The sequence below is a fragment of the Melanerpes formicivorus genome, unplaced genomic scaffold (assembly GCF_026170545.1).
Source record: "Melanerpes formicivorus ecotype bairdi unplaced genomic scaffold, bMelFor1.0.p_v2 SCAF_65, whole genome shotgun sequence".
NCBI lineage: Eukaryota > Metazoa > Chordata > Aves > Piciformes > Picidae > Melanerpes > Melanerpes formicivorus.
In genome coordinates, this window is record NW_027142417.1 from 3758036 (window position 1) to 3827575 (window position 69540).

The window sequence follows — 69540 nt, forward strand, 5'->3', positions numbered from 1 at the left end:
ACTGGTCCAAACCAGTCCAGACTGGTCCAAACCGGTCCAGACTGGTCTAGCCCTGGCTCCATACTGGTACATACTGGTCCCCCCTCTCTTCCTCTCCCCTCCCTTCCCCTTCCTTATTCCTTTCCCGCCCTCCCCTCCCCTTTTGCCGCCCACCCCTAACCCCTTTCCCGCCTTTGCGCTTTCCCCTCCCTCCTATTGGCCGCACCGCGCCAGAAGCTCCCTCCCCCTTTTAGCTTGGTGGGGGGAGGGGGCATGGCCAGCCACCCGCCTCCACTTCACTCCCTCCCTCCCTTATTTGGGGGGGGGCGTGGCCAGCCCCCCACCTCGCTTCTTCACTGTCCTCCCTTTGTGGGTGTGGCCAGCCGCCCTCCTCCGTTTCACTCTCCCTCCCTTATTTGGGAGGGGGCATGGCCAGCCAGTCCCATCGCAGTGCACTCCCAGTCCTTCCCATTCTCTCCCAGTTCCCTCCCATTCCCATTCCACTACACCCAGTTCCTCCTTGTCCTTTCCCACTCCCTTTCCATTACCCTTCCAGTGCCCTCCTAGTCCCTTCACTGTTCCCTACCAATTCCCTCCCAGTTTCCTCCCACTCCCTCCCAGTCCCCTCCAATTTCACTCAGGTCCTCCCAGTTCCCTCCAAGTCCCCTTCCAGTTTGACCCAGGCCCTTCCCAGTTCCTTCCCAGTCCCCTCCCATCCCTCCCATTCCCTACCACTGCCCTCCCTGTCAATCCCAGTCCACCCAAGCCCCTAACAGTCCATCCCAGTCCCTTTCATTCCCTTCCCAGTTCACTCAGTCCCATCCCAATCCCCTCCCTGTCCCTTCCCTGTCCCTTCCCAATCCCCTTACTGTCCCATCCCACTCCATCCCAGTCCCTGCCAGTCCCTCCCAGTCCATTCCCACTATGTCCCCTCCCTGTCCCTCCAAGTCCCCTACCATACTGTCCCACTCCCTTCCCAGTCCCCTCCCAGTCCCTCCCTGTTTATTCCTGTCCCTCCCAGTACCTCCCAATCCCTTCTAGTCCTATCCCAGTATGGGAGGAGACCAGTAGGGACCAGGAGGCACTGGGAGACATACCTGGACCAGCTGGAGGCATTGCTGGAGCCCTGGGAGACAACTGGAAGCAGCAGGAACTCAACTGGGAGCACTGGGAACAACTGGGAGACAACTGGGAGAGCACTGTGAGCACTGTGAGTATCTCCACATAACCCCCAGTGCCCCCCTCAGCCCCTCCAGACCTCCCCAAAGTCTTTCCAGAGTCTCTGAGTTCTTCCCAGTGCCATTCAGAGCCCTTCCCAGTACCTCCCAGTTGACCCTTAGAATTTTCCCAGTGCCCCCTCACTCTCCCCCAGTAACCCTCCCTGCCCCAGATCCTTCCACAGCCTCCCAGTGCCCCCCCAACTCCCTTCCAGAGACCTTCCACAGCCTCCCAGTCCTTGCCAGTACTGTCCTGAGACCCTCCCAGTGCCTCCCAGTCCTTTCCCAGTCTGGGAGGAAGCTGGCAGGGGCTGAGAGGCACTGGGAAGGACTGGGAGCCATACCTGCAGCACCTGGAGTCAGTTCTGGAGCCCTGGGAGACAACTGGAAGCAGCAGGAACTCAACTGGGAGCACTGGGAGGAACTGGGAGAGCACTGGGAGCACTGTGAGTATCTCCTCATGACCCCCAGTGCCCCCGAGCTCCTCCAGACCCCCTCCAGAGTCATTCCACAGTCTCTGAGTTCTTCCCAGTGCCATTCAGAGCCCTTCCCAGTACCTCCCAGTTAACCCTTATAGTTCTCCAGCGCCCCCTCACTCCCCCCAGTAACCCTCCCCCCCCCAGATCTTTTCACAGCCTCCCAGTACCTCCCAGTGCCCCCCCAGAGCCCTTAACAGCCTCCCTGTCCTTCACAGTACTGTCCTGAGCCCTTTCCAATTCCCTCCCTGATCCATCCCACTCTATCCCAGTCCCTTCCAACTCTTTTCCCTTCCCATTCCCTTCTTAGTTCCCTCCCAATCCCCTCCCACTGGCTCCCCACTCCCCTCCCAGTCCCGTCACAGTGCACTCCCAGTCCTTCCCAGTCTCTCCCAGTTCCCTCCCATTCCCATCCCAGTACACCCAGTTCCTCCCTGTCCTTCCCCACTCCCATCCCAGTCTCTTCCCAGTGCCCCCCTAGTCCATCCCAGCCCCTCCCAGTTCCTCCCATTCCATCCCAGTCCCTTCACAGTCCCCAACCAGTCCCTTCCCCATCCCTTTCCAGTCCCCTCCCAGTTCTACCTGCACTACCTGGCAAGAGCCCTGGTGGACAATTGGAAGCAGTAGCATCCCCACTGGGAGACAACTGGGAAACAACTGGGAGCACTGGGAGCGTGACCCAGGAATTCCCAGTACCCCCCTCAGCCCCCCATTTCCCTCCCACAGCCCTTTACAGCCTCCCAGTCCATCCCATTTTCTCCTACACCTTTCCCAGTCTGGGAGGAGACTGGTAGGGGCTGGAAGTTTCTGGGAGAGTCTGGGAGCCATACCTGCAGCACCTGGAGTCAGACCTGGAGCCCTGGGAGACAACTGGAAGCAGCAGGAACCCAACTGGGACAAAAGTGGGAGACAGCTGTGAAAGTCCCCTCCCAGTCCCTGCCAGTCCCTCCCAGTCCATTCCCACTATGTCCCCTCCCTGTCCCTCCACGTCCCCTCCCACACTGTCCCACTCCCTTCCAGTCCCTCCCTGTTTATTCCTGTCCCTCCCAGTACCTCCCAATCCCTTCTAGTCCTATCCCAGTATGGGAGGAGACCAGTAGGGACCAGGAGGCACTGGGAGACATACCTGGACCAGGTGGAGGCATTGCTGGAGCCCTGGGACACAACTGGAAGCAGCAGGAACCCAACTGGGACAAAAGTGGGAGACAGCTGTGAAAGTCCCCTCCCAGTCCCTGCCAGTCCCTCCCAGTCCATTCCCACTATGTCCCCTCCCTGTCCCTCCACGTCCCCTCCCACACTGTCCCACTCCCTTCCAGTCCCTCCCTGTTTATTCCTGTCCCTCCCAGTACCTCCCAATCCCTTCTAGTCCTATCCCAGTATGGGAGGAGACCAGTAGGGACCAGGAGGCACTGGGAGACATACCTGGACCAGGTGGAGGCATTGCTGGAGCCCTGGGACACAACTGGAAGCAGCAGGAACCCAACTGGGAGCACTAGGGGTCCCTGGGAGGAACTGGGAGACAACTGGGAGAGCACTGGGAGTATCTCCCCATGACCCCCAGTGCCCCCCTGAGCCCCTCCAGACCGCCCCAAAGTCTTTCCACAGTCTGAGTTCTTCCCAGTGCCATGTAGAGCCCTTCCCAGTACCTCCCAGTTAACCCTTAGACTTCCCCAGTGCCCCCTCACTCCCCCCACAGTAACCCTCCCCTCCCAGAGTCCTTTCACAGCCTCCCAGTACTCCCCACTACCTCCCAGTACCTTCCAGTAACCCCCAGTGCCCCCCTGAGCCCTCCCAGTTCCACCGAGGAAGTCCTTCCACAGCCTCCCAGTGACCCTCTGTACCCCACTGAGCATCCCCAATTCCCCCCCAGAGTCCTTCCACAGTCTCCCAGTACCTCCCCACTACTGTCCTGAGCCCCTCCCAGTGCCTCCCAGTCCTTTCCCAGTCTGGGAGGAGGCTGGCAGGGGCTGAGAGGCACTGGGAGGGACTGGGAGGGACTGGGAGCCATACCTGCAGCACCTGGAGTCAGTTCTGGAGCCCTGGGATACAACTGGAAGGATCAGGAACCTAACTGGGAGCACTGGGAGGAACTGGGAGACAACTGGGAGAGCACTGGGAGCACTGTGAGTATCTCCCCATAACCCCCAGTGACCCCTTCACCCCCTGCAGACTGCCCCAAAGTCTCTCCACAGTCTCTGAGTTTTTCCCAGTGCCATTCAGAGCCCTTCCCAGTACCTCCCAGTTAACCCTTATAGTTCTCCAGTGCCCCCTCACTCCCCCCCAGTAACTCTCCACCCCCAGAGTCCTTCCACAGCCTCCCAGTACCTTCTAGTACTTCCCAGTAACCCCCAGTTCCTCCTAGTACCTCCCAGTCTCACATAATCAACCAGGTTTGAAGAGACCTCAGATCTCATCAATTCCCTCCTATGTCTGCATCCCTATCCCCTCCTCACAATTAAACCATGGCTCCAGGTGCCACATCCAGTTCTTTTTTGGAACACCTCCAGGGATGGGGACTCCACCACCTCCCTGGGCAGCACATTCCAATGGCCAGTTCCTCTTTCTGGGATGAACTTTGTCCTCACCTCTAGCTTAAACCTTCCCTGGCACAGCCTGAGACTGTGTCCTCTTGTTCTGGTACTGGGTGCCTGGGTGAACAGACCAAACCCTACCTGGCTACAATCTGCCCTCAGGTAGTTGTAGAGAGCAAGAAGGTCTCCCCTGAGCCTCCTCTTCTCCAGGCTAAGCAACCCCAGCTCCCTCAGCCTTGCCTCACAGGGCTATGCTCCAGACCCCTCCCCAGCTTTGTTGCCCTTCTCTGGACACCTTCCAGCATCTCAACATCTTTCCTAAACTGAGGGGCCCAGGAACTGGACCCAGAACTCAAGGTGTGGCCTGACCAGTGCTGAGCACAGGGCAGAATGACCTCCCTGCTCCTGCTGGCCACACTGTTCCTGATGCAGGCCAGGATGTATTTGGCCTTCTTGGCCACCTGGGCACACTGCTGGCTCATGTTCAGCTGGTGTCAACCAGCACCCTCAGGTCCCTTTCTGCCTGGTTCCTCTCCAGCTAGTCTGACCCCAGCCTGTAGCAATGCCTGGGGTTGTTGTGGTAATGTGTAGAACCTGGCACTTGGATGTGTTCAATATCATGCCCTTGGACTCTGCCTGGAGGAAAGCAGAAAGTATGTATGGAAGGTTTCAGGACAGGAAAGAACAACAGGCTGCTGACGACGGAAGAATGGTCTGATGATAAAGAAGAGCTGACTGCAGTAAACAGCCTGAAGCGCGAGACAGAAGGACGCTCGCCTCCGTGCTGGAGAAGCTCAACCTGATATGGGATGAAGATAATAATGGAGAGCTGCATATCAAAGGAGAAAACTCAATTAGCAGCAGTGGTGCAAGAATGCCAGGGAATTGCTTAGCCTGCTTGATTTTTCCTACATACACTGCTTGTTCTGTACCACTAAACAATTCCTGCTTCACCAACCAGGGAGTCCATGCATGCTTTCCAAACTCTGCCCATCTGTCCAGCCTGTCAGGGTCCCTCTGCTGAGCTCTCCTACCTTCCAGCAGATCAACTCCTGCCCCCAGCTTGGTGTCATCTGCAAAGTTATTGATGATGGACTCGATCCCCTCATCCAGATCATCAATACAGATATTGAACAGGATGGGACCCAGCACTGATCCCTGGGGGACACCACTAGTGCCCGGCTGCCAGCTGCATGTGGCACCATTCACCACCACTCTCTGGGCCCAGGACTCCAGCCAGTTCCTAACCCAGCACAGAGTGCTCCTGTCCAGGATGTGGGCTGTCAGCTCAGCCAGGTGGTTGTTGTGGCAGACAGTGTCAAAGGCCTTGCTGAAGTCCGGGCAGACTACATCCACAGCCTTCCCCACACCTACCAGGCAGTCACCTGGGCATAGAAGGAGATCAGGTTGGTGAGGCAGGACCTGCCCCTCCCACCAAATCTTTGCTGGCTGGGCCTGAGCCCTTGCCCATCCTGCAGGTTTGCTGTGATTGCCCCCAGGATGATCTGCTCCATAGTCTTGCCAGGCACTGAGGTCAGGCTTACAGGCCTGGAGTTCCCAGGTTCTTCCCTCCAGCCCTTCTCGTGAATGGCATCACACTGGCAGCTTCCAGCCACCTGGGACCTCTGTGGTCATGCAGGACTGGTGGCAAATGTTGGACAGTGGCTTGGAGCTCATCTGCCAGAGCTCTCTGCCCTGGGATGGATCCCATCTGGTGCCATAGACTTGTGAGGGTCCCAGTGGTATCCCAGTCCCTCCCAGTTCTTTCCCAGTCCTTCTCAGTCACCCCTAGTCCTTCCAACTTCCATCCCAGTTCCTCCCGTTTCCTTCCCATTCCCTCCCATTCCCTTTGGAATTCCTCACAGTCCCTCCCATTCCTCTCCCGGTCCTTCCCAATCTCCTTCCAGTCCCTTCCCAGTCTCTCCCAGTCCCTTCTCAGTCCTGTCCCCATCCCCATCCCTCCCAATCCTCTCCCAGTCTCCTCCCAGTCCCATCCCAGTCACTCCCAGTCCCCTCCCAGTCTCTCCTAGTCCTTTCCCAGTTCCTCTCAATCCCTCCCAGTCTCCTTCTCATCTTGCAGCGTGGCAGATTTCCCGGAGTGGGAAAGCAGAGCCGCGCTCTCTTTGGTCAGTACAGTTTAGGTGGGAAGTGCTTCCACTGGCTCCATTGGTCCAGATCACCCCAGTTTGGGCTCTGTTTACTTTGGGGCCATTTGGGCCCATTTAGGGTCCTCTTTGGGACTTTTTTTCCCAGTTGTTCCCAGTCCCTTCCAGTTCCTTCGGAGCTCTCTCACAGTTCTCCCCAGTGCCTCCCACTTGAGCCTCCACTACCTCTTAGTCTCTACCAGTTTCCTCCCAGTTTTCTTTCAGTCTCTGACAGTTTCCTCCTCCTTCCCTCCCAGATTCCACCTCGTGCCCTCCCAGTCCCTCCCAGTTTCTTCCCAGTCGCTTCCAGTTCTCTGCCAGTCCTTTGGTGGGAGGAAACTGTTGGGACCGGGAGGGCACCGGGAGGAGGCCATTACTGTGTAGTTTGGTAATACTGACGGCTGCAGCTGGTGCTGAGCTAAACAGAATGATCACAGAAGGCTTTTGCTCTGAAGCCAGAGCTGCCTGCTGGCGGAACGAACGTTTTTCTGACAGCTCTTGGAGGAACATTTCTGTACAGGTGTTCCCCAGGGCTCCTCAGCTGCTCAGAACTCAACGTGTTGTCTTGGAGGGGAATAAAACCCATGGAAAGCTGAGCGTGAGGTGACAAAGCAGGCGCCGCCTCCCCCAGCGCGGCGCCGCCTCCCCCAGCGCGGCGCCGCCTCCCCCAGCGCGGCGCCGCCTCCCCCAGCGCGGCGCCGCCTCCCCCAGCGCGGCGCCGCCTCCCCCAGCGCGGCGCCGCCTCCCCCAGCGCGGCGCCGCCTCCCCCAGCGCGGCGCCGCCTCCCCCAGCGCGGCGCCGCCTCCCCCAGCGCGGCGCCGCCTCCCCCAGCGCGGCGCCGCCTCCCCCAGCGCGGCGCCGCCTCCCCCAGCGCGGCGCCGCCTCCCCCAGCGCGGCGCCGCCTCCCCCAGCGCGGCGCCGCCTCCCCCAGCGCGGCGCCGCCTCCCCCAGCGCGGCGCCGCCTCCCCCAGCGCGGCGCCGCCTCCCCCAGCGCGGCGCCGCCTCCCCCAGCGCGGCGCCGCCTCCCCCAGCGCGGCGCCGCCTCCCCCAGCGCGGCGCCGCCTCCCCCCAGCGCGGCGCCGCCTCCCCCAGCGCGGCGCCGCCTCCCCCAGCGCGGCGCCGCCTCCCCCAGCGCGGCGCCGCCTCCCCCAGCGCGGCGCCGCCTCCCCCAGCGCGGCGCCGCCTCCCCCAGCGCGGCGCCGCCTCCCCCAGCGCGGCGCCGCCTCCCCCAGCGCGGCGCCGCCTCCCCCAGCGCGGCGCCGCCTCCCCCAGCGCGGCGCCGCCTCCCCCAGCGCGGCGCCGCCTCCCCCAGCGCGGCGCCGCCTCCCCCAGCGCGGCGCCGCCTCCCCCAGCGCGGCGCCGCCTCCCCCAGCGCGGCGCCGCCTCCCCCAGCGCGGCGCCGCCTCCCCCAGCGCGGCGCCGCCTCCCCCAGCGCGATAAAAAGCGGGGCAGCCCCTCAGCTGTCTCTCTTTCCTTCTATGATACCACATGGGGGTGGGTCATGATGCAGGAGAGGAGCAGGTGAGTGAGGGGCGGGGGATGCTGCCCAAAAAAGCTGCCTGAATGCTCTCAGAGGGGATGAAAACCATGAAGAAAATGTAAGTGCTAGTGTGAGGTATTCCAGCAGAGAAAAAGCTGTGCTCTTAATCGAGAGATTGCAGAACAGTAGTAATGTCGATGCAAAAAGGCTTTGAAATGACTCTTATTTGCAAACTAAAAAACCCCACAAGACACACAAAACAAACATCACTGGTTTTATTTTTAGTTTCTTAATTTGAATGGGAAATCAAGGGGAATATAGAGGCATGTGGGGACCAATGGAAGGTCTCCTGTGGGTATTTTAGTCGGATGGTTAGGGTTAGTTGTGGTGGTAGGGGGAAAGCTTTGCAGTAGTGGCCTTTGTGGCGGGGGTCCAAATAACCCTAAATATCCAACTAATCCTTTGGGAGACTCTCCAGAGGCCCTCCTGATCCCTCTATGTGCCCCCAAATTCCCCTTTGATACCCCCAGGTGCACCTTAGGTGCCAACCGATCCCCTTAAGAGGGGTGGCAACACTGACCAGTTAGGGGCTTCTCTTGCCCCTGTGTGTGGGGAGCAGCTGAGTGGGGCCCTCTTTGAAGGTTTTTCCATTTGTATTGAAAACTAAGAAACAAAAAGAAAAAAACCCCAAAGAAACAAAGAAGGGAAACCCCCCCTCCTGTGACAGACAAAAAGGAAGGTCTACTGTTTTTATGTGATACACATGTTATATTTATGCTTTGAAACCCTGTTTTGCTCTCCCTAGAATTTGCTTTTACATTCCAGAAGCTCTCCTGTTTAAGTGGATGTAGAAGAATAGTATGATGTGGGAAGATGTTTTGGGATAGCTTTGGAAGACTATGGGGAAGATTTGCCTTTGCTCGAGTCAGAGAAAGCTATGTTTTGCCTTTGACTCTGAGAGTAATGTAAACACTTTGGAACCGAAGGAGAGAAACTGGGCAGAGTTTGGTTGGACGTGTTAAAATAGTTTTGTTGTTACGACCTACTGTATGCCTTAATTACATGTATGCCAGTAGAAAATGCCCAACTGAGATGTGCCACGTGTGCCTTCTGATTAGACTGTATAACTTTGCTGTATAATGTAATAAATGTCTTCAGCTGCTTACATCTGGCCCAGAAAGCACTGCTCGAAGTAATTAAAACATCAATACTACAACAAATGGTCACCCCGGACAGAGGTAAGCGACTGGGGAAACTGAGGGTCGGTGCCTCCTGTTGATGAGCACGTATGGGTAATCAATGAACAAAAGAAGATAACTTGATGCTCAGAGTCATTTACTTACATCTTGGAGGGAAGAAAAAGGGCAACAATGTAGAATGAAAAGACATGGGAGCGGGGAGGGATGGTGGCAACAAAAGTAAACAAAATTGTTACATCTTCCCTTACAACACAGGGACTAATTAAAGATTCTTTAGATCAATTAGCAGAGCATTATAAAGCTGTTACAATAGTAATGCCATTTCACCAGAACAAAGCTCTTCTCTGACATCTACGCCCCCCAGCCCCTCTCCCCCACCATGGCCACTAAGCTCACCTGCACCCCTGGAGCTGCAGTCACTGGCACCTGGCCAATAGCAACAGCAGCCCACTCCCCCCCTGCTGCCACTAACTCTTAAAAGTTTTTTCCATGTGTTTTAATTGTGGACAGAAGGGACACTTTAGGCAAAAAGCATGACTTGGGAGAAGATGACTGTCCTAGAAGCCTGTAAGAAACACTGATTGCCAGATACTTTTGTGTACTTTAGGAACTGCTGCTGTAAGTTGTATGCACCAACATCCAGCAATATGGAGTGAGAAGAGACAGTGGCATCTGCTACAAGCACCTTGAGTTTTAGGCTCAAAAACATCAATGTAGCTCAAAATTGCTGCTATTACCTCCTATGGAAGTCTCCATGCCTTCAGGGAATCCTACATTTGACCTGGAGGCTGCCTGGGAGGGCAGCTGGTGTGAATTCGGTGGCTTTCTCCCCACCCCCCTTTTCCCCCCCTCTCTTTGTCCCTATGGTGCCTTTGCTAGCCAGCTGCCTCCCCCCCCCCCATTTCTTCCCCCCTTTCTGATAACCTCTCTAGTCTATGAAAGTTGTGTTCTGATTTAAAGCAACAATGATTATTTCATTATTTCATTATTTCTGATTGTGATGTGTTTTAGAGATTTTTTTTTTCTGTTTTTAATAGTTGTTTTACCTGTAAGCATAATGAATAGTAAGTATTTAGTATTTATAAGTATTAAGTAATTATTGATTGTACTAAGGTACTAAGGTGTTAGGATAAGAGTTTGATCTAGGGATATTATAGAATGAGATTTTTTTTTCTTTGTATTCAAAATCGTTTTAAGAGAAGGATTATATATATTAAAAAAAAGATGCATATTTTATAACTAAGGTTGGATGTGTTCAAATAGTTTTATTGCAACCTATTGTATGCCTTAATTACACGTATGCCAGCAGAAAATGCCCAATTGAGATGTGCCACATGTGCCTTCTGATTAGACTATATGACTTTGCTGTATAATGTAATAAATGTCTTCAGCTGCTTACATCTGGCCCAGAAAGCACTGCTCGAAGTAAAACCTCTATACGACAGTGTTAATTTGTAAGAAGGGAGGCTTTGAAATGGGGTACGTGGGGTTCTCAAATATATAAATGTGCAGTGTGTATCTATAATATGCAAAGAGTGCTTTTTAAAAGTATCGATTTTGCTGTCGATTGGTTGTTTTTTATGTGAATGGAAAACCCTCTGAACAGAGGCTGGCTGAGCCTGATAGGAAAAATTAACCTTTTTGTATAAAATAAGAATTAACGTGGGAAAAGATTAACCCTTTATATAACCCTCGGCTGGGCTCGGCTCCCTTCGGCGGCTCGGCTGGGCTCGGCTCCCTTCGGCGGCTCGGCTGGGCTCGGCTCCCTTCGGCGGCTCGGCTGGGCTCGGCTCCCTTCGGCGGCTCGGCTGGGCTCGGCTCCCTTCGGCGGCTCGGCTGGGCTCGGCTCCCTTCGGCGGCTCGGCTGGGCTCGGCTCCCTTCGGCGGCTCGGCTGGGCTCGGCTCCCTTCGGCGGCTCGGCTGGGCTCGGCTCCCTTCGGCGGCTCGGCTGGGCTCGGCTCCCTTCGGCGGCTCGGCTGGGCTCGGCTCCCTTCGGCGGCTCGGCTGGGCTCGGCTCCCTTCGGCGGCTCGGCTGGGCTCGGCTCCCTTCGGCGGCTCGGCTGGGCTCGGCTCCCTTCGGCGGCTCGGCTGGGCTCGGCTCCCTTCGGCGGCTCGGCTGGGCTCGGCTCCCTTCGGCGGCTCGGCTGGGCTCGGCTCCCTTCGGCGGCTCGGCTGGGCTCGGCTCCCTTCGGCGGCTCGGCTGGGCTCGGCTCCCTTCGGCGGCTCGGCTGGGCTCGGCTCCCTTCGGCGGCTCGGCTGGGCTCGGCTCCCTTCGGCGGCTCGGCTGGGCTCGGCTCCCTTCGGCTCCTCGGCTCGGCTCCCTTCGGCTCCTCGGCTCGGCTCCCTTCGGCTCCTCGGCTCGGCTCCCTTCGGCTCCTCGGCTCGGCTCCCTTCGGCTCCTCGGCTCGGCTCGGCTCCCTTCGGCTCCTCGGCTCGGCTCGGCTCCCTTCGGCTCCTCGGCTCGGCTCGGCTCCCTTCGGCTCCTCGGCTCGGCTCGGCTCCCTTCGGCTCCTCGGCTCGGCTCGGCTCCCTTCGGCTCCTCGGCTCGGCTCGGCTCCCTTCGGCTCCTCGGCTCGGCTCGGCTCCCTTCGGCTCCTCGGCTCGGCTCGGCTCCCTTCGGCTCCTCGGCTCGGCTCGGCTCCCTTCGGCTCCTCGGCTCGGCTCGGCTCCCTTCGGCTCCTCGGCTCGGCTCGGCTCCCTTTGGCTCCGCATCATCTCAGTGTAGACTCTGCTGCTCTCTGGAGTTGTTTTGTCCCTGCTGCAGGACTCTGCCACGAGTCTGGGGGTGGGCAGCAGCGGGGGGGGGGGTGTGGATGTCGATTTGCCGCGGTCGGGAGCAGTCTGCTCCCAGTTCACGAGCTGTTCTCCTGTCTCTCCCAGCTCTTGCAGGCTGACCCCAATGCCCCCAGACTCGCCCAGCGATCCCAGGGTGAACCCAGCGCCACCCAGTCTCTGCCAGTGCTCCCGGGAACTGCAAAATCCCTCTCCAGTGCTCCCAGGAACGCAGTGAGTGACCTCCTGTCCCACGCGGTGCTGCCAGTAAAACCTCTCCGATCCCATTCTCGGTGATCTCCGAGCAACAACAGTGCTCCCAGGAACTCCAAGATCTCCCTCAAGGGCTCCCAGTACTGCAATGTGTTCTCCCAGTCCCCCCCAGTATTTCCCAGTCCCTTCCCAGTTTGTCCCTGTCCCTTCCAGCTTGTCCCAGTCTGTAACAATCGCTTTGCTATCCCTACCAAGTCCCTTCCCACACTGTCCCAGTCCCTTCCCAGTCCATTCCCAGTTTCATTCCCAGTCCTTTCCCACTGCATCCCAGTTCCTTCGCAGTACTCTCCCATTCCCAGCCAAGTCCCTTCCCAGTTCCCTTCCAGTCCCTCCCAATTTCTCCCACTACCTCCCAGTTCTTCTTAGTCCCTTGCCAGTCCCCTCCAGGTCCTTTCCAGTCCATCCCATTCCCACCCAGTCCCTTCCCCGTCCTATCCCAGTCCATCCCACTCCATCCCGGGCCCTCCCAGTCCCTTCCCATTCCCTTCCCATTCCCTTCCCAGTTCCCTCCCATTCCGTCCCAGTCCTTCCCAGTCTCTCCCCCCCCATTCCTGTCCCTCCCAGCCCCTCCCATTCCCTCCCCGTCCCCTTCCAGTCCGCCCAGTGCCCTCCCAGTCATTCCCAGTTCCTCCCATTCCCTCTCAGTCCCCTCCTGGTCCATTCCCAGTGCCCTCCCATTCCCTCCCCGTCCCCTCCCATTTCACTCTGGTCCTCCCAGTGCACTCCCAGTCCCCTCCCACTTTGTCCCAGTTCCCTCCCTGTCCCTTCCCAGCCCCTTCCCAGTCCCTCCCACTCCATCCCAGTCCCTCCCATTCCCTCCTGTTCCACCCAGTCCCTCCCGCTCCCCTCACTGTCCCTTCCCAGTTCCCTCCCAGTCCGTCCCAGTGCCCTCCCCATACCTTCCCAGTCTCTTCACAGTTCCCTCCCAGTTTCGCCCAGGCCCTTTCCAGTCCCTCCCAGCAAGCTCCCAGTCCTGCCCTGTCCCTCCCAATTCCCTCCCAGTCCACCCAGTCCCTCCCACTCCCCTCCCAGTTCCCTCCCAGTTTGTCCCAGGCCCTTACCAGTCCATTCTCACTTTCCTCCCTGTCCCCTCCCAGTCCGTTCCCAGTGCACTCCCGGTCCCCTCCCAGTGCACTCCCGGTCCCCTCCCAGTGCACTCCCGGTCCCCTCCCAGTGCACTCCCGGTCCCCTCCCAGTGCACTCCCGGTCCCCTCCCAGTGCACTCCCGGTCCCCTCCCAGTGCACTCCCGGTCCCCTCCCAGTGCACTCCCGGTCCCCTCCCATTCTCTTCCAGTCCCCTCCCATTCTCTTCCAGTCCCCTCCCATTCTCTTCCAGTCCCCTCCCATTCTCTTCCAGTCCCCTCCCATTCTCTTCCAGTCCCCTCCCATTCTCTTCCAGTCCCCTCCCATTCTCTTCCAGTCCCCTCCCATTCTCTTCCAGTCCCTCCAAGCCCCTCCCTGTCCATCCCAGTCCCCTCCCGGTCTGTTCCCATTCCCTTCCCAGTGCCCTCCAAGGCCCTTCCCAGTCCCTTCGCATTCCCCACCCAGTGCTTTCCCAGTCCTTCCCAGTCCCTACAAGCCCCTCGCTATCCATCCCAGTCCCTTCCCAATCCCCTCCCATTTTACTCAGGCCTTCCCACTCTCTTCCCATACCCTTTGCAGAGTACGTCATCCCCTCCCAGTTCCTTCCCAGTCCCATCGCAATCCCCTCCCAGTCTCCTCCCACTCTGTCCCAGGCCTTTCCCAGTCCCTTCTTAGTTCCATCCCAGTCCCCTCCCAGTGCCTTCCCGGTCCCCTACCAGTTTGTCCCAGTGCCCTCACTGTCCGTTCCCAGTCCCTTCAGAGTTCCCTCCCAGTCACCTCCCAGTTTCTCTCTGTCTCATTCCAGTCCCCCCCCAGTCCCCTGCCAGTGCCCTCCAAGTCCCCTCCCAGATTGTCACAGGCCCTTCCCAATCCCTTCAAAGTTTATCCCAGTGCCTACTCAGTTCCATCCCAGTCCATCCCACTCCACCCAGTCTCTCCCACTCCCCTCCCAGTCCCTTTGCATTACCCTTCCAGTTCCCTCCCACTTCCCTCCCAGTCCCCTTCCCGTTCCCTTCCCGTTCCCTTCCCGTTCCCTTCCCGTTCCCTTCCCGTTCCCTTCCCAGTTCCCTTCCCAGTTCCCTTCCCAGTTCCCTTCCCAGTTCCCTTCCCAGTTCCCTTCCCAGTTCCCTTCCCAGTTCCCTTCCCAGTCCCCTTCCCAGTCCCCTTCCCAGTCCCCTTCCCAGTCCCCTTCCCAGTCCACCCATTTCCTCCCAGTCCCTTTCCAGTCCCTTCCCAGGCCCTCCAAGTTTCCTCCCACTCCCTCCCAGTCCCCTCCCAGTCCTTCCAAGTGCCCTCCCAGGTCCTATAAGTCCCCTCCCACTTAGTTCTTGGCCCTTCCCAGTTTGTCCCAGGCCCTTCTCACTCCCCTCCTTGTCCTCTCCTTGTCCTCTCCTTCTTCCCTCCTTCTTCTCTCCTTGTCCTTTCCATGTCCCTTCCTTTTCCCTTCCCAGTTCCATCCCAGTCCCCTCCCACTTAGTTCCAGGCCCTTCCCTGTCCCTTCTCAGCTCCCTCCTGCTCCCTCCCTGTCCCTTCCCGCTCCCTCCCTGTCCCTTCCCGCTCCCTCCCTGTCCCTTCCCGCTCCCTCCCTGTCCCTTCCCGCTCCCCTCCCTGTCCCTTCCCGCTCCCCTCCCTGTCCCTTCCCGCTCCCCTCCCTGTCCCTTCCCGCTCCCCTCCCTGTCCCTTCCCGCTCCCCTCCCTGTCCCTTCCCGCTCCCCTCCCTGTCCCTTCCCGCTCCCCTCCCTGTCCCTTCCCGCTCCCCTCCCTGTCCCTTCCCGCTCCCCTCCCTGTCCCTTCCCGCTCCCCTCCCTGTCCCTTCCCGCTCCCCTCCCTGTCCCTTCCCGCTCCCCTCCCTGTCCCTTCCCGCTCCCCTCCCTGTCCCTTCCCGCTCCCCTCCCTGTCCCTTCCCACTCCCCTCCCTGTCCCTTCCTTGTCGTCCTCCATGTCGCTTCCTTGTCCCTTTCTTGTCGCCTCCTTGTCGCCTCCGTGTTGCTTCCTTGTCCCTTCTTTGTCCCTTCCCAGTCCCCTCCCAGTCCACCCAGTTCCTCCCAGTCCCTTTCCAGTCCCTTCCCAGGCCCTCCAAGTTTCCTCCCACTCCATCCCAGCCCCTCCCATTCCTTCCTGGTCCTTCTCAGTGCCCTCCTAGGTCCTCCCAGTTCCCTCCAAGTCCCCTCCCAGTTAATTCCAGGCCCTTCCCAGTCCCTTCCCAGTTTGTCCCAGTCCCTTCTCAGGTCCCTGCCAGTCCCATCCCAATCCCCTCCCAGTCCCTTCCCACTGCCCTTCCTTGTGCATTCCCAGTTCCCTCCCAGTTTGTCCCAGGACCTACCCAGTCCCTTCTCAGTCCCTCCCAGGCCCTTTCCAGTTCCTTCCCAGGCCCTCCCATTCCCTCCCAGTTCCCTCCAAGTCCCCTCCCACTTAGTTCCAGGCCCTTCCCAGTCCCTTCCCAGTTTGACCCAGTCTATCCCAGTCCACCCATTCCCTCCCACTCTCCCCCACTCCCTTCCCAGTCCCTTTCCAATACCCTCTCACTCCCCTCCCGCTCCCTTTCCATTAGCCTTCCAGTGCCCTCCCAGTCGCCTCCCAGTTTGTCCCAGTCCCTTTCCTGGCCCTCCCAGTTTCCTACCAGTCCCTCCCATTCCCTTCCGGTCCCCTCCCAGTCCACCCAGTTTCTCCCAGGCCCCTCCCAGTCTCTTCCCATTCCCTTTCCAGTGGTCACCCAGTCTTTCCCAGTACCCTCCCAGTCCCTCCCAGTGCCCTCCCATTTCACTCGGGTCCTCCCACTTCCCTCCAAGTCCGCTCCCAGTGTGTCCCAGTCCCTTCCCAGTTTGTCCCAGTCCCTTCCCACTCCCCTCCCTGTCCATTCCTTGTTACTTCCCAGTTCCCTTCCAGTCCCCTCCCAGTTTGTCCCAGTCCCCTCCCTGTCCATTCCTTGTCCCTTCCCAGTTCCCTTCCAGTCGCTTCCCAATCCCCTCCCAGTCGCTTCCCAGTTCCCTCCAAGTCCCCTCCCAGTTAGTTCCAGGCCCTTCCCAGTCTCACAGTCTCACAGTATCACTAAGGTTGGAAGAGACCTCAAGGATCATCGAGTCCAACCTGTCACCACAGACCTCACGACTAAACCATGGCACCAAGTGCCACATCCAATCCTCTCTTGAGCACCTCCAGGGATGGTGACTCCACCACCTCCCTGGGCAGCACATTCCAATGGTGAATGACTCTCTCAGTGAATAACATTCTTCATAGTTTCATAGTTTCATAGTTTCATTCAGGGTTGGAAGGGACCACAAGGATCATCTAGTTCCAACCCCCCTGCCATGGGCAGGGACACCCCACACTAGATCAGGCTGGACAGAGCCTCATCCAGCCTGCTCTTAAACACCCCCAGGGACGGGGCCTCGACCGCCTCCCTGGACAACCCATTCCAGGGTTTCACCACTCTCATGGTGAAGAACCTCCTCCTCACATCCAGCCTGAATCTCCCCACCTCCAGCTTCATTCCATTCCCCCTAGTCCTATCACTACCTGATATCCTGAGAAGTCCTTCCCCAGCCTTCCTGTAGGCCCCCTTCAGATACTGGAAGGCGACAATTAGGTCACCTCGGAGCCTTCTCTTCTGCAGACTGTACAGCCCCAACTCCTTCAGCCTGTCCTCATAGGAGAGGTGCTCCAGCCCTCTGATCATCCTCGTGGCCCTTCTCTGGACACGTTCCAGCACCTCCACATCCCTCTTGTAATAGGGGCTCCAGAACTGGACACAGTACTCCAGGTGGGGTCTCACCAGGGCTGAGTAGAGGGGGAGGATCACCTCCCTCGACCTGCTAGCCACACTTCTCCTGATGCAGCCCAGGATCTGATTGGCTTTGTGGGCTGCAAGTGCACACTGAGAGCTCATGTTGAGCTTTTTGTCCACCAGCACCCCCAAGTCTCTCTCCTCAGGGCTATCCTCCAGCCAGTCACTGCCTAGCCTGTATTTGTGCCTGGGATTGCCTCGACCCAGATGCAGGACCCTGCACTTGCTCTTATTGAACTTCATGAGGTTGGCCTGTGCCCACCTCTCCAGCCTGTCAAGGTCCCTCTGGATGGCCTCCCTTCCCTCCAGCGTGTCTGCTGCACCACACAGCTTGGTGTCATCAGCAAACTTGCTGAGGGTGCACTCAATGCCACTGTCCATGTCCCCCACAAAGATGTTGAATAAGATAGGTCCCAGGACTGATCCCTGAGGGACTCCACTTGTCACTGGCCTCCACTGGGACATGGAGCCATTGACAGCCACTCTTTGGGTGCGGCCATCAAGCCAGTTCCTTATCCATCTAGTGGTCCACCAATCAGACCCAAAAGTCCCTTCAAAGTTTATCCCAGTGCCTACTCAGTTCCATCCCAGTCCATCCCACTCCACCCAGACTCTCCCACTCCCCTCCCAGTCCCTTTGCATTACCCTTCTAGTTCCCCCACACTTTCCTCCCAGTCCCTTCCCAGTTTGTCCCTATCCCTTCCCTATCCCTTCCCTGTCCCTTCCCTGTCCCTTCCCTGTCCCTTCCCTGTCCCTTCCCTGTCCCTTCCCAGTCCCCTCCCAGTCCCCTCCCAGTCCCCTCCCAGTCCCCTCTCAGTCCCCTCTCAGTCCACCCATTTCCTCCCAGTCCCTTTCCAGTCCCTTCCCAGGCCCTCCATGTTTCCTCCCACTCCCTCCCGGTTCCCTCCCAGTCCTTCCAAGTGCCCTCCCAGGTCCTCCAAGTCCCTTCCCACTTAGTTCCAGGCCCTTCCCAGTTTGTCCCAGTCCCTTCTCACTCCCCTCCCAGTCCCTTCTCACTCCCCTCCCAGTCCCTTCTCACTCCCCTCCCAGTCCCTTCTCACTCCCCTCCCAGTCCCTTCTCACTCCCCTCCCAGTCCCTTCTCACTCCCCTCCCAGTCCCTTCTCACTCCCCTCCCAGTCCCTTCTCACTCCCCTCCCAGTCCCTTCTCACTCCCCTCCCAGTCCCTTCTCACTCCCCTCCCACTCCCCTCCCACTCCCCTCCCACTCCCTTCCCACTCCCTTCCCACTCCCTTCCCACTCCCTTCCCACTCCCTTCCCACTCCCTTCCCACTCCCTTCCCACTCCCTTCCCACTCCCTTCCCACTCCCTTCCCACTCCCTTCCCACTCCCTTCCCTGTCCCCTCCTTGTCCCCTCCTTGTCCCCTCCTTGTCCCCTCCTTGTCCCCTCCTTGTCCCCTCCTTGTCCCCTCCTTGTCCCCTCCTTGTCCCCTCCTTGTCCCCTCCTTCTCCTCTCCTTGTCCTTTCCATGTCCCTTCCTTTTCCCATCCCAGTCCCCTCCCAGTTTGTCCCAGGCCCTTTCCAGCCCCTTCCCAGGCCCTCCCAGTTTCCTCCCACTCCCTCCCTGTTCCCTCCCAGTCCTTCCAAGTGCCCTCCCAGGTCCTCCAAGTCCCCTCCCACTTAGTTTCAGGCCCTTCCCAGTCCCTTCTCAGTTCCCTCCCACTCCCCTCCCTGTCGCTTCCCACTCCCCTCCCTGTCCCTTCCCACTCCCCTCCCTGTCCCTTCCCACTCCCCTCCCTGTCCCTTCCCACTCCCCTCCCTGTCCCTTCCCACTCCCCTCCCAGTCCCTTCCCACTCCCCTCCCTGTCCATTCCTTGTCCCTTCCCAGTTCCCTTCCAGTCGCTTCCCAATCCCCTCCCAGTCGCTTCCCAGTTCCCTCCAAGTCCCCTCCCAGTTAGTTCCAGGCCCTTCCCAGTCCCTTCAAAGTTTATCCCAGTGCCTACTCAGTTCCATCCCAGTCCATCCCACTCCACCCAGACTCTCCCACTCCCCTCCCAGTCCCTTTGCATTACCCTTCTAGTTCCCCCACACTTTCCTCCCAGTCCCTTCCCAGTTTGTCCCTATCCCTTCCCTATCCCTTCCCTGTCCCTTCCCAGTTCCCTTCCCAGTCCCCTCCCAGTCCCCTCTCAGTCCACCCATTTCCTCCCAGTCCCTTTCCAGTCCCTTCCCAGGCCCTCCATGTTTCCTCCCACTCCCTCCCGGTTCCCTCCCAGTCCTTCCAAGTGCCCTCCCAGGTCCTCCAAGTCCCCTCCCACTTAGTTTCAGGCCCTTCCCAGTCCCTTCTCAGTTCCCTCCCACTCCCCTCCCAGTCCCTTCCCACTCCCCTCCCAGTCCCTTCCCACTCCCCTCCCAGTCCCTTCCCACTCCCCTCCCTGTCCATTCCTTGTTACTTCCCAGTTCCCTTCCAGTCCCCTCCCAGTTTGTCCCAGTCCCCTCCCTGTCCATTCCTTGTCCCTTCCCAGTTCCCTTCCAGTCGCTTCCCAATCCCCTCCCAGTCGCTTCCCAATCCCCTCCCAGTCGCTTCCCAGTTCCCTCCAAGTCCCCTCCCAGTTAGTTCCAGGCCCTTCCCAGTCCCTTCAAAGTTTATCCCAGTGCCTACTCAGTTCCATCCCAGTCCATCCCACTCCACCCAGACTCTCCCACTCCCCTCCCAGTCCCTTTGCATTACCCTTCTAGTTCCCCCACACTTTCCTCCCAGTCCCTTCCCAGTTTGTCCCTATCCCTTCCCTATCCCTTCCCTGTCCCTTCCCAGTTCCCTCCCAGTCCCCTCCCAGTCCCCTCTCAGTCCACCCATTTCCTCCCAGTCCCTTTCCAGTCCCTTCCCAGGCCCTCCATGTTTCCTCCCACTCCCTCCCGGTTCCCTCCCAGTCCTTCCAAGTGCCCTCCCAGGTCCTCCAAGTCCCTTCCCAGTTTGTCCCAGTCCCTTCTCACTCCCCTCCCAGTCCCTTCTCACTCCCCTCCCAGTCCCTTCTCACTCCCCTCCCAGTCCCTTCTCACTCCCCTCCCAGTCCCTTCTCACTCCCCTCCCAGTCCCTTCTCACTCCCCTCCCAGTCCCTTCTCACTCCCCTCCCAGTCCCTTCTCACTCCCCTCCCAGTCCCTTCTCACTCCCCTCCCAGTCCCTTCTCACTCCCTTCTCACTCCCTTCTCACTCCCTTCTCACTCCCTTCTCACTCCCTTCTCACTCCCTTCTCACTCCCTTCTCACTCCCTTCTCACTCCCTTCTCACTCCCTTCTCACTCCCTTCTCACTCCCTTCTCACTCCCTTCTCACTCCCTTCTCACTCCCTTCTCACTCCCTTCTCACTCCCTTCTCACTGCCTTCTCACTCCCCTCCTTGTCCCCTCCTTGTCCCCTCCTTGTCCCCTCCTTGTCCCCTCCTTGTCCCCTCCTTGTCCCCTCCTTGTCCCCTCCTTGTCCCCTCCTTGTCCCCTCCTTTTCCCATCCCAGTCCCCTCCCAGTTTGTCCCAGGCCCTTTCCAGCCCCTTCCCAGGCCCTCCCGGTTCCCTCCCAGTCCTTCCAAGTGCCCTCCCAGGTCCTCCAAGTCCCCTCCCACTTAGTTTCAGGCCCTTCCCAGTCCCTTCTCAGTTCCCTCCCACTCCCCTCCCTGTCCCTTCCCACTCCCCTCCCTGTCCCTTCCCACTCCCCTCCCTGTCCCTTCCTTGTCGTCCTCCATGTCGCTTCCTTGTCCCTTTCTTGTCGCCTCCTTGTCGCCTCCGTGTTGCTTCCTTGTCCCTTCTTTGTCCCTTCCCAGTCCCCTCCCAGTCCACCCAGTTCCTCCCAGTCCCTTTCCAGTCCCTTCCCAGGCCCTCCAAGTTTCCTCCCACTCCATCCCAGCCCCTCCCATTCCTTCCTGGTCCTTCCCAGTGCCCTCCCAGGTCCTCCCAGTTCCCTCCAAGTCCCCTCCCAGTTAGTTCCAGGCCCTTCCCAGTCCCTTCTCAGTTTGTCCCAGTCCCTTCTCAGGTCCCTCCCAATCCCCTCCCAGTCCCTTCCCACTGCCCTTCCTTGTGCATTCCCAGTTCCCCCCCAGTTTGTCCCAGGACCTACCCAGTCCCTTCTCAGTCCCTCCCAGGCCCTTTCCAGTTCCTTCCCAGGCCCTCCCATTCCCTCCCAGTTCCCTCCAAGTCCCCTCCCACTTAGTTCCAGGCCCTTCCCAGTCCCTTCCCAGTTTGACCCAGTCTATCCCAGTCCACCCATTCCCTCCCACTCTCCCCTACTCCCTTCCCAGTCCCTTTCCAATACCCTCTCACTCCCCTCCCGCTCCCTTTCCATTAGCCTTCCAGTGCCCTCCCAGTCGCCTCCCAGTTTGTCCCAGTCCCTTTCCTGGCCCTCCCAGTTTCCTACCAGTCCCTCCCATTCCCTCCCGGTCCCCTCCCAGTCTCTTCCCATTCCCTTTCCAGTGGTCACCCAGTCTTTCCCAGTGCCCTCCCAGTCCCTCCCAGTGCCCTCCCATTTCACTCGGGTCCTCCCACTTCCCTCCAAGTCTGCTCCCAGTGTGTCCCAGTCCCTTCCCACTCTCATCCCTGTCCATTCCTTGTTACTTCCCAGTTCCCTTCCAGTCCCCTCCCAGTTTGTCCCAGTCGCCTCCCAGTCCACCCAGTTCCTCCCAGGCCCTTTCCCGTCCCTTCCCAGTCCCTCCCGTTCCCTCCCATTCCCTCTCAGGTCTTCCCAGTTCCCTTCCCAGTCCCCTCCCAGTTCACCCATTTCCTCCCAGTCCCTTTCCAGTCCCTTCCCAGGCCCTCCAAGTTTCCTCCCACTCCCTCCCGGTCCCCTCCCAGTCCTTCCAAGTGCCCTCCCAGGTCCTCCAAGTCCCCTCCCACTTAGTTCCAGGCCCTTCCCAGTTTGTCCCAGTCCCTTCTCACTCCCCTCCTTGTCCCCTTCTCACTCCCCTCCTTGTCCCCTTCTCACTCCCCTCCTTGTCCCCTCCTTGTCCCCTCCTTGTCCCTTCCCAGTTCCATCCCAGTCCTCTCCCAGTTTGTCCCAGGCCCTCCTAGTTTCCTCCCACTCCCTCCCGGTCCCCTCCCATTCCTTCCAAGTGCCCTCCCAGGTCCTCCAAGTCCCCTCCCACTTCGTTCCAGGCTCTTCCTAGTTTGTCCCTGTCCCTTCTCAGTACCCTCCTTGTCCTCCCACTCCCCTCCCAGTCCCCTCCTTATCCCCTCCTTCTACCCTTCTTGTCCCTTCCATGTCCCTTCCTTTTCCCTTCCCAGTTCCATCACAGTCCCCTCCAGTTTGTCCCAGGCCCTTTCCAGTCCCTTCCCAGGCACTCCCAGTTTCCTCCCACTCCCTCCCGGTGCCCTCCCAGTCCTTCCAAGTGCCCTCCCAGGTCCTCCAAGTCCCCTCCCACTTAGTTCCAGGCCCATCCCATTCCCTTCTCAGTTCCCTCCCACTCCCTCTCACTCCCCTCCCTGTCTCTTCCTTTTCCCGTCCCTGTCCCTTCCCACTCCCCTCCCTGTCCCTTCCTGGGTCCTCCCAGTTCCCTCCAAGTCCCCTCCCAATTTGTCCCAGGCCCTTCCCAGTCCCGTCCCAGTCCCTTCCTGTCCCTTCCCAGTCCCTTTGCACTGCCCTCCTTTTCCCTTCCCAGTTCCCTCCCAGTCCCCTCCCAGTTTGTGCCAATCTCTTCCCACTCCCCTTCCTTGTCCCCTCCCAGTTCCCTCCCACTCCATCCCAGTTCCACCCATTCCCTCCCGGTCCCCGCCCAGTCCTTCCCAGTGCCCTCCCATTCCCTCCCAGTCCACTCCCAGTTCCCTCCAAGTCCCCTCCCAGTTTCTCCCAGGCTTTTTCCAGACCCTTCCCAGTACCCTCCCAGTCCCTTCCATTCCCTCCTGGTCCACCCAGTCCCTCAAACTCCCCGCACTGTCCCTTCTCAGTCCCTTCCAACTCTTTTCCCTGTCCCTTTTACATTCCCATCCCAGTGCCTAAGCAGTCCCCTCCCAGTCCCCCCCCCAGTCCCTTCCCAGTTTGTCCCAGTGCCCTCCCTGTCCCTTCCCAGTCCCTTCCTGTCCCTTCACTGTCACTTCCCAGTCCCTTCACAGTTCATCCACTTCCCAACCAGTCCCCTCCCAGTTTGTCCCAGTCCATTCCCATTCCCCTCATAGTTCCCTCCCCATCCTTCCCAGTTCCTCCCATTCCCTCTCAGTCCCCTCCCATTTCACTCAGGTCCTCCCAGTGCCATTGCTAGTCCCCTCCCAGTTTGTCCTGGTGCCCTCCCTGTTCCTTCCCACTCCCTTCACACTCCCTACCCATTCCATTCCCAGTCCCTTCCAACTTTTTTCCCTTCCCATTCCCTTCTTAGTTCCCTCCCATTTCCCTCCCACTGGCTCCCCACTCCCCTCCCAGTCACTTGCCACTCCCCTCCCAGTCCCGTCGCACTGCATTCCCAGTCCTTCCCGTTCCCTCCCAGTCCCATCCCAGTCTCTTCTCAGTGCCCCCCCAGTCCAATCCAGCCCCTCCCAGTCCATCCCAGTTCCTCCCATTCCATCCCAGTCCCTTCCATGTCCCCTACTAGTCCCTTCCTAGTTTTCCCCAGTCCTTCCCAATCCCCTCCCATTCAACCCATTTCCTCCCAATCCTTTCTCAGTCCCTTCCCAGTCCTTGCCAGTCCCTGCCAGTTCCTCCCCAGTCCCTCCCAGTCCTGCCCAGTGGCCCTCCCACTCCCCTCCCAGTGCCCCTCCCAGTCCTCTTCAAGTCCCTTCACAGTCCCCAACCAGTCCCTTCCCCATCCCTTTCCAGTTCCCTCCCAGTCATACATGCACTACCTGGCAAGAGCCCTGATGGACAATTGGAAGCAGTAGCATCCCCACTGGGAACACTGGGAGACAACTGGGAAACAACTGGGAGCACTGGGAGCATGACCCAGGAATTCCCAGTACCCCCCTCAGCCCCCCATTTCCCTCCACAGCCCTTTACAGCCTCCCAGTCCATTCCCACTATGTCCCCTCCCTGTCCCTCCACGTCCCCTCCCACACTGTCCCACTCCCTTCCCAGTCCCCTCCCAGTCCCTCCCTGTTTATTCCTCTCCCTCCCAGTACCTCCCAATCCCTTCTAGTCCTATCCCAGTATGGGAGGAGACCAGTAGGGACCAGGAGGCACTGGGAGGCATACCTGGACCAGCTGGAGGCATTGCTGGAGCCCTGGGACACAACTGGAAGCAGCAGAAACCCAACTGGGAGCACTAGGGGTCCCTGGGAGGAACTGGGAGACAACTGGGAGAATCTCCCCATGACCCCCAGTGCCCCCCTGAGCCCCTCCAGACCGCCCCAAAGTCTTTCCACAGTCTCTGAGTTCTTCCCAGTGCCATGTAGAGCCCTTCCCAGTACCTCCCAGTTAACCCTTAGACTTCCCCAGTGCCCCCTCACTCCCCCCCAGTAACCCTCCCTACCCCAGATCCTTCCACAGCCTCCCACTGCCCCCCCAATTCCCCTCCAGAGCTGTTAACAGCCTCCCAGTCCTTCCCACTATTGTCCTGAGCCCTTTCCAGTACCCTCCCAGTCGTTTTCCAATTCCCTCCCTGATCCATCCCACTCTATCCCAGTCCCTTACCAATCCCCTCCCTGTCCCTTCCCAGTCCCTTCCAACTCTTTTCCTTTCCCATTCCCTTCTTAGTTCCCTCCCAATCCCCTCCCACTGGCTCCCCACTCCCCTCCCAGTCCCGTCGCAGTGCACTCCCAGTCCTTCCCAGTCTCTCGCAGTTCCCTCCCATTCCCATTCTAGTACACCCAGTTCCTCCCTGTCCTTTCCCACTCCCATCCCAGTCTCTTCCCAGTGCCCCCTTAGTCCATCCCAGCCCCTCCCAGTCCATCCCAGTTCCTCCCATTCCATCCCAGTCCCTTCACAGTCCCCAACCAGTGCCTTCCCCATCCCTTTCCAGTCCCCTCCCAGTCATACCTGCACTACCTGGCAAGAGCCCTGGTGGACAATTGGAAGCAGTAGCATCCCCACTGGGAGACAACTGGGAGCACTGGGAGCATGACCCAGGAATTCCCAGTACCCCCCTCAGCCCCCCATTTCCCTCCCAGAGCCCTTTACAGCCTCCCAGTCCATTCCCACTATGTCCCCTCCCTGTCCCTCCAAGTCCCCTCCCACACTGTCCCACTCCCTTCCCAGTCCCCTCCCAGTCCCTCCCTGTTTATTCCTCTCCCTCCCAGTACCTCCCAATCCTTTCTAGTCCTATCCCAGTATGGGAGGAGACCAGTAGGGACCAGGAGGCACTGGGAGACATGCCTGGACCAGCTGGAGGCATTGCTGGAGCCCTGGGACACAACTGGAAGCAGCAGGAACCCAACTGGGAGCACTAGGGGTCCCTGGGAGGAACTGCGAGACAACTGGGAGAGCACTTGGAGTATCTCCCCATGACCCCCAGTGCCCCCCTGAGCCCCTCCACACTGCCCCAGAGTCTTTCCACAGTCTCTGAGTTCTTCCCAGTGCCATGTAGAGCCCTTCCCAGTACCTCCCAGTTAACCCTTAGAATTTTCCCAGTGCCTCCTCACTCCCCCCAGTAACCCTCCCCCCCAGAGTCCTTCCACAGCCTCCCAGTACCTCCCAGTACTGTCCTGAGCCCCTCCCAGCCCTTTGCCACTCCCTTACCGCTCCCTTTCCAGCCTGGTTCCTATCCAGCTAGTCTGACCCCAGCCTGTAGCAATGCCTGGGGTTGTTGTGGTAATGTGTAGAACCTGGCACTTGGATGTGTTCAATATCATAGTTTCATAGTTTCATTCAGGGTTGGAAGGGACCACAAGGATCATCTAGTTCCAACCCCTCTGCCATGGGCAGGGACACCCCACACTAGATCAGGCTGGACAGAGCCTCATCCAGCCTGCTCTTAAACACCCCCAGGGACGGGGCCTCGACCGCCTCCCTGGACAACCCATTCCAGGGTTTCACCACTCTCATGGTGAAGAACCTCCTCCTCACATCCAGCCTGAATCTCCCCACCTCCAGCTTCATTCCATTCCCCCTAGTCCTATCACTACCTGATATCCTGAGAAGTCCTTCCCCAGCCTTCCTGTAGGCCCCCTTCAGATACTGGAAGGCGACAATTAGGTCTCCTCGGAGCCTTATCTTCTGCAGACTGAACAGCCCCAACTCCTTCAGTCTGTCCTCATAGGAGAGGTGCTCCAGCCCTCTGATCATCCTCGTGGCCCTTCTCTGGACACGTTCCAGCACCTCCACATCCCTCTTGTAATAGGGGCTCCAGAACTGGACACAGTACTCCAGGTGGGGTCTCACCAGGGCTGAGTAGAGGGGGAGGATCACCTCCCTTGACCTGCTAGCCACACTTCTCCTGATGCAGCCCAGGATCTGATTGGCTTTGTGGGCTGCAAGTGCACACTGAGAGCTCATGTTGAGCTTTTTGTCCACCAGCACCCCCAAGTCTCTCTCCTCAGGGCTACCCTCCAGCCAGTCACTGCCCAGCCTGTATTTGTGCCTGGGATTGCCTCGACCCAGATGCAGGACCCTGCACTTGCTCTTATTGAACTTCATGAGGTTGGCCTGTGCCCACCTCTCCAGCCTGTCAAGGTCCCTCTGGATGGCCTCCCTTCCCTCCAGCGTGTCTGCTGCACCACACAGCTTGGTGTCATCAGCAAACTTGCTGAGGGTGCACTCAATGCCACTGTCCATGTCCCCCACAAAGATGTTGAATAAGACAGGTCCCAGGACTGATCCCTGAGGGACTCCACTTGTCACTGGCCTCCACTGGGACTTGGAGCCATTGACAGCCACTCTTTGGGTGCGGCCATCAAGCCAGTTCCTTATCCATCTAGTGGTCCACCCATCAAACCCATGTGTCACCAGTTTGGAGACCAGGATGTGGTGCGGGACAGTGTCGAAGGCTTTGCTCAGGTCCAGGTAAACGACATCAGTTGCTCGCCCCTCATCTATTAATTTTGTCACCTGCTCATAGAAGGCCACCAGGTTGGTCAGGCAGCATTTGCCCTTGGCAAAGCCATGCTGACTGTTCCCAATCACCTCTTCACTATTCTTTTGAGCGAGTAGTGACTCCAGGTGGATCTGTTCCATGATCTTTCCAGGCACAGAGGTGAGACTGACTGGCCTGTCGTTCCCTGGTTCCTCCTTCTTGCCCTTTTTGAAGATGGGGGCAATGTTTCCCCTTTTCCAGTCTGTGGGGACTTCACCAGACTGCCAGGACTTTTGAAATATAATAGAGAGGGGTTTAGCAACCTCATCTGCCAGTTCTCTCAGCACCCGTGGGTGTAACCCGTCGGGTCCCATGGACTTGAACACTTTCAGGTTCTTCAGATGATCACGAACCTGATCTGCACTTACAATGGGCAGTTCTTCCTCCCCGTCCCTGGCTTTGACTTCCATAACATCAGGAGTGTGGCTAGAGGCCCTTGCAGTGAAGACTGAGGTGAAGAAGTTATTAAGTACCTCAGCCTTTTCCTCATCACATGTGACCATGTCACCATTTTCCTTTCTGAGGGGGCCCACACCTTCCCTAGTCTTCTTCTTCCCATTAATATACCTGTAAAAGTTCTTAGTATTCCCTTTAATCTCCCTGGCTAGATTCAACTCAAACTCTGCTTTGGCTTTCCTAACCAGGACTCTTGCTGCTCGGGCAGCTTCCTTGTATTCCCCCTGTTCTACCTGTCCTTCCCTCCACTTCCTGTAGAGTTTCCTTTTAAGTAATAGTGTGTCCAGTAGCTCCTTGCCCATCCAGGCAGGCCTCCTAGCATTCTTACCTGCTTTTCTCTTTGTTGGTACACAGAGCTCCTGGACACAGAGGAGGTGGTCCTTGAATACTGACCAGCTGCCCTGGGTCCCTCTTCCCTCCAGGGCTTTGTCCCACGACACTTTGGCTAGCAGATCCCTGAAGCGATCAAAATCTGCATGCCTAAAGTCTAGGGTTGTGAGCTTGGAATACTTCCTCCTGATTGCCCTGAGGATGTTAAATTCAACTGCTTCATGGTTACTGCAGCCAAGGCCGTCTATGAGCCTCACATTGCTTACCAGCCCTTCCCTGTTGGTGAGAACAAGGTCCAGCATAGCACCATTTCTTGTTGGTTCCTCCACCATTTGGAGGAGGAAGTTGTCTTCTATGCAGTCCAGGAACATCCTGGATTGCTGGTGCCTTGCTGTGTTGTCCCTCCAGCAGATATCCGGGTGGTTGAAATCACCCATGAGGACCAGGGCTTGTGACCTGGAAAAAAGCAGGACATCACTGCCCATTGCAGGCTCGAACCCACAATCTCAACACTCGGAGTCTCGCGCCCTACCAACTGAGCCACGTGGTCCTTAAAAAACATGGTTAGATGCCACGAAGTAGGTGGCAGTGCCTTAACCGTATGCGTGTTGTATAGGCCACAAGGGCCTCTTCCATCCTTATCAAGGGGAGTGCTAACCTTCTCTCCTTTCATACAACACAACAATACAACACAACAATATCATGCCCTTGGACTCTGCCTGGAGGAAAGCAGAAAGTATCTATGGAAGGTTTCAGGACAGGAAAGAACAACAGGCTGCTGACGACGGAAGAACAGTCTGATGATAAAGAAGAGCTGACTGCAGTAAACAGCCTGAAGTGTGAGACAGAAGGACGCTCGCCTCCGTGCTGGAGAAGCTCAACCTGCTATGGGATGAAGATAATGGAGAGCTGCATATCAAAGGAGAAAACTCAATTAGCAGCAGTGGTGCAAGAATGCCAGGGAATTGCTTAGCCTGCTTGATTTTTCCTACATACACTGCGTGTTCTGTACCACTAAACAATTCCTGCTTCACCAACCAGGGAGTCCGTGCATGCTTTCCAAACTCTGCCCATCTGTCCAGCCTGTCAGGGTCTGGAGCTGCGCGGGGCTTGGGGGGGTGGCCGCCGGCGGGGCTGTGCGAGGCTTTGGGGGGGTGGCGGCTGCTGCCTCAACTGTACCCAGAGATACCTGTAACTCTGTGCTTCTAGTGCATGCAATAATGACGGAAGTGTGGAGCTGTAAGTGATAAGAGAATTGGCCCTTTATCTCTTTTTCTTTTCTAGTACACCCAGTGTTTCCCCACTCCTGTTAGGAGTCTTGTCTGCAGGACTCTTGCTGTTCTCCACATGTGGGGTGTGTGTGTATGTCTACATCAGGAGCAGTCTATACGTTGTGCTTTGGAGAACAAGACCACAAGTAAGTCTGCTTTGTGTTGCACTCATGAGGAATGAGCTGCCCTGGGAGGTGATGGAGTCACCATCACTGCAAGTGTTTAAAGTAAGACTGGATGAGGCACTGAGTACCATGGTTTGGTTGACTAGATGGTGGTGGGTGATAGGTTGGACTCAGTGTTCTGGAAGGTCTTTTCCAACCTGGTTAAGTCTGTATTCTATTCTGCTTTCCCGATTGCTCCCAGCATGGCCCCTGTGTTCTCCCTCTTCTTCCCAGTAACTCCAAAATCCTTTTCTAGTGCTCCCAGTGCCTTCCCAAGTCTCCCAGTGGGGCCCCAGATCTTCCCTCAGTGGGGAAGTGTTCTCCCAGCATGCCAAACTCTCTTCTTGGTGCTCCAAGTACCACCAAATGCTGACTGTGTGTTTTGGGACAGCATCAGTTCACAGCTCTGTGAGTTAAATGAACGCTGAAGGGAGAACAAATGATTTTGTGGTATTTTTATTGAATGCATGCTAACCTCCTCACAGCTTTACAATGTGAGTAACTGAGATCTGTTCTTTGCTTTTTGCTTTATTCTTTACAGATTGACTCTTTGCTTTCCACTTCATTAACCGAGCAAGCAAGACGTGCAGCAGCGACACGGTCGGCACAAGGGCTACGGCTGCTGCGACGGTACAGCCTCGCCCTGCCAGCCTAGCAGGGGATCTCCTGCTTGGCTTGTGTGGGCTCCAGGTAGGGTTTGATCTGTCAGTCAGGAAGGAAAGGCTGAAAAAGAAACTGCTCAGTCCACGCTTTTACCGAGGAACTAAAACTTCTTCCAGTATAGACTCCAACCGAGCAGGTAGGTAAGCAAGCAGAAGTCGTCTGATGGGTATAATGGGAGTGGCAAAGAGACTTCCCTTGTTTCCAGTGTGGACAACCTCTTGTTTGTCCCCTGACCCCAGGAGCTTCTCACAGGGGCTGTGTTCCTCACTAACAGCAAGGCTGCGCTCGGCCCCTGGGGATGCTGCAACCGTAGCAGAGAAGTTGTGCTCCTGGCAGTTCTCTCTCCACCTGGATCAGGATGAAGGTGCAGGCCATTGCTCTGCAGCTAGGCACCGCTGGGAGCTGCAGCTGGTGCCCAGATCAAAGACAGCTTTGTCTCTAAGGCCAGTGCTTCTCTGCGAAGAAACCAAGATTTCTCTGTAGGTGTTGCCCAGGGTTCCTCATCTGCTCAGAATGCCCAGCTCCAGCGCCAGGCTGATGTCCCCTCACACCCGTCACTCTGTCAGTGCTTGCCTAGAAGTGCCGGAAATCTTCCTGGAACTATTGGAGAAAAGGAAGCTTTGTCTGTCTCTGTTTGCGGTGCCCTGAGAAGGACTTGTACCGACACAGGCTCAGAAAGCTGAAACAAAACAATGAGAGCAACAGATGGAAGAGATGGGTTGATTGCCAGCAAGAAATGCACCAACTGCAAGGTGATTATGGGGTAGTAAATCCCAGAAGGTGTGACATGCTTGGAGATGCAGACCTGCGCAGCAGCTGTCACAGAGAAGAGAAGCGCAGCAAAAACTCAGCTGTGTGCTGAAGGTGCAAATCCTACTGAGAAGGGCATCCGTGGGTCAGGGTGATAAAAAGCGGGGCAGCCCCTCAGCTGTCTCTCTTTCCTTCCATGATACCACATGGGGGTGGGTGATGATGCAGGAGAGGAGCAGGTGAGTGAGGGGTGGGGGATGCTGCCCAAAAAAGCTGCCTGAATGCTCTCAGAGGGGATGAAAACCCATGAAAAAAATGTTAGTCTGAGGTATTCCAGCAGAGAAAAAGCTGTGCTCTTAATCGAGAGATTGCAGAACAGTAGTAATGTGGATGCAAAAAGGCTTTGAAATGACTCTTATTTGCAAACTAAAAAACCCCACAAGACACACAAAAGAAACATCACTGGTTTTATTTTTAGTTTCTTAATTTGAATGGGAAATCAAGGGGAATATAGAGGCATGTGGGGACCAATGGAAGGTCTCCTGTGGGTATTTTAGTCGGATGGTTAGGGTTAGTTGTGGTGGTGGGGGGAAAGCTTTGCAGTAGTGGCCTTTGTGGCGGGGGTCCAAATAACCCTAAATATCCAACTAATCCTTTGGGAGACTCTCCAGAGGCCCTCCTGATCCCTCTATGTGCCCCCAAATTCCCCTTTGATACCCCCAGGTGCACCTTAGGTGCCAACCGATCCCCTTAAGAGGGGTGGCAACACTGACCAGTTAGGGGCTTCTCTTGCCCCTGTGTGTGGGGAGCAGCTGAGTGGGGCCCTCTTTGAAGGTTTTTCCATTTGTATTGAAAACTAAGAAACAAAAAGAAAAAAACCCCAAAGAAACAAAGAAGAACCCCCCCTCCCGTGACAGACAAAAAGGAAGGTCTACTGTTTTTATGTGATACACATGTTATATTTATGCTTTGAAACCCTGTTTTGCTCTCCCTAGAATTTGCTTTTACATTCCAGAAGCTCTCCTGTTTAAGTGGATGTAGAAGAATAGTATGATGTGGGAAGATGTTTTGGGATAGCTTTGGAAGACTATGGGGAAGATTTGCCTTTGCTCGAGTCAGAGAAAGCTATGTTTTGCCTTTGACTCTGAGAGTAATGTAAACACTTTGGAACCGAAGGAGAGAAACTGGGCAGAGTTTGGTTGGACGTGTTAAAATAGTTTTGTTGTTACGACCTACTGTATGCCTTAATTACATGTATGCCAGCAGAAAATGCCCAATTGAGATACACCACGTGTGCCTTCTGATTAGACTATATAAATTTGCCGTATAATGTAATAAATGTCTTCAGCTGCTTACATCTGGCCCAGAAAGCACTGCTCAAAGTAAGTAAAACATCTATACTACAGTGTTAATTTGTAAGAAAGGAGGCTTTGAAATGGGGTACGTGGGGTTCTCAAATATATAAATGTGCAGTGTGTATCTATAATATGCAAAGAGTGGCTTTTTAAAACGTATCGATTTTGTTGTCGATTGTTTTTTATGTGAACGGAAAACCCTCTGAACGGAGGCTGGCTGAGCCTGATAGGAAAAATTAACCTTTTTGTATAAAATAAGAATTAACATGGGAAAAGATTAACCTTTTATATGAAATAAGAATGGTAAACTGTGAGCATCAAAGGAGCAAAATAACAACAAGGGATAGTTAAGTGACTGATTTTAAAAAAAAGATGAAAAACATATGCAGTAACCCACAGAAAACACAAAAAAAGGCAATAGATTTCTGGCACTGAAACGCTACCACTTCCTGTATTATAGAAATAACCTGAGCATGTGAAGTTGTTTGGCACATGGCTTCAGGAGAGATCCCACGTCTGTCCAGCACTGTAATAAAGCATGTAAAACTCCAACTTATTTGAGTTGTGGAGTTTGTCTTTTTCCACAGATCATTTTCTTGCCACCGCAGCGGGACCTGCCGAGGAACGGGATCTCTCTGGGTGCCCCCTCCGAGGCTTCTCGGGCAGAGCTCCTTAAACTCTCTCAGGTCAGCGCAGGAACGGACAAGGGCCACCAGGCAGAAAAATGTATGCTTTGAAGGGAAAGGGGCAATGCATAAGCTGTAACGGGACCCCTTACACGGGAGAGGCAAATTGCTGTCCGAGGTAAAAGAGCTCTTGGGTCAGAACCAGGGAGTTCCAAAAGTAGTATAAGCATTGTTTCTGTTATTCTTTTATTACAGGTACTGCTTAACTTGAAGTATTACAGATGTTAAGTGTATGGGGTCGGCAGATCCTCTAAGAACTTAAAGTATTGTAGACATTGTCCGTGGGGAAGCAGGGATAGTTCCCTAAGGAACTTAATGTTAGAAACCGTGTTTAGAGCGTGTGACTGAGCGTGCACGATCGAGACACAGAAGGAAAAAAAACCCAAAAAACTATGAAACGAGAGGGAGTCTCAATCCATCCAACTCCATAGCTCTCCTGTTCAAGTAGATGTAGAAGAATAGTATTGATTTGTATGAAAGGAGGCTTTGAAATGAGCTATATGGGGTTCTGAAATATATAAGTATACAGTGTGCTTCCGTAATACAGAGTGGATTTTCTTTTGTGTGTATAATAGGGCTTTTTCCTTATTTTCTATGCTGAAAAGGTGGTACCGTGTTGCATTATACAAAATGGAAGCTGGGGCCAAGCATATGGGAACAGGGGGATCCCCTGAGAACTTAAGGTATCGTAGTGTTATCTGCGTGGAACCAGGGGAAGTTCCTAAAAGACCTTAAAATGTTAGAAACGTAGTTTGTGTGGAGCGTGCAGCTGAGCGTGGGCACGGTTGAGATGTAGAAAAAAATCTCCAAAGCGAGTTGGAGTCCTGACCTGCAGTTCTGTGATAAGCATGGCCAGAGACACACGAAGTGAAAATTTTAAATGTGAGCGTGGCCACTAATTGTATGTTTAGGACCTTTCAGCAAAGCGAGAGCATTTTCTTTCCCTGAAAGGATAGTGGCTCTGCAAGCCTGGCTACTTCAGACTGAGCCCAGTGGGACTCAGCTCCCCTCGGTGGTGCCCGGCTCTGCTGAGGATGGCTCTTTGCTCAGCTTTTTTCTGGCTTCCTTGGGCTCTCCTCCAGGTAAGTGTCAACCTCCTCTGCTCTCTGGGGCTCTTCTGTATCAGCCTGGAACATTTGAAATGCCTGCATGTTCTTGGAGGGGATTAAAACCCCTAAGCGGCCAGCTAACCCTGACCCTCCTCCAACTCCATAGCTGTCCTGTTTAACGAGGTGTAGAAATACAGAATTAGTCTCAAAAGAGGCTTTGAAATGAGCTACATGGGGTTCTGTGTTACGTAAACTTGCAGTGTATATCTATAATACACAAAGAATGGATTTTCCTTTGTGTGTGTTCTAGGATTTTTAAATATTCATTGGCTTGGTTGTTTGTGGGTTTTTTTGTTTGTGTGTGGGTTTGTTTGTTTGTTTTTCTTTTTTTTTTAATTTGAATGAAAAACCTTCTGAACAGAGGCCGGCTGAGGCGCTTCCCATGCACAGCAGCATGAGATAGCCCCCTAACTGGTCAGTGTTGCCACCTCTCCTAAGGGGGTCTGTGTGCATCTGTGGTGGGTGTGGGGCTACCCAAAGGGAATTTAGGGGCGTGTGGATGCCAATGGAGGGTCTCCAGTGGGTATTCTAGTGGGATGGTTAGGGCTAGTTGTGGTTGGCTGGCGGCAAGCGCCGTAGTAGTCGTTGTTGTTCTGGTGTTTGTCGTGGTTATGGTTGGCTGGTGGCAGGCGCTGTAGCAGTTGCTGTTTTTCTGGCGGTTGTCGTGGTTGTGGTTGGCTGGCGGCAGGCACCGTTGCGGTGGTTGTGGTTGGCTGGTGGCAGGTGCCATAGTATTTGTTGTTGTTGTGGTGGTTGTCGTGGTTGTGGTTGGCTGGTGGCAGGCACCGTAGTAGTAGTAGCTGTTCTGGTTGTTGTGGTTGGCTGTCGGCAAGTAACCCTAAAGGTCCGACTAAAAGATTCTCTTGGAGCCTTCTGGAGGCTCCCCACATCCCTCCATATGGCCCCAAATTCTCCAGTGATACCCTCAGACCCACCTCAGTTGCCATCAGAACCCCTTAAAAGGCGTGTTAACAGCCCACTTAGGGGCCTCTGTTGCCCTTGTGTATGGGGGAAGGAGTTTTGCTAAGCTCTGTTCAGAGGGCTTTCCATTCAAATTAAAAACAAAGAACAAATAATTCCACAACAAATAAAACAAGAAATAATAAAGACAGATGTCCCTTGATACACACAAAGGAAGGTCCCCTGTTTTTAATTGATACATCTTTTGTAGGTATGTTCTCAACATTTGTTTTGCTCTACTTTAGAATTTGCTTCTGCATTCCAGAAGCATTTGCATCTAATAGAGGAGGTCCAGTGGGGATGACTTCAAAACCTTTTCAAATAGCAATTAATACCGTTATTGTCTATCAATATAAAGGGGAGAGATTTTCAGTTCGATTTTTAGTCTTGGGGTGAGTTGCCTCAGCGCTCTGAGAGACGCGAGAGGCGGCTTGGCTCCCCTCAGCGGAAAAGAGGAATAAGGGTAAAGCGTGTGGGATCGGGGGATCCCGTAACAACGTAATGTATTGTAGGATTGTCTGTGGGGAAGCAGGGGAAGTTGCTAAAAGAACCTAAAAGTGAAACTTGTGAATGGGAGCGTGGCCACTATTTGTGTGTTTAGGACCGGTCATTGTTGTTTTATTTGGTTTTGGTGTGCGTTTGGAGGGGAAAAGGGTTTCTATTTAAAAACTAAGAAACAGACGACATGCGGCGGCTCAGGTGTGGGATGTCACGAGATGAAACGATGACCTGAAATGAAAGGGTGTGGGGCTCTCTGAAATGAAAAGAGGTGCAATGGTGACCTGAAATGAAACGGCGTGGGGCTCTCTGAAATGAAAAGAGGTGAAATGCTGCAATGCTGACGTGAAATGAAACGGTGTGGGGCTCTCTGAAATGAAAAGAGGTGAAATGGTGCAATGCTGATCTCAAATGAAATGGTGTGGGGCCCTCAAACGAAAAGAGGTGAAATGCTGCAACGGTGACCTGAAATGAAATGGTGTGGGGCTCTGTGAAATGAAATGCTGAAATACTGCAATGCTGACCTGAAATGAAAGGGTGTGGGGCTCTCTGAACTGAAAAGAGGTGAAATGCTGCAATGGTGACCTGAAATGAAATGGTGTGGGGCTCTCTGAAATGATGAAGCGCTGCAATGCTGATGTGAAATGAAATGGTGTGGGGCTCTGTGAAATGAAATGATGAAACGATGTCCTGAAATGAAATGGTGGGCTTTCTGAAATGAAATGCTGCAATGCTGACGTGAAACGATATGGTGTGGGGCTCTGTGAAATGAAATGCTGCAATGCTGAAGTGAAATGAAATGGTGTGGGGCTCTGTGAAATGAAATGCTGAAATACTGCAATGCTGACCTGAAATGAAAGGGTGTGAGGCCCTGTGAAATGAAATGATGAAACGATGACCTGAAATGAAACGGTGGGCTCTCTGAAATGAAATGGTGCAATGCTGACCTGAAATGAAACGGTGTGGGGCTCTCTGAAATGATGAACCGCTCCAATGCTGAAGTGAAATGAAACGGTGTGGGGCTCTCTGAAATGAAAAGAGGTGAAATGGTGCAATGGTGACCTGAAATGAAATGGTGTAGGGCTCTCTGAAATGATGACGCGCTGCAGTGCTGATGTGAAATGAAATGATGTGGGGCTCTGTGAAATGAAATGATGAAACGATGTCTACTGAAATGAAACGGTGGGCTCTCTGAAATGAAATGCTGCAATGCTGACGTGAAATGAAATGGTGTGGGGCTCTGTGAAATGAAATGCTGCAATGCTGTCCTGAAGTGAAATAGTGTGGGGCTCTCTGAACTGAAAAGAGGTGAAATGCTGCAATGGTGACCTGAAGTGAAATGGTGTGGGGCCCTGTGAAATGAAATGATGAAACGATGACCTGAAATGAAACGGTGGGCTCTCTGAAATGAAATGGTGCAATGCTGACCTGAATGAAATGGTGTGGGGCTCTCTGAAATGATGAGCCGCTCCAATGCTGATGTGAAATGAAATGGTGTGGGGCTCTGTGAAATGAAATGCTGCAATGCTGAAGTGAAATGAAATGGTGTGGGGCTCTGTGAAATGAAATGCTGAAATACTGCAATGCTGACCTGAAATGAAAGGGTGTGGGGCTCTCTGAACTGAAAAGAGGTGAAATGCTGCAATGCTGACCTGAAATGAAATGGTGTGGGGCTCTCTGAAATGATGAAGCACTGCAATGCTGATGTGAAATGAAATGGTGTGGGGCTCTCTGAAATGAAATGGTGCGGGGCTCTCTGAAATGAAATGATGACCTGAAATGAAATGGTGTGGGGCTCTGTGAAATGATGAAACGATGTCCTGAAATGAAACGGTGGATTTTCTGAAATGAAATGCTGCAATGCTGACGTGAAATGAAATGGTGTGGGGCTCTGTGAAATGAAATGCTGAAATACTGCAATGCTGACCTGAAATGAAAGGGTGTGAGGCCCTGTGAAATGAAATGATGAAACGATGACCTGAAATGAAACGGTGGGCTCTCTGAAATAAAATGGTGCAATGCTGACCTGAAAGGAAACGGTGTGGGGCTCTCTGAAATGATGAAGCGCTGCAGTGCTGATGTGAAATGAAATGATGTGGGGCTCTGTGAAATGAAATGATGAAACGATGTCCTGAAATGAAACGGTGGGCTCTCTGAAATGAAATGCTGCAATGCTGACGTGAAATGAAATGGTGTGGGGCTCTGTGAAATGAAATGCTGCAATGCTGTCCTGAAGTGAAATGGTGTGGGGCCCTGTGAAATGAAATGATGAAACGATGACCTGAAATGAAACGGTGGGCTCTCTGAAATGAAATGATGCAATGCTGACCTGAATGAAATGGTGTGGGGCTCTCTGAAATGATGAACCGCTCCAATGCTGACCTGAAATGAAAGGGTGTGGGGCTCTCTGAAATGAAATGCTGCAATGCTGACCTGAAATGAAAGGGTGTGGGGTTCTCTGAACTGAAAAGAGGTGAAATGCTGCAATGCTGACCTGAAATGAAATGGTGTGGGGCTCTCTGAACTGAAAAGAGGTGAAATGCTGCAATGCTGACCTGAAATGAAATGGTGTGGGGCTCTCTGAACTGAAAAGAGGTGAAGCACTGCAATGCTGACGTGAAATGAAAGGGTGTGGGGCTCTCTGAAATGAAATGCTGAAATGCTGCAATGCTGACCTGAAATGAAAGGGTGTGGGGCTCTGTGAAATGAAATGCTGAAATACTCAATGCTGACCTGAAATGAAAGGGTGTGGGGCTCTCTGAACTGAAAAGAGGTAAAATGCTGCAATCATGACCTGAAATGAAAGGGTGTGGGGCTCTCTGAAATGAAATGCTTCAGTGCTGACCTGAATTGAAATGGCGTGGGGCTCTCTGAATTGAAATGCTGAAATGCTGCAATGGTGACCTGAAATGAAAGGGTGTGGGGCTCTGTGAAATGAAATGCTGAAACGCTGCAATGGTGTGGGGTTCTCTGAAATTAAGAGGTGAGATGTTGAAATGGTGACCTGGAATGCAATGTTGAGTGTGGGCACAATGGAGACGTAGAGAAAAATCTACTAACTGAGTTGGAGTCACGATCTGTGGTTCCATGTCTCTGTGACAGCATGGCCAGAGACACATGAAAATTGTAAATGGGTGTGTGGCCAGTAATTGTATGCCTAGGACCAGTCAGCAAAGTGAGAGAGCCTAAAAGGATGGTGGCTCTGTCAGGCTGGGCTACTTCAGACCTTGCTCGGTGGGGCTCAGCTTACCACGGTGGTTCCTGGCTCTGCTGAGGTCAGCTCTTTGCTCAGATTTTTCCTGGTTTCTTTGGACTCCCTTCTAGGTAAGTGCCAGCCTTTGCTGCTCTCAGCTTGTTGGAAATGCTTGCATGTTCTTGGAGGGGATTAAAATCCCTAGGAGGCCAGCTAACCCTGTCACCCACCCCCTCCAACTTCATAGATCTCCTGTTCAACTGGGTGTAGAAGCGCAGTATTAATTTGTCTGAAAAGAGGCTCCTCGGCTGGGCTCGGCTCCTCGGCTGGGCTCGGCTCCTCGGCTGGGCTCGGCTCGGCTCGGCTCCTCGGCTCGGCTCGGCTCCTCGGCTCGGCTCGGCTCGGCGGCTCGGCTCCTCGGCGCCATCTCAGATGCCATCAGAACCCCTTGAAAGGTATTGTGGCAGCCCAGTTAGGGGCTTCTCCTGCCTTCGTACATGGGGAAGCAGCTTTGCTGGGCTCTGTTCAGAGGGCTTTGCGTTCAAAATAAAAACAAAAGAGCAAGTAAGTCCACGACAAATTAAAAAAAAAAAAAGATGACAAATGCCTTCCTGATTACACACAAGGGAAGGTCCCTGGTTTTTAATTCATACACCTTTTATAGGTATGTCTGCAATATCCGTTTTGTTCTACTTAGAATGTGCTTCTACAACTTAGAAGTTTTTGCATCTAATGGAAGAGATCCAGTGGGGGTGATTTCAAAGCCTTTTGTCATAGCAATTAATACCATTCTTGACTATCTATAAAGAGAGGGCTTTTTTTTTTCACTTTGATTTTTTGTCTTAGGGGGCAGCGTGTCTCGGTTCCCTGTGGCGGCTCATACGGTGCGCTCTGTGAAACAATGGTGCGCTCTGTGAAATGGATCCCTTGAGATCTTAATGAATTGTAGGATGGTTTGTGTGGAATCAGGGGAAGTTCCTCACAGTACTTTAAATGTTTGACACTGATGTTATGAGCGTGCGGGGAGCGTGTGCAAGACCGAGACGTAGAAAATAGCTACGAAGCGAGCGGGAGTCCTGATCTGCGGTTCCACGTCTTCGTGAGGAGCGTGGCCAGAGACGGACGAAGCGAAAGTTGTCAACGGGTGTGTGGCTAATAATTGTATGTGTAGGACCGGTCAGTAAAGAGAGACATTTTTCTTTCCCTAGAAGGATGGTGGCTCCATCAAGCCTGGCTACTTTAGACCGGGCTCGGTGGGGCTCAGCTCCTCTTGGGGGTGCCAGGCTCTGCCGAGGTTGGCTCTTTGCTCAGCTTTTTTGATGTCCTTGGGTTCCGCTCCAGGTAAGTCCAAGCCTCTGCTGCTCTCTGGGGTTCTTCTGTATCAACCTGGAATGTTTGAAATGCCTGCATGGTCTTGGAGGGGATTAAGACCCCTAGGAGGCCAGCTCACCCTGACCCCTCTCCTCCAACTCCCTAGCTCTCTTGTTTAACGAGGTGTAGAAGTGTGGTATTCATGTGTCTGAAAAGAGGCTTTGAAATGAGCTACACGGGGTTCTGGAATACGTAAGCTTACAGCGCGTCCGTGTCATACACAAGGAGTGCTTTTTCCTTTGCGTGTGTTGTAGGGTTATTAAATATTTACTGATTTGGGCGTGTCTGTTTTTCTTTCTTTTATTAGACTGGAAAGCCTTCCGAACAGAAGCTGTCTGAGCTCCTTCCCATGCACAGCGGTAACAAACTGTGCTGCTGCCGAACTCTGTAAACTCACTGTGCTGCTGCCGAACTCTGTAAACAAACAAACTGTGCTGCTGCCGAACTCTCTAAACAAACAAACTGTGCTGTTGCTGAACTCTCTAAACAAACAAACTGCGGCTGCTGAACTCTGTAAACTATCAAACTGCGCGGCTGCTGAACTCTGTAAACTATCAAACTGCGCGGCTGCTGAACTCTGTAAACTATCAAACTGTGCGGCTGCTGAACTCTGTAAACTCACTGTGTGGCTGCCGAACTCTGTAAACAAACAAACTGTGCTGCTGCCGAACTCTCTAAACAAACAAACTGTGCTGCTGCTGAACTCTGTAAACTATCAAACTGCGCGGCTGCTGAACTCTGTAAACTATCAAACTGCGCGGCTGCTGAACTCTGTAAACTATCAAACTGCGCGGCTGCTGAACTCTGTAAACTATCAAACTGTGCGGCTGCTGAACTCTGTGTCCCTTAGGGACGTAATGAATTGTAGGATGGCTTGTGTGGAGGCAGGGGAGGTTCCTCCTATGTTTGACACCCTGTTGATGTTTGAGTGTGTGGGTGAGAGCGGGCACGGCAGAAACGTAGGAAATACCTACGAAGCGAGTGGGAGTCCCGATCTGCGGTTCCACGTCTTCGTGAGGAGCATGGCCAGAGACGGACGAAGTGAAAGTTGTCAATGGGAGCGTGTGCAAGACTGAGACGTAGGAAATACCTATGAAGCGAGCGGGAGTCCCGATCTGCAGTTCCACGTCTTTGCGAGGAGCGTGGCCAGAGACGGACGAAGCGAAAGTTGTGAATGGGTGTGTGGCTAGTAATTGTATGTGTAGGACTGGTCAGTAAAGAGAGAGCATTTTCTTTCCCTAGAAGGATGTCGGCTCCGTCAAGCCCGGCTACTTTAGACTGGGCTCGGCCGGGCTCAGCTCCCCTCGGCGGCTCCGTTGAGGTCGGCTCTCTGCTCGGCTTTTTGGATGTCCTTGGGTTCCCCTCCGGGTAAGTCCAAGCCTCTTCTGCTCTCTGGGGTTCTTCTGTATCAACCTAGAAGGTTTGAAATGCCTGTATGTTCTTGGAGGGGATTATGACCCCTAGTAGGCCAGCTAACCCTGACCCCTCTCCTCCAACTCCACGGCCCTCTTGCTTAAGAGGTGTGGAAGTGTGGTATTCATCTGCCCGAAAAGGGGCTTCGAAACGAGCTCCACGGGGTTGCGGAATACGTAAGCTTGCAGCGTGTCTGTCTAATATGCAAGGAACGCTTTTTCCTTTGCGTGCGTTGTAGGGTTTTTAAGTATTCACTGACTTGGGCGTGTCTGGTTTTCTGTCTTTTATTTGAATGGAAAGCCTTCTGAACAGAAGCTGGCTAAGCTCCTTCCCACGCTCAGCGGTAACAAACCGTGTTGCCGCCAAACTCTGTAAACTGAAAGCGTTGCCGCTGAACTCTGTAAGCTGAAAGTGTTGCTGTTGAACTCTGTAAGCGGACTGTGTTGCCGCCAAACTCTGTAAGTGGACTGTGTGGCGGTTGAACTCTGTAAACTGACAGTGTCGCCGCTGAACTCTGTAAACGGTCTGTGTTGCTGCTGAAACCTGTAAAGTCATGGTGTTGCTGTTGAACCCTGTGATCTGACAGTGTTGCCGCTGAACCTTGTAAACTGACAGTGTTGGTCCTAAACCCTGTGTCCCTTAGGGACGTAATGAATTGTGGGATGGCTTGTGTGGAAGCAGGGGAGGTTCCTCCTATGTTTGACACCCTGTTGATGCTTTGAGCGTGCGGGTGAGAGCGGGCACGACTGAGACGTAGAAAATAGCTACGAAGCGAGCGGGAGTCCCGATCTGTGGTTCCACGTCTTCGCGAGGAGCGTGGCCGGAGACGGACGAAGCGAAAGTTGTCAACGGGCGTGTGGCTAGTAATTGTATGTGTAGGACCGGTCAGTAAAGAGAGACATTTTTCTTTCCCTAGAAGGATGGTGGCTCCGTCAAGCCAGGCTACTTTAGACTGGGCTCGGTGGGGCTCAGCTCCTCTTGGGGGTGCCAGGCTCTGCCGAGGTTGGCTCTTTGCTCAGCTTTTTTGATGTCCTTGGGTTCCCCTCCAGGTAAGTCCAAGCCTCTGCTGCTCTCTGGGGTTCTTCTGTATCAACCTGGAATGTTTGAAATGCCTGCATGGTCTTGGAGGGGATTAAGACCCCTAGGAGGCCAGCTCACCCTGACCCCTCTCCTCCAACTCCCTAGCTCTCTTGTTTAACGAGGTGTAGAAGTGTGGTATTCATGTGTCTGAAAAGAGGCTTTGAAATGAGCTACACGGGGTTCTGGAATACGTAAGCTTACAGCGCGTCCGTGTCATACACAAGGAGTGCTTTTTCCTTTGCGTGTGTTGTAGGGTTATTAAATATTTACTGATTTGGGCATGTCTGTTTTTCTTTCTTTTATTAGACTGGAAAGCCTTCCGAACAGAAGCTGTCTGAGCTCCTTCCCATGCACAGCGGTAACAAACTGTGCTGCTGCCGAACGCTGTAAACTCACTGTGCTGCTGCCGAACTCTCTAAACAAACAAACTGTGCTGCTGCCGAACTCTCTAAACAAACAAACTGTGCTGTTGCTGAACTCTCTAAACAAACAAACTGCGGCTGCTGAACTCTGTAAACTATCAAACTGTGCGGCTGCTGAACTCTGTAAACTCACTGTGTGGCTGCCGAACTCTGTAAACAAACAAACTGTGCTGCTGCCGAACTCTCTAAACAAACAAACTGTGCTGCTGCCGAACTCTCTAAACAAACAAACTGCGGCTGCTGAACTCTGTAAATTAACAAACTGTGCGGCTGCTGAACTCTGTAAACTCACTGTGTGGCTGCCGAACTCTGTAAACTCACTGTGCTGCTGCCGAACTCTGTAAACAAACAAACTGTGCTGCTGCCGAACTCTGTAAACAAACAAACTGTGCTGCTGCCGAACTCTCTAAACAAACAAACTGTGCTGTTGCTGAACTCTCTAAACAAACAAACTGCGGCTGCTGAACTCTGTAAACTATCAAACTGCGCGGCTGCTGAACTCTGTAAACTATCAAACTGCGCGGCTGCTGAACTCTGTAAACTATCAAACTGTGCGGCTGCTGAACTCTGTGTCCCTTAGGGACGTAATGAATTGTAGGATGGCTTGTGTGGAGGCAGGGGAGGTTCCTCCTATGTTTGACACCCTGTTGATGTTTGAGTGTGTGGGTGAGAGCGGGCACGGCAGAAACGTAGGAAATACCTACGAAGCGAGTGGGAGTCCCGATCTGCGGTTCCACGTCTTCGTGAGGAGCATGGCCAGAGACGGACGAAGTGAAAGTTGTCAATGGGAGCGTGTGCAAGACTGAGATGTAGGAAATACCTACGAAGCGAGCGGGAGTCCCGATCTGCAGTTCCACGTCTTTGCGAGGAGCGTGGCCAGAGACGGACGAAGCGAAAGTTGTGAATGGGTGTGTGGCTAGTAATTGTATGTGTAGGACTGGTCAGTAAAGAGAGAGCATTTTCTTTCCCTAGAAGGATGTCGGCTCCGTCAAGCCCGGCTACTTTAGACTGGGCTTGGCCGGGCTCAGCTCCCCTCGGCGGCTCCGTTGAGGTCGGCTCTCTGCTCGGCTTTTTGGATGTCCTTGGGTTCCCCTCCGGGTAAGTCCAAGCCTCTTCTGCTCTCTGGGGTTCTTCTGTATCAACCTAGAAGGTTTGAAATGCCTGTATGTTCTTGGAGGGGATTATGACCCCTAGTAGGCCAGCTAACCCTGACCCCTCTCCTCCAACTCCACGGCCCTCTTGTTTAAGAGGTGTGGAAGTGTGGTATTCATCTGCCTGAAAAGGGGCTTTGAAACGAGCTCCACGGGGTTGCGGAATACGTAAGCTTGCAGCGTGTCTGTCTAATATGCAAGGAACGCTTTTTCCTTTGCGTGCGTTGTAGGGTTTTTAAGTATTCAGTGACTTGGGCGTGTCTGGTTTTCTGTCTTTTATTAGAATGGAAAGCCTTCTGAACAGAAGCTGGCTAAGCTCCTTCCCACGCTCAGCGGTAACAAACCGTGTTGCCGCCGAACTCTGTAAACTGAAAGCGTTGCCGCTGAACTCTGTAAGCGGACTGTGCTGCCGCCGAACTCTGTAAGTCTACTGTGTTGCCGCTGAACTCTGTAAGCTGAAAGTGTTGCTGTTGAACTCTGTAAGCGGACTGTGTTTCCGCCAAACTCTGTAAGTGGACTGTGTGGCAGTTGAACTCTGTAAACTGACAGTGTCGCCGCTGAACTCTGTAAACGGTCTGTGTTGCTGCTGAAACCTGTAAACTCATGGTGTTGCTGTTGAACCCTGTGATCTGACAGTGTTGCCGCTGAACCTTGTAAACTGTCAGTGTTGGTCCTAAACCCTGTGTCCCTTAGGGACGTAATGAATTGTGGGATGGCTTGTGTGGAAGCAGGGGAGGTTCCTCCTATGTTTGACACCCTGTTGATGCTTTGAGCGTGCGGGTGAGAGCGGGCACGACTGAGACGTAGAAAATAGCTACGAAGCGAGCGGGAGTCCCGATCTGTGGTTCCACGTCTTCGCGAGGAGCGTGGCCAGAGACAGACGAAGCGAAAGTTGTCAACGGGCGTGTGGCTAGTAATTGTATGTGTAGGACCGGTCAGTAAAGAGAGACATTTTTCTTTCCCTAGAAGGATGGTGGCTCCGTCAAGCCTGGCTACTTTAGACCGGGCTAGGTGGGGCTTGGTGGTGCCAGGCTCTGCCGAGGTTGGCTCTTTGCTCAGCTTTTTTGATGTCCTTGGGTTCCCCTCCAGGTAAGTCCATGCCTCTGCTGCTCTCTGGGGTTCTTCTGTATCAACCTGGAATGTTTGAAATGCCTGCATGGTCTTGGAGGGGATTAAGACCCCTAGGAGGCCAGCTCACCCTGACCCCTCTCCTCCAACTCCCTAGCTCTCTTGTTTAACGAGGTGTAGAAGTGTAGTATTCATGTGTCTGAAAAGAGGCTTTGAAATGAGCTACACGGGGTTCTGGAATACGTAAGCTTACAGCGCGTCCGTGTCATACACAAGGAGTGCTTTTTCCTTTGCGTGTGTTGTAGGGTTATTAAATATTTACTGATTTGGGCGTGTCTGTTTTTCTTTCTTTTATTAGACTGGAAAGCCTTCCGAACAGAAGCTGTCTGAGCTCCTTCCAATGCACAGCGGTAACAAACTGTGTTGCTGCCGAACGCTGTAAACTCACTGTGGGGCTGCCGAACGCTGTAAGCTAACAAACTGTGGGGCTGCTGAACGCTGTAAGCTAACAAACTGCGGGGCTGCTGAACGCTGTGTCCCTTAGGGACGTAATGAATTGTAGGATGGCTTGTGTGGAGGCAGGGGAGGTTCCTCCTATGTTTGACACCCTGTTGATGTTTGAGCGTGTGGGTGAGAGCAGGCACGGCAGAGACGTAGAAAGTAGCTACGAAGCGAGCGGGAGTCCCGATCTACAGTTCCACGTCTTCGCGAGGAGCGTGGCCAGAGACGGACGAAGCGAAAATTGTGAATGGGTGTGTGGCTAGTAATTGTATGTGTAGGACTGGTCAGTAAAGAGAGAGCATTTTCTTTCCCTAGAAGGATGTCGGCTCCGTCAAGCCCGGCTACTTTAGACTGGGCTTGGCCGGGCTCAGCTCCCCTCGGCGGCTCCGTTGAGGTCGGCTCTCTGCTCGGCTTTTTGGATGTCCTTGGGTTCCCCTCCGGGTAAGTCCAAGCCTCTTCTGCTCTCTGGGGTTCTTCTGTATCAACCTAGAAGGTTTGAAATGCCTGTATGTTCTTGGAGGGGATTATGACCCCTAGTAGGCCAGCTAACCCTGACCCCTCTCCTCCGGCTCCACGGCCCTCTTGCTTAAGAGGTGTGGAAGTGTGGTATTCATCTGCCTGAAAAGGGGCTTTGAAACGAGCTCCACGGGGTTGCGGAATACGTAAGCTTGCAGCGTGTCTGTCTAATATGCAAGGAACGCTTCTTCCTTTGCTTGCGTTGTAGGGTTTTTAAGTATTCACTGACTTGGGCGTGTCTGGTTTTCTGTCTTTTATTAGAATGGAAAGCCTTCTGAACAGAAGCTGGCTAAGCTCCTTCCCACGCTCAGCGGTAACAAACCGTGTTGCCGCCGAACTCTGTAAACTGAAAGCGTTGCCGCTGAACTCTGTAAGCAGACTGTGCTGCCGCCGAACTCTGTAAGTCTACTCTGTTGCTGCCGAACTCTGTAAGCTGAAAGTGTTGCTGCCGAACTCTGTAAGTGGACAGCGTTGCTGTTGAACTCTGTAAGCGGACTGTGTTGCCGCCAAACTCTGTAAGTGGACTGTGTGGCGGTTGAACTCTGTAAACTGACAGTGTCGCCGCTGAACTCTGTAAACTGACAGTGTCACCGCTGAACTCTGTAAACTGACAGTGTCGCCGCTGAACTGTGTAAACAGACTGTGTTGCCGTTGTACTCTGTAAAATGAAAGTGTTGCCGTTGTACTCTGTAAAGTGAAAGTGTTGCCGCTGAACTCTGTAAAGTGAAAGTGTTGCCGCTGAACTCTGTAAACGGTCTGTGTTGCTGCTGAAACCTGTAAACTCATGGTGTTGCTGTTGAACCCTGTGAACTGACAGTGTTGCCGCTGAACCTTGTAAACTGACTGTGTTGGTCCTAAACCCTCTGTCCCTTAGGGACGTAATGAATTGTAGGATGGCTTGTGTGGAGGCAGGGGAGGTTCCTGCTATGGTAGACACCCTGTTGATGCTTTGAGCGTGCAGGTGAGAGCGGGCACGACTGAGACGTAGAAAATAGCTACGAAGCGAGCGGGAGTCCCGATCTGTGGTTCCACGTCTTCGCGAGGAGCGTGGCCAGAGACAGACGAAGCGAAAGTTGTCAACGGGCGTGTGGCTAGTAATTGTATGTGTAGGACCGGTCAGTAAAGAGAGACATTTTTCTTTCCCTAGAAGGATGGTGGCTCCGTCAAGCCTGGCTACTTTAGACCGGGCTAGGTGGGGCTTGGTGGTGCCAGGCTCTGCCGAGGTTGGCTCTTTGCTCAGCTTTTTTGATGTCCTTGGGTTCCCCTCCAGGTAAGTCCATGCCTCTGCTGCTCTCTGGGGTTCTTCTGTATCAACCTGGAATGTTTGAAATGCCTGCATGGTCTTGGAGGGGATTAAGACCCCTAGGAGGCCAGCTCACCCTGACCCCTCTCCTCCAACTCCCTAGCTCTCTTGTTTAACGAGGTGTAGAAGTGTAGTATTCATGTGTCTGAAAAGAGGCTTTGAAATGAGCTACACGGGGTTCTGGAATACGTAAGCTTACAGCGCGTCCGTGTCATACACAAGGAGTGCTTTTTCCTTTGCGTGTGTTGTAGGGTTATTAAATATTTACTGATTTGGGCGTGTCTGTTTTTCTTTCTTTTATTAGACTGGAAAGCCTTCCGAACAGAAGCTGTCTGAGCTCCTTCCAATGCACAGCGGTAACAAACTGTGTTGCTGCCGAACGCTGTAAACTCACTGTGGGGCTGCCGAACGCTGTAAGCTAACAAACTGTGGGGCTGCTGAACGCTGTAAGCTAACAAACTGCGGGGCTGCTGAACGCTGTGTCCCTTAGGGACGTAATGAATTGTAGGATGGCTTGTGTGGAGGCAGGGGAGGTTCCTCCTATGTTTGACACCCTGTTGATGTTTGAGCGTGTGGGTGAGAGCAGGCACGGCAGAGACGTAGAAAGTAGCTACGAAGCGAGCGGGAGTCCCGATCTACAGTTCCACGTCTTCGCGAGGAGCGTGGCCAGAGACGGACGAAGCGAAAATTGTGAATGGGTGTGTGGCTAGTAATTGTATGTGTAGGACTGGTCAGTAAAGAGAGAGCATTTTCTTTCCCTAGAAGGATGTCGGCTCCGTCAAGCCCGGCTACTTTAGACTGGGCTTGGCCGGGCTCAGCTCCCCTCGGCGGCTCCGTTGAGGTCGGCTCTCTGCTCGGCTTTTTGGATGTCCTTGGGTTCCCCTCTGGGTAAGTCCAAGCCTCTTCTGCTCTCTGGGGTTCTTCTGTATCAACCTAGAAGGTTTGAAATGCCTGTATGTTCTTGGAGGGGATTATGACCCCTAGTAGGCCAGCTAACCCTGACCCCTCTCCTCCAGCTCCACGGCCCTCTTGCTTAAGAGGTGTGGAAGTGTGGTATTCATCTGCCTGAAAAGGGGCTTTGAAACGAGCTCCACGGGGTTGCGGAATACGTAAGCTTGCAGCGTGTCTGTCTAATATGCAAGGAACGCTTCTTCCTTTGCTTGCGTTGTAGGGTTTTTAAGTATTCACTGACTTGGGCGTGTCTGGTTTTCTGTCTTTTATTAGAATGGAAAGCCTTCTGAACAGAAGCTGGCTAAGCTCCTTCCCACGCTCAGCGGTAACAAACCGTGTTGCCGCCGAACTCTGTAAACTGAAAGCGTTGCCGCTGAACTCTGTAAGCGGACTGTGCTGCCGCCGAACTCTGTAAGTCTACTCTGTTGCTGCCGAACTCTGTAAGCTGAAAGTGTTGCTGCCGAACTCTGTAAGTGGACAGCGTTGCTGTTGAACTCTGTAAGCGGACTGTGTTGCCGCCAAACTCTGTAAGTGGACTGTGTGGCGGTTGAACTCTGTAAACTGACAGTGTCGCCGCTGAACTCTGTAAACTGACAGTGTCACCGCTGAACTCTGTAAACTGACAGTGTCGCCGCTGAACTGTGTAAACAGACTGTGTTGCCGTTGTACTCTGTAAAGTGAAAGTGTTGCCGTTGTACTCTGTAAAGTGAAAGTGTTGCCGCTGAACTCTGTAAAGTGAAAGTATTGCCGCTGAACTCTGTAAACGGTCTGTGTTGCTGCTGAAACCTGTAAACTCATGGTGTTGCTGTTGAACCCTGTGAACTGACAGTGTTGCCGCTGAACCTTGTAAACTGACTGTGTTGGTCCTAAACCCTGTGTCCCTTAGGGACGTAATGAATTGTAGGATGGCTTGTGTGGAGGCAGGGGAGGTTCCTGCTATGGTAGACACCCTGTTGATGCTTTGAGCGTGCGGGTGAGAGCGGGCACAACTGAGACGTAGAAAATAGCTACGAAGCGAGCGGGAGTCCCGATCTGTGGTTCCACGTCTTCGCGAGGAGCGTGGCCAGAGACAGACGAAGCGAAAGTTGTCAACGGGCGTGTGGCTAGTAATTGTATGTGTAGGACCGGTCAGTAAAGAGAGACATTTTTCTTTCCCTAGAAGGATGGTGGCTCCGTCAAGCCTGGCTACTTTAGACCGGGCTAGGTGGGGCTTGGTGGTGCCAGGCTCTGCCGAGGTTGGCTCTTTGCTCAGCTTTTTTGATGTCCTTGGGTTCCCCTCCAGGTAAGTCCATGCCTCTGCTGCTCTCTGGGGTTCTTCTGTATCAACCTGGAATGTTTGAAATGCCTGCATGGTCTTGGAGGGGATTAAGACCCCTAGGAGGCCAGCTCACCCTGACCCCTCTCCTCCAACTCCCTAGCTCTCTTGTTTAACAAGGTGTAGAAGTGTAGTATTCATGTGTCTGAAAAGAGGCTTTGAAATGAGCTACACGGGGTTCTGGAATACGTAAGCTTACAGCGCGTCCGTGTCATACACAAGGAGTGCTTTTTCCTTTGCGTGTGTTGTAGGGTTATTAAATATTTACTGATTTGGGCATGTCTGTTTTTCTTTCTTTTATTAGACTGCAAAGCCTTCCGAACAGAAGCTGTCTGAGCTCCTTCCCATGCACAGCGGTAACAAACTGTGCTGCTGCCGAACGCTGTAAACTCACTGTGCTGCTGCCGAACTCTCTAAACAAACAAACTGTGCTGCTGCCGAACTCTCTAAACAAACAAACTGTGCTGTTGCTGAACTCTGTAAACTATCAAACTGCGCGGCTGCTGAACTCTGTAAACTATCAAACTGTGCGGCTGCTGAACTCTGTAAACTAACAAACTGTGCGGCTGCTGAACTCTGTAAACTCACTGTGTGGCTGCCGAACTCTGTAAACAAACAAACTGTGCTGCTGCCGAACTCTCTAAACAAACAAACTGTGCTGCTGCCGAACTCTCTAAACAAACAAACTGCGGCTGCTGAACTCTGTAAATTAACAAACTGTGCGGCTGCTGAACTCTGTAAACTCACTGTGTGGCTGCCGAACTCTGTAAACTCACTGTGCTGCTGCCGAACTCTGTAAACAAACAAACTTTGCTGCTGCCGAACTCTCTAAACAAACAAACTGTGCTGCTGCCGAACTCTCTAAACAAACAAACTGTGGCTGCTGAACTCTTTAAACTAACAAACTGTGCGGCTGCTGAACTCTGTAAACTCACTGTGTGGCTGCCGAACTCTGTAAACTCACTGTGCTGCTGCCGAACTCTGTAAACAAACAAACTGTGCTGCTGCCGAACTCTCTAAACAAACAAACTGTGCTGCTGCCGAACTCTCTAAACAAACAAACTGCGGCTGCTGAACTCTGTAAACTATCAAACTGCGCGGCTGCTGAACTCTGTAAACTCACTGTGTGGCTGCCGAACTCTGTAAACTCACTGTGCTGCTGCCGAACTCTGTAAACAAACAAACTGTGCTGCTGCCGAACTCTCTATAACAAACAAACTGCGGCTGCTGAACTCTGTAAACTCACTGTGTGGCTGCCAAACTCTGTAAACTCACTGTGCTGCTGCCGAACTCTGTAAACAAACAAACTGTGCTGCTGCTGAACTCTCTATAACAAACAAACTGCGGCTGCTGAACTCTGTAAACTCACTGTGTGGCTGCCAAACTCTGTAAACTCACTGTGCTGCTGCCGAACTCTGTAAACAAACAAACTGTGCTGCTGCCGAACTCTCTAAACAAACAAACTGCGGTTGCTGAACTCTGTAAACTATCAAACTGCGCGGCTGCTGAACTCTGTAAACTATCAAACTGTGCGGCTGCTGAACTCTGTGTCCCTTAGGGACGTAATGAATTGTAGGATGGCTTGTGTGGAGGCAGGGGAGGTTCCTCCTATGTTTGACACCCTGTTGATGTTTGAGTGTGTGGGTGAGAGCGGGCACGGCAGAAACGTAGGAAATACCTACGAAGCGAGTGGGAGTCCCGATCTGCGGTTCCACGTCTTCGTGAGGAGCGTGGCCAGAGACGGACGAAGTGAAAGTTGTCAATGGGAGCGTGTGCAAGACTGAGACGTAGGAAATACCTACGAAGCGAGCGGGAGTCCCGATCTGCAGTTCCACGTCTTTGCGAGGAGCGTGGCCAGAGACGGACGAAGCGAAAGTTGTGAATGGGTGTGTGGCTAGTAATTGTATGTGTAGGACTGGTCAGTAAAGAGAGAGCATTTTCTTTCCCTAGAAGGATGTCGGCTCCGTCAAGCCCGGCTACTTTAGACTGGGCTCGGCTGGTCTCAGCTCCCCTCGGCGGCTCCGTTGAGGTCGGCTCTCTGCTCGGCTTTTTGGATGTCCTTGGGTTCCCCTCCGGGTAAGTCCAAGCCTCTTCTGCTCTCTGGGGTTCTTCTGTATCAACCTAGAAGGTTTGAAATGCCTGTATGTTCTTGGAGGGGATTATGACCCCTAGTAGGCCAGCTAACCCTGACCCCTCTCCTCCAACTCCACGGCCCTCTTGCTTAAGAGGTGTGGAAGTGTGGTATTCATCTGCCCGAAAAGGGGCTTCGAAACGAGCTCCACGGGGTAGCGGAATACGTAAGCTTGCAGCGTGTCTGTCTAATATGCAAGGAACGCTTTTTCCTTTGCGTGCGTTGTAGGGTTTTTAAGTATTCAGTGACTTGGGCGTGTCTGGTTTTCTGTCTTTTATTAGAATGGAAAGCCTTCTGAACAGAAGCTGGCTAAGCTCCTTCCCACGCTCAGCGGTAACAAACCGTGTTGCCGCCGAACTCTGTAAACTGAAAGCGTTGCCGCTGAACTCTGTAAGCTGAAAGTGTTGCTGTTGAACTCTGTAAGTCTACTGTGTTGCCGCTGAACTCTGTAAGCTGAAAGTGTTGCTGTTGAACTCTGTAAGCGGACTGTGTTGCCGCCAAACTCTGTAAGTGGACTGTGTGGCAGTTGAACTCTGTAAACTGACAGTGTCGCCGCTGAACTCTGTAAACGGTCTGTGTTGCTGCTGAAACCTGTAAACTCATGGTGTTGCTGTTGAACCCTGTGATCTGACAGTGTTGCCGCTGAACCTTGTAAACTGACTGTGTTGGTCCTAAACCCTGTGTCCCTTAGGGACGTAATGAATTGTGGGATGGCTTGTGTGGAAGCAGGGGAGGTTCCTCCTATGTTTGACACCCTGTTGATGCTTTGAGCGTGCGGGTGAGAGCGGGCACGACTGAGACGTAGAAAATAGCTACGAAGCGAGCGGGAGTCCCGATCTGTGGTTCCACGTCTTCGCGAGGAGCGTGGCCAGAGACAGACGAAGCGAAAGTTGTCAACGGGCGTGTGGCTAGTAATTGTATGTGTAGGACCGGTCAGTAAAGAGAGACATTTTTCTTTCCCTAGAAGGATGGTGGCTCCGTCAAGCCTGGCTACTTTAGACTGGGCTCGGTGGGGCTCAGCTCCTCTTGGGGGTGCCAGGCTCTGCCGAGGTTGGCTCTTTGCTCAGCTTTTTTGATGTCCTTGGGTTCCGCTCCAGGTAAGTCCAAGCCTCTGCTGCTCTCTGGGGTTCTTCTGTATCAACCTGGAATGTTTGAAATGCCTGCATGGTCTTGGAGGGGATTAAGACCCCTAGGAGGCCAGCTCACCCTGACCCCTCTCCTCCAACTCCCTAGCTCTCTTGTTTAACGAGGTGTAGAAGTGTGGTATTCATGTGTCTGAAAAGAGGCTTTGAAATGAGCTACACGGGGTTCTGGAATACGTAAGCTTACAGCGCGTCCGTGTCATACACAAGGAGTGCTTTTTCCTTTGCGTGTGTTGTAGGGTTATTAAATATTTACTGATTTGGGCGTGTCTGTTTTTCTTTCTTTTATTAGACTGGAAAGCCTTCCGAACAGAAGCTGTCTGAGCTCCTTCCCATGCACAGCGGTAACAAACTGTGTTGCTGCCGAACGCTGTAAACTCACTGTGGGGCTGCCGAACGCTGTAAGCTAACAAACTGTGGGGCTGCTGAACGCTGTAAGCTAACAAACTGCGGGGCTGCTGAACGCTGTGTCCCTTAGGGACGTAATGAATTGTAGGATGGCTTGTGTGGAGGCAGGGGAGGTTCCTCCTATGTTTGACACCATGTTGATGTTTGAGCGTGTGGGTGAGAGCAGGCACGGCAGAGACGTAGAAAGTAGCTACGAAGAGAGCGGGAGTCCCGATCTACAGTTCCACGTCTTCGCGAGGAGCGTGGCCAGAGACGGACGAAGTGAAAATTGTGAATGGGTGTGTGGCTAGTAATTGTATGTGTAGGACTGGTCAGTAAAGAGAGAGCATTTTCTTTCCCTAGAAGGATGTCGGCTCCGTCAAGCCCGGCTACTTTAGACTGGGCTCGGCCGGGCTCAGCTCCCCTCGGCGGCTCCGTTGAGGTCGGCTCTCTGCTCGGCTTTTTGGATGTCCTTGGGTTCCCCTCCGGGTAAGTCCAAGCCTCTTCTGCTCTCTGGGGTTCTTCTGTATCAACCTAGAAGGTTTGAAATGCCTGTATGTTCTTGGAGGGGATTATGACCCCTAGTAGGCCAGCTAACCCTGACCCCTCTCCTCCAACTCCACGGCCCTCTTGCTTAAGAGGTGTGGAAGTGTGGTATTCATCTGCCCGAAAAGGGGCTTCGAAACGAGCTCCACGGGGTAGCGGAATACGTAAGCTTGCAGCGTGTCTGTCTAATATGCAAGGAACGCTTTTTCCTTTGCGTGCGTTGTAGGGTTTTTAAGTATTCAGTGACTTGGGCGTGTCTGGTTTTCTGTCTTTTATTAGAATGGAAAGCCTTCTGAACAGAAGCTGGCTAAGCTCCTTCCCACGCTCAGCGGTAACAAACCGTGTTGCCGCCGAACTCTGTAAACTGAAAGCGTTGCCGCTGAACTCTGTAAGCGGACTGTGCTGCCGCCGAACTCTGTAAGTCTACTCTGTTGCTGCCGAACTCTGTAAGCTGAAAGTGTTGCTGCCGAACTCTGTAAGTGGACAGCGTTGCTGTTGAACTCTGTAAGCGGACTGTGTTGCCGCCGAACTCTGTAAGTGGACAGCGTTGCTGTTGAACTCTGTAAGCGGACTGTGCTGCCGCCGAACTCTGTAAGTCTACTGTGTTGCTGCCGAACTCTGTAAGCTGAAAGTGTTGCTGCCGAACTCTGTAAGCGGACAGCGTTGCTGTTGAACTCTGTAAGCGGACTGTGTTGCCGCCAAACTCTGTAAGTGGACTGTGTGGCGGTTGAACTCTGTAAACTGACAGTGTCGCCGCTGAACTCTGTAAACTGACAGTGTCGCCCCTGAACTGTGTAAACTGACAGTGTCGCCGCTGAACTGTGTAAACAGACTGTGTTGCCGTTGTACTCTGTAAAGTGAAAGTGTTGCCGCTGAACTCTGTAAAGTGAAAGTATTGCCGCTGAACTCTGTAAACGGTCTGTGTTGCTGCTGAAACCTGTAAACTCATGGTGTTGCTGTTGAACCCTGTGAACTGACAGTGTTGCCGCTGAACCTTGTAAAGTGACTGTGTTGGTCCTAAACCCTCTGTCCCTTAGGGACGTAATGAATTGTAGGATGGCTTGTGTGGAGGCAGGGGAGGTTCCTGCTATGGTAGACACCCTGTTGATGCTTTGAGCGTGCGAGTGAGAGCGGGCACGACTGAGACGTAGAAAATAGCTACGAAGCGAGCGGGAGTCCCGATCTGTGGTTCCACGTCTTCGCGAGGAGCGTGGCCAGAGACAGACGAAGCGAAAGTTGTCAACGGGCGTGTGGCTAGTAATTGTATGTGTAGGACCGGTCAGTAAAGAGAGACATTTTTCTTTCCCTAGAAGGATGGTGGCTCCGTCAAGCCTGGCTACTTTAGACCGGGCTAGGTGGGGCTTGGTGGTGCCAAGCTCTGCCAAGGTTGGCTCTTTGCTCAGCTTTTTTGATGTCCTTGGGTTCCCCTCCAGGTAAGTCCAAGCCTCTGCTGCTCTCTGGGGTTCTTCTGTATCAACCTGGAATGTTTGAAATGCCTGCATGGTCTTGGAGGGGATTAAGACCCCTAGGAGGCCAGCTCACCCTGACCCCTCTCCTCCAACTCCCTAGCTCTCTTGTTTAACGAGGTGTAGAAGTGTGGTATTCATGTGTCTGAAAAGAGGCTTTGAAATGAGCTACACGGGGTTCTGGAATACGTAAGCTTACAGCGCGTCCGTGTCATACACAAGGAGTGCTTTTTCCTTTGCGTGTGTTGTAGGGTTATTAAATATTTACTGATTTGGGCGTGTCTGTTTTTCTTTCTTTTATTAGACTGGAAAGCCTTCCGAACAGAAGCTGTCTGAGCTCCTTCCCATGCACAGCGGTAACAAACTGTGTTGCTGCCGAACGCTGTAAACTCACTGTGGGGCTGCCGAACGCTGTAAGCTAACAAACTGCGGGGCTGCCGAACTCTGTGTCCCTTAGGGATGTAATGAATTGTAGGATGGCTTGTGTGGAGGCAGGGGAGGTTCCTCCTATGTTTGACACCCTGTTGATGTTTGAGCGTGTGGGTGAGAGCAGGCACGGCAGAGACGTAGTAAGTAGCTACGAAGCGAGCGGGAGTCCCGATCTGCAGTTCCACGTCTTCGTGAGGAGCGTGGCCAGAGACGGACGAAGCGAAAAGTGTCAATGGGAGCACGGCCAGTCACGGAATCTGCAGCATTAGTCCTTGTTGCACTTCATTGTGGTTTGGTGTAGGATGCGTATATGGTTTCTGGTACTAATAAACTAAGAAACAAAATCAGGGCAAGGAAGTAGCGACATTCTTCTGAAAACAAATGAAGGAAGGTCCCCTGCCTAAGGGAAATACATGGCATATTTCTAAACTGTGTGTTGTAGTATGTGCAATTTGTTTTTACATGCTAGAAGCCTTTGCAGGTAAGTGAGGAGAAGGACAGGGGTGCTAGCTAAAGCTTTCTAAATGCCCAGTAATAGCATTTGTGAGTATGGAGGTAGGGAGGAGAGATTATTCAGGCAGAGATTAGGGGAAGGGGCGGATGGGCAAAGGGGCGGATGGGCAACTTAGGGTCCGGGTGAGGATTGCGTTTGGGGTCGGGGTTAACGATAGTGTGGTGGTCAGGGGGTTTAGGGTTTGCGTCGTGGACGGCACCAGGGTGAGGGTGCAGGGGCCGGCAGACGTAGGGTTAGGGGGTTGGGGTTAGGGGGTTAGGGTTAGGGGTGGTGGCAAAGGAGGTGGCAAAGAGACTTCCCTTGTTTCCAGTGTGGAAAACCCCTTGTTTGTCCCCTGACCCCAGAAGCTTCTCACAGGGGCTGTGTTCCTCACTAACAGCAAGGCTGCGCTCGGCCCCTGGGGATGCTGCAACCGGAGCAGAGAAGCTGTGCTGCTGGCAGTTCTCTCTCCACCTGGATCAGGATGAAGGTGCAGGCCATTGCTCTGCAGCTAGGCACTGCTGAGAGCTGCAGCTGGTACCCAGATCAAAGACAGCTTTGTCTCTAAGGCCAGTGCTGCCGTGCCGCGGCGTGTGCCGCCCCGGGGGAGCTAATTTCTGCAGCCTAACTGCGCTGAATGCTCGAAAATTCTTAGGGGAAGAGCGGAGAGCGGAGAGCTTGACTCGAGCGTCGCTATGGATCCAGCACCTGCGCCCTAGCCCGGCTCTGCTGGCGCCAGGGGGGCAGCGTCCCGGTGGTCGCTATGGATACGGCGCCTGCGCTGCAGCGGGTCCGGTCCCGCGCACGTGCCCTCTTCGCGGGCTGCGCCCCGCTTTTCTGGCTGGGGGGGCGGGCGCCGCGCTGAGCAGCTTTGGAGCCGGACTGGTCGCGGAGAGCCCTGATTCGGCGCATGACGCCGTTCTGTGCCCCAGGGTGCCTGCGAACCGCCGTCCTTTGGCGGGGCAAGGGGTCCTGGCGCATTCGGGGAGCTTGCAGTGCGGTTTCCGGTGTCGCTGCCGGCCCGGGACTCCCAGGTGTGTTCCTTCCGGCGTCTGAAGGTGGTCTGGGGCCATCAGGAGGGCTTTTGGGGGTGACGGAGGAGGTCTGGGGGCACCTAAAAGGGTCTGGGGATATGTAAAGTTCTGGTGGGGCCATCTGAAAGGAGCAAGGGTCGTGGAGAGGCAGCTGGGCACCTCCGACGGACCCTTTGGGAGGTCTCTGCAGGCTCCCGTGGGAGCTGGGGGTGTCTCAGGGTGGGTTTTGGTTTGGGTTTGTGCTGCAAACAGCGTTGATAATGCAGGGACGTTTTAATTCCCACTGAGCGCATTGCATATTCAGCAAGGATTTTCTAATTTAGCAAGGCTATGTCACATGCTCAGCCAGAAGACTGGAGGGCAGGTTGGCCAGTGGACTACTCTCCAGGACTGGATTGACCTCACTCAGCTGATGGTGAGCAATAGCCTTCATTTCCATTCCTTATCCTCCTTAGGACTTCTGCTATTGTTATTATTGCTCTTATTATTGGTATTACTATTATTCCTACCCCTGAGTTTTCTCACTTTCCCCCTTCCAGTTGTCTTCCCCCCACATCCTGCTGTGTGATGCTTGTTTGCTAGCTGGCGAGTGCCCTCAGGGCTGTGCCGGCCACAGAGCCTGCTTGTGTCATCTGCCTTAGGCACGCTCATGTGAATCCAGCATTCAGAGAGGCGCTGCCTGTTGGAAAGATAAAGGTGAGCCAATTCAGTCCTAGCAATGTGATGTCTGCAGGTAGCCAGCAGCTTGGCATGTTCTCCTGAGCTCAGAGCCAGACAGCAGGATTCTCATCTAGGCTCAGAAACTCAGGTGCTAAGAGTGACCTGTGGTAAAAGCTGTGAACAATTGAATTGACATGTCAGTAGGGTTTGGACACAGGGTCGTGGAAGTCTCAGTGGGACAGACGCTCCAGTTTCGGAAGCCTGTATTTCATGTTGCAAGGAGGTCGTTCTACAGCTGAACACAGCTGTGTGTGTACAGCCGTGAAGTGCAAACCAAATGATTTCCCGAGCTCATCTGAATCCCAGAGCTCATGAAATTCAGGCCTGCCTTCCTGTAGTGTTGGATCTCTCAAGGGGAAAAGTGAAGAGGAGGAGAACTCTTTAGCTTTCTCTCTCTTTTCTTTCCCTCGATACACTTTGTCTTGCTTGGCTTTGAATCACAACTGTGACGTTCGGTTAGGTGGTGAATGTGTACTAGGTGGTACGACACCAAAAGAAGGAAAAAAGAACAGGAATAATTTGCGTTATAGATGACTCCAGGTAAAAGTTTTTGGTAACAGTTTTATTGGCACTAAAAGATCATAAAAAGGGAATAAAGTGCAATAAAAGGCAAGCAAAGCAGCGCGCTGGGCTTGAGAGGGGACAAAACTCCACCTCCACAGCAGCCTTACAATAGTTTTCTTCATCTTCTATAGTTACATCATCTACATAAGCAAACTTATGCTAAACAGAAGGCAGGCATGTGATAACGAGTCTTAGAGTAGGCGGTCAAATCCCTTCTCCCCACATTTGGGTGGTAAGGGTCAATGTATCCATTTTCTCACGTGCGCAATTTTGCAGGCTTCTTATCTGAAGAAAACAAATTCCTAGGTCTGAATGTTTATCTTTAAGATAAGCTCCGCCTCAGCCGTGATGTCTCCAACTAACCAGACAGTATCCTTGCAAGTCTGCAAGATATGTTTCTTTCCCTTTGCTCTCAAAACAGGCCTCACAAGATCCTGACCCTTAATCCCAGGGCACTCTAAGTCTTATAATTTTAAACATAGATCACCAGTATATTCATCACAATTTGTCATAAAAACCCCACAATTCCTGTAGGATTTCAAGTTCCTGCTTGATAATATAAAGCAGTCTGTGCTTTGTTGGTTGTTTTAGTTTCCTTGCTGTGCTGCAAAGATTTTGATAGGAATTTCTAGGTATTAACTACAGCCAGGGCAATCCTTCAAGTGCCCTAGGAATGCAGTGAAAACCTTTTGAGAATTGTTCCTGCTCTGTTACTCCTCAAGCTATGAGCAGACACACAGACAGTTGTTAACAGACTTTCTTTGATCATTCCAGGTCTGGTGTGCTGGGACTGGCAGGATTTTCCTGAGCTGTCCACGTACGGTTTCTGTTGACACTCTTCAGCTCGTACATCCGGTTTGCTGACAGAGGGTGTGGGGTTTGTGGGGCCCGGCAGCGAGAGTTTTCCAAAGAGGAGCTCTTAAGGGCAGCTCCAAGGTTAGGTTTGGATTCTCCTGGAGTCGCACACAGAACGAGTCTCACGATTCCAGTGGTCTAATTTTATAGCTGCATTTTCTTCTCTCTGCCTAGGTGAGAGAATGACCTCACTAAAGAAGAGAGATAGCCTGAGCTCTACAGGAACCTTGAACCCAAGCAGCCAGTGCCTTCTGTGAGTACAAGCTGTTCTTGTTCAACGTGGAACTAGTTGAGAGCTGAAGCCAGACCACACCTTAATTCCCTCAGCTTCCTCTTCTGCAGATTAAACAGTCCCAGTTCCTTCAGCCACTCCTCATAAGACTTGTTATCCAGACCCTTCACCAGCTTTGTGGCCCTTCTCTGGGGACACTCTCTCACCTCTGTGTGCTGGGGAACACCACTTCTGCCGGGCCAGCCACCAGCTGGGTTTAACTCTGTTCCCCACTGCTCTTGGGGCCCAGCCATCCATCCTGTTCTGCTGTCCAGCAGTCCCTTTGAAAAAAAATCCATCTGAAAAAAGAAGTAGCAGAGAAGGAAAGTTGAAGCTGCAAAGATTGCAGTCCCCTCAGTTGTTGAGGATTGTTTTGAGCAAGAGGGGCCTTGGGTGCCAGGAACGCCTGTGCAATTCAGGCCTTGAAGAATTCTCTGTGATAATATAGTGGCGGAGTAAGAGATGTGAGAAAGTGCTGATTGCTTGGTATGCTGAAGTCCAGCTGCCTCTGAGATGGGAGGCAAGCAAGATAAGGAGGAGGCGAGATCTGGGGAAGAGAGCAATTAGACCGGATAGAAGAATTCCACAGAGTTGTGAAAACAATGATGTAACCTTTTAGAGAGCAACCAATAGTATGTTGCCAAGTGGGCATAATTATAGCAGACTGTATATAAGATGTGTCTGATGCTCAATAAAGTTGGATTCCGCTGATCAAATTGGTCGAATAAGCGGCCCCTTCTTGCGGCACTCAGTTCTTGTGGTACCCTCTGTGAGATCCTAAGCCACCTGAACTGAGCCGGTCAGGCAGCCAAGCTAGTGCAGCAGTGTCTTCTGGAGAGTTGATAGGAGCCAGTTCTGTGGGGTTTGTTGAAGTGAGTGGCCAGTCGTTCTACATGAACAGTTGTCTTAGTGCTAGCAAGTAGGAGGCTCTGAAGTGTGGTACTTTGAGAGCTCCATTCATACTTGCCCTTCAGGAGGAGCCAGCTCTTTCATTGAAGCCAGTGCTTTCACGCCAAAAGAAGGGAACTCTTCTTAGTCCACAGAGCACATGGGCAGGGGAAAATGTCTGTAGCTGGTGGATGGCCTGTGCTACAGTCCATCTTCTTCATCTCCTCCTTACTCCTTCAAGTCTCATTCCCCATTTTCTTTTCAGAGAAACTTGCTAGGGAAAGCGTTAAAGTCCTGCCTTACAGCGACCAGCAGGAAATCTTTTCCACCCCATGATGGGATTGGGATGAAGGTCCCCTGGTCACAGAGGGACATTAGGTTAGTGATGCAACACCTGCTTTTCACACATCTTTTCTGTTAGGCACGAGCACCTGAATGTCCTCTGCGGTCCGTGCGGTGGCCTTCAAGGTGATCTACTCTTATACCCTTCTGTGGCACTCGGGTCAGAAGAGCAGGCTGGCTGTTGCCAAGAGCCTCCTGTCCCCGAGACTGCTTTTTGCTGTCTGAGCAGGTGACTCCATCTATTGGGGAAATGGCATTTCTCACCATTCTGGTGTCACTGGTGGCTGTTGAGGATTAGATCAGAGGCCCGAGCCTTTAGGGCAGGACTGGTGGCAAATGTTGGACAGTGGCTTGGAGCTCATCTGCCAGAGCTCTCTGCCCTGGGATGGATCCCATCTGGTGCCATAGACTTGTGAGGGTCCCAGTGGTATCCCAGTCCCTCCCAGTTCTTTCCCTGTCCTTCTCAGTCACCCCTAGTCCTTCCAATTTCCATCCCAGTTCCTCCCGTTTCCTTCCCATTCCCTCCCATTCCCTTTGGAATTCCTCACAGTCCCTCCCGGTCCTTCCCAATCTCCTTCCAGTCCCTTCCAAGTCTCTCCCAGTCCCTTCTCAGTCCTGTCCCCATCCCCATTCCCATTCCTCCCAATCCTCTCCCAGTCTCCTCCCAGTCCCATCCCCGTCACTCCCAGTCCCCTCCCAGTCTCTCCTAGTCCTTTCCCAGTTCCTCTCAATCCCTCCCAGTCTCCTTCTCATCTTGCAGCGTGGCAGATTTCCCGGAGTGGGAAAGCAGAGCCGCGCTCCCTTTGGTCAGTACAGTTTAGGTGGGAAGTGCTTCCACTGGCTCCATTGGTCCAGATCGCCCCAGTTTGGGCTCTGTTTACTTTGGGGCCATTTGGGCCCATTTAGGATCCTCTTTGGGACTTTTTCCCCAGTTGTTCCCAGTCCCTTCCAGTTCCCTCGGAGCTCTCTCACAGTTCTCCCCAGTGCCTCCCACTTGAGCCTCCACTACCTCTTAGTCTCTACCAGTTTCCTCCCAGTTTTCTTTCAGTCTCTGACAGTTTCCTCCTCCTTCCCTCCCAGATTCCACCTCGTGCCCTCCCAGTCCCTCCCAGTTTCTTCCCAGTTGCTTCCAGTTCTCTCCCAGTCCTTTGGTGGGAGGAAACTGTTGGGACCGGGAGGGCACCGGGAGGAGGCCATTACTGTGTAGTTTGGTAATACTGACGGCTGCAGCTGGTGCTGAGCTAAACAGAATGATCACAGAAGGCTTTTGCTCTGAAGCCAGAGCTGCCTGCTGGGGGAACGAACGTTTTTCTGACAGCTCTTGGAGGAACATTTCTGTAGAGGTGTTCCCCAGGGCTCCTCAGGTGCTCAGAACTCAACATGTTGCCTTGGCGGGGAATAAAACTCATGGAAAGCTGAGCGTGAGGTGACAACGCAGGCACCGCCCCCCCCAGCGTGGCAGCGCCGCCCTCAACAACATGGCGCCGGATGCTTTAAAACGGCTCAGTGCAGGGTTGTGGCTGGTAGAGGTCGGAGCTCCTCCTCTGTGTCCCAGGTCAGTGCTAGTCTCTGCTGCTTTGTGGGGTTTCTCTATAGCAGCCGCTGGAGCTGCGCGGGGCTTTGGGGGTGGCTGCCAGCGGGGCAGCGCAGGGCTTTGGGGAGGTGGCGGCCGGCGGGGGGTGTCCGGGTTCGGCTGGCGGGGCTCTGTGGGGGTGGCGGCTGCTGCCTCAACTGTACCCAGAGATACCTGGAACTCTGGGCTGCAGCTGGTGCCCAGATCAAAGACAGCTTTGTCTCTAAGGCCAGTGCTTCTCTGCAGAGGAACCAAGATTTCTCTGCAGGTGTTGCCCAGGGTTCCTCATCTGCTCAGAATGCCCAGCTCCAGTGCCAGGCTGATGTCACCTCACAGCCGTCACTCTGTCGGTGTTTGCCTAGGAGTGCCAGAAATCTTCCTGGAACTATTGGAGAAAAGGAAGCTTTGTCTGTCTCTGTTTGTGGTTGTGGTGGGTTAACACCTTTTTCTGAAAACAAAAGAAGAAAGCAGGGTGGAGGGCTTGCGGGTACTTTACACTCCCTGAAGGGCGTCTCCCCCCTAGGAAAGCTGAGTCTGTTCCACTTCCCCCTCCCTGCCCAGCAAGGGTATAAAAAAGCAGGACCTCATAGCTGTTGGATCTCCTTTTTGGCTCCTGCCTCTGCTGGATGAGAGCTACTGCAGCTGCTCCCCTGATCCTCAGCCACGTGGCCGGACCTGATCCTTCTCCCTGCTGCCTCTGCGCCTCCTCAGAGACAGACTGGTTTTGTATTATTCTTTTTCTATCCCCCTCCCATCCATTTTTGTTCCTTGCCCTTGTGAACCCTTTTTTCCCTGTTATTGCTATATATATATATATATATATATATAAGGAAAAAAAAATTACTTGCCTCTCTACTTCCAAGCTGACTCCAGATTGTTGCTTAGTGGGTTTGCTCCTTACCTTTTTTTTTTCCCTCCTCTCCCTGTTTGGAGGGAGGAGGTGGGGGGGAAGTGGGGAAGAGATTCTCAGCCTTTTCCCCATTTGAGCTTTTAACTCTCAGTTAAGGCTCAAACCACTACAATTTTTGGCGCCTCCAACGTGGGGCTTGGAAATTGATCTTGTATTGGGAAAGCAATACTTTTTTCTGAAAAAGGAGCTTGAAGTAGAAATGGCAATTTTAAAGAACCTGATGGTCCAAGCCTTTTCATGGGCTTTTGGCTGGATCTTTTGGACCCACATCTACAAATTAATAACTTACCACGTGGTGTGGTTAATGATAGAGATGCTGATCAAGTGGATAAAAACTTTACCAATTAAGTTAGGCATGTATCTCTTGAATCCATTGAATTTCACTGTCAGTGGTAACTTTTCTAACATAGGAAACTTTCCTGAAGCAAGTTATGAAACCAATGGTGTAGATAAAAGTGCCTGTGATGGAAAATTGCTCTACGTTGCAATATGCTCCATATGCCTAAATGTAATCCTTATAGTGGCATTTGCTGGGACCGTGTTGGGTGGAGGACTAGCTAACCCATTAAGAGCTGTTTGGAGGGTGATAACACACTCCTTTGTGCTCTTTAATGACTGGGGGCGTGTCTGTTGTGGGCATTGTAAGCACTCTGTAGACATAAAGAGGGAGGGGTCGGGTTGTAATGACTGTGCCAGCTCTCAGCCTGAGCCCCAGGCACAAGGGTTTGCCCCACCACCAGCAGTCCCACAGTTGACCCCTGATGCTCCTGCCAATGCAGTCTCTCTAGCACCGGTCACCACACACAGGAAAAGAAATCAAAAATCATCGCCAAGCACGGATGGTGAGGAAGGAATCTCAGCAGGCCCCAGCACCTCACAGAATCCAGCGGTGGATGAAGATGATTCAGACCAGGAAATAACTGTTACATCGCTGCCCAGAAAGGAACTAAGGCAAACTCGTCTGGACTACGCCAGGAAAGAGGGTGAGCCAATACTAAGCTGGGCCCTGAGATGCTGGGACGAGGGGGTGGACACAGTGGACCTGGATAAGAGGGAGGCAAAGCTTTTAGGCTCCCTGACTCGTGATGCTGGTCTGGACAAAGAGTTAGCCAAACTTGATGGAATACACACTCTCTGGGCCCGGATTCTGAACGCCATCAAGAGCCGGTACCGCTCAAGAGATGACCTGCCCTGGGCCCCAGTTAGATGGACAACTATGGAACAGGGCATTCGGTATCTGAGGCAGATGGCCGTGATGGAAATAATTTATGGAGATGGCCAGCTCCCTTCGGACCCAGATGAGGTGCCCATGAGACGGCCCTTCGTAAAGAAACTCACCCAGACTGCTCCTCAGAAATATGCTCACACATTAGGAGGGATACTCTTGACTGGACAGGATGGAAGTCCTAAAACTGTCTGTGAGTTTGCCAATGATTTAAGGGAATATGAGGACAGCGTAAATCAGAAACTCCTGATCTCAGCCATAGAAACTATGGCTAAAGACATTGTCAAAGAGATCAAGACCTCCATGTCTGAACTGAAAAAGGGGAGCGATGCCTCCTTTTCCCCTTCTCCTTCAGAATGGGTCCAGGTTTCAGCAATCAGGAACAGGCGACCTTCCCCTAGGAGATCACCCCAAGCCAATCGGGGAATGTCAAGGGGGTCTCTGTGGAGGTTCCTCTGTGACCATGGAGAGGACATGGACACCTGGCATGGCCAACCCACCTCTGCCCTCTGGAACAGGGTGCGGGAACTGCAAGGTGGGCACCACGGGGATAACTCATCTAGGAGAAGAGCTGCCCCAGTTTCCTGGAGTGGTCGCTCTCGCTCAAGAGACCCTTCCCCTAGTAACACAGGACCATGTGACAAGTGTGGACATTGCCGCCAGCATTAGAGGTGCCCTACCTCCAGCCAGGTGGAGGCCAGGGATAACAGAGTATACTGGGATGTGTACGTGAAATGGCCTGGCACTTCAGAAGCCCTGAAGTACCGAGCTCTGGTGGACACAGGGGCCCAATGCACCCTGATACCATCGGGGTACAAAGGGGCTGAGTCCATAAGCATTCAAGGAGTCACAGGAGGCTCACAAGACTTGACTGTACTGCAAGCTGAGATAAGCCTGACCGGGAATGAATGGGGAAAGCACGACATAGTGACTGGTCCAGATGCACCTTGCATTCTTGGCATTGACTTTCTGCGGGAGGGATGCTTCAAGGACCCTAGGGGGCACAAGTGGGCGTTTGGGGTGGCAGCTGTGGAGACTGCAGGCAAAGAACAGCTGTCCACCATGCCCGAGCTTTCAGATGACCCCTCCGTAGTGGGCAGCCATAAGGTGCAGGATTTGAAGTTACCTATTGCCTCTCGCATAGTACATCGCAGGCAATACAGGACCAACAGAGACTCTCTGCACCCCATACACCAACTGATTCGACGACTGGAGAGCCATAGCGTGATCAGCAAGGCTCACTCCCCCTTCAACAGCCCGATATGGCCAGTGCGGAAGGCAAATGGGGAATGGAGACTGACTGTGGACTACCGTGGCCTGAATGAAGTGACTCCTCCGATCAGCGCTGCCGTGCCAGACATGCTGGAGCTCCAGTACGAGCTGGAATCGAAGGCGGCCAAGTGGTATGCCACAATTGACATTGCTAATGCCTTTTTCTCCATTCCCATTGCAGAAGAATGCCGGCCACAGTTTGCTTTCACCTGGAGGGGAGCACAGTATCAATGGAATCGGTTACCTCAGGGCTGGGTCCATAGCTCAACCATCTGCCATGAGGTGATCCAGACTGCCTTGGAGAAAGGTGGAGCTCCTGAGCATCTGCAGTTCATTGATGACATCATTGTATGGGGTGAGACAGCAGAGGAAGTTTACCAGAAGGGTAAGAGGATAATTGACATCCTGCTGGAGGCTGGCTTTGCCATCAAGAGAAGCAAGGTGAAAGGGCCTGCCAGGGAGATCCAGTTCCTGGGTGTTCAATGGCAGGATGGCCATCGCCACATCCCTCAGGAGGTGGTGAACAGGGTAGCCACTATGGTGCAGCCCATGAACAAGAAAGAGACACAGTCGTTTTTGGCGCTTGTGGGCTTCTGGAAAACGCACATTCCCGGGTACAGTCAAATTGTGAAGCCTCTCTTCCATGTAACAAGGAAGAAAAACGATTTTGTGTGGGGACCTGAGCAGCAGGTGGCGTTTGACCAGATCAAACGAGAGGTGGTCCATGCTATGGCTCTGGGACCTGTTCGAACTGGGCCAGAGATCAAGAATGTGCTGTACACTGCGGCTGGTGAGAATGGTCCTACATGGAGCTTGTGGCAGAAGGCTCCTGGTGAAACCAGGGGCAGGCCCCTAGGTTTCTGGAGTAAGGGGTACAAAGGCTCTGAGGCCAACTACACCGCGACAGAGAAGGAAATCCTAGCTGCCTATGAGGGCGTCCGGGCTGCCTCTGAGGTAATTGGGACTGAGTCACCTCTATTTCTAGCTCCGAGACTTCCAGTCCTGACCTGGATGTTCAAAGGGAGAGGCTCAAGCCCACATCATGCCACAGATGCTACCTGGAGTAAGTGGATGGCCCTGATAACTCAGCAAGCTCGGATGGGGAACTTCGAACACCCTGGCATAGTGGAAGTGATCACCAACTGGCCAGAGGGTGCTGACTTTGGAATGCCACCAGAGCAGACAGTGACCCGTGCTGAGGAGGCTCCCCCATATAACGATCTCCCTGACAACGAGAAGGGCTATGCTTTATTTACAGATGGGTCCTGCCGGCTTGTAGGAAGCAAGCGGAGATGGAAGGCAGCTGTCTGGAGCCCAACAAGGCAAGTGGCAGAAGCAAGGGATGGAGAAGGTGAATCCAGTCAGTATGCAGAGGTAAAAGCTGTCCAGCTGGCCCTGGATATAGCAGAACGAGAGAACTGGCCAGTGCTGTACCTCTACACTGACTCCTGGATGGTAGCCAACGCCTTGTGGGGGTGGCTGAAGGAATGGAGGAGGAACGGGTGGCAGAGAAAAGGGAAGCCTGTTTGGGCCGCTGACCTGTGGCAAGACATCGCCGCCCGCCTGGACAGGCTGCCAACCACGGTACGGCACATCGATGCACACATCCCCAAGAGCAGAGCCACAGAGGAGCACAAGCACAACCACCAAGCAGACCTGGCTGCTAAGATCTCCCAAATAGACTTGGACTGGGAACACAAAGGTGAGCTGTTCTTAGCTCGCTGGGCCCATGACACTTCTGGCCACCAAGGGAGAGATGCCACATACCGGTGGGCTCGGGACAGAGCTGTGGACATCTCTATGGAGGCCATCTCACAGGTCATCCATGAGTGTGACATCTGTGCTGCCATCAAGCAGGCCAAGCGCATGAAGCCTCTGTGGTATGGGGGGAGATGGTCGAAATATAAATATGGAGAGGCCTGGCAGATCGACTACATCACCCTTCCTCGGTCTCACAGTGGCAAGCAGTACGTACTGACCATGGTGGAGGCAAGTACAGGGTGGCTGGAGACCTATCCAGTTCCTCATGCCACTGCTCGCAACACCATCCTGGGCCTAGAGAGACATATCCTGTGGAGACACGGCACCCCCGGGAGGATTGAATCAGACAATGGAACCCACTTCAGGAACCATCTCATAAGGGACTGGGCAAAGGAACATGGGATTGAGTGGATTTACCACATCCCATACCATGCACCAGCTGCAGGGAAGGTCGAGCGCTACAATGGCTTGCTAAAGACCACCCTAAAAGCCATGGGGGGTGGAACCTTCAGGAACTGGGAAAAGCACCTAGCTCAAGCCACTTGGTTAATGAACAGCAGAGGATCTGTGAACCGAGCTGGTCCTGCCCAGTCCGACCTGCTGCAAACAGTGGATGGAGATGGAGTTCCTGTGATTGCTGAGAAGAACCTGCTGGGGAAGTCAGTGTGGGTTTTCCCTGCTGCTGGTGGGGGCAAACCAACCCGAGGGGTGGTCTCGGCTGAGGGGCCTAGTCACACGTACTGGGTTATGTTAGAAACTGGGGACATTCAGTGTATCCCACAGCAGAACGTGACTCTGGCTGAGAGAGGATGAACTCAGAGGAGGCAACACTCATCAATGTAATTATGTGAATAGTTATAAGTTGTTCTAAGTTTCTCCATCCTAGTTTAACACCAGCCCAGCATCCAGGACCCAACGTACCCACTGCACACCAACCCAAAGAGCATCATCTCACCTGTACCCGTTCCTGATGTCCCTACAGCAACGGACTGTTCCCTATGTCCATACAGCAACAGACTGTTCCTGACTTTTTCCTTTCCCTTTCAAAGACAGACTGATTCCTGATTCTTCTCCACATGCCTGCCCAGTTCAAGCACCACCTACAGTGACCATCAGCAGAGAGAGAGACTGCCCTGGGAGAGAGCAAGCCGGGATAGCAAGAGACTTGCACCAAGGATTCAAATACCATGTGTCAAAATCACATAAAGGGGCTGTGGCAGGAGAGAGGAAGTGGAACAGAGGGGTGGATTGTGGTGGGTTAACACCTTTTTCTGAAAACAAAAGAAGAAAGCAGGGTGGAGAGCTTGCGGGTACTTTACACTCCCTGAAGGGCGTCTCCCCCTAGGAAAGCTGAGTATGTTCCACTTCCCCCTCCCTGCCCAGCAAGGGTATAAAAAAGCAGGACCTCATAGCTGTTGGATCTCCTTTTTGGCTCCTGCCTCTGCTGGATGAGAGCTACTGCAGCTGCTCCCCTGATCCTCAGCCACGTGGCCGGACCTGATCCTTCTCCCTGCTGCCTCTGCGCCTTCTCAGAGACAGACTGGTTTTGTATTATTCTTTTTCTATCCCCCTCCCATCCATTTTTGTTCCTTGCCCTTGTGAACCTTTTTTCCCTGTTATTGCTATATATATATATATATTTTGAAGGAAAAAAAAAAATTACTTGCCTCTCTACTTCCAAGCTGACTCCAGATTGTTGCTTAGTGGGTTTGCTCCTTACCTTTTTTTTCCCTCCTCTCCCTGTTTGGAGGGAGGAGGTGGGGGGGAAGTGGGGAAGAGATTCTCAGCCTTTTCCCCATTTGAGCTTTTAACTCTCAGTTAAGGCTCAAACCACTACATTGTGGTACCCTCTGTGAGATCCTAAGCCACCTGAACTGAGCCGGTCAGGCAGCCAAGCTAGTGCAGCAGTGTCTTCTGGAGAGTTGATAGGAGCCAGTTCTGTGGGGTTTGTTGAAGTGAGTGGCCAGTCATTCTACATGAACAGTTGTCTTAGTGCTAGCAAGTAGGAGGCTCTGAAGTGTGGTACTTTGAGAGCTCCATTCATACTTGCCCTTCAGGAGGAGCCAGCTCTTTCATTGAAGCCAGTGCTTTCACGCCAAAAGAAGGGAACTCTTCTTAGTCCACAGAGCACATG

The 69540-nt window shown here is 53.5% G+C and overlaps 1 long non-coding RNA gene and 1 other non-coding gene across 3 annotated transcripts; one reads left to right on the plus strand and one right to left on the minus strand.

Annotated features, from left to right (window-relative positions):
* The first annotated feature begins 1039 nt into the window (after positions 1–1039).
* LOC137453358 (uncharacterized) lies at positions 1040–5160 on the plus strand. Of its 2 annotated transcripts, none has more exons than XR_010990334.1 (3): positions 1040–1189; positions 1547–1642; positions 2399–5160. It is a non-coding gene; the product is annotated as an uncharacterized lncRNA (long non-coding RNA). The 2 variants fall into 2 exon arrangements; XR_010990335.1 differs by having other exon boundaries at positions 2448–5160.
* Positions 5161–28209: 23049 nt separating this feature from the next.
* LOC137453371 (U6atac minor spliceosomal RNA) lies at positions 28210–28337 on the minus strand. The gene has a single exon (XR_010990351.1). It is a non-coding gene; the product is annotated as a U6atac minor spliceosomal RNA (small nuclear RNA).
* Positions 28338–69540: the final 41203 nt, after the last annotated feature.